At 36.7% G+C, this 72,089-nt stretch overlaps 2 protein-coding genes and 1 long non-coding RNA gene across 5 annotated transcripts; 2 read left to right on the forward strand and 1 right to left on the reverse strand.

Annotated features, from left to right (window-relative positions):
• The first annotated feature begins 25,644 nt into the window (after positions 1-25,644).
• On the forward strand, positions 25,645-36,179 carry LOC142171637 (uncharacterized protein At2g34460, chloroplastic-like). Of its 2 annotated transcripts, none has more exons than XM_075235052.1 (5): positions 25,645-25,727; positions 25,929-26,135; positions 34,603-34,722; positions 35,496-35,768; positions 35,873-36,179. In XM_075235052.1, exons 1-5 carry the CDS (start codon positions 25,725-25,727, stop codon positions 36,035-36,037), a joined length of 768 nt encoding a protein of 255 aa, XP_075091153.1. In that variant the 5' UTR covers positions 25,645-25,724; the 3' UTR covers positions 36,038-36,179. The 2 variants fall into 2 exon arrangements, with proteins under 2 accessions (XP_075091153.1, XP_075091154.1); XM_075235053.1 differs by having other exon boundaries at positions 25,664-25,804.
• Positions 36,180-43,749: 7,570 nt separating this feature from the next.
• Positions 43,750-51,626, reverse strand: LOC107811796 (uncharacterized). Of its 2 annotated transcripts, XR_001653995.2 has the most exons (6): positions 51,436-51,620; positions 50,812-50,832; positions 46,547-46,572; positions 46,244-46,411; positions 45,078-45,256; positions 43,750-44,969 (listed from the first exon to the last, which is right to left on the reverse strand). It is a non-coding gene; the product is annotated as an uncharacterized LOC107811796 (long non-coding RNA). The 2 variants fall into 2 exon arrangements; XR_001653994.2 differs by lacking the exons at positions 43,750-44,969; positions 45,078-45,256 and having other exon boundaries at positions 46,097-46,411; positions 51,436-51,626.
• On the forward strand, positions 44,450-45,358 carry LOC107811795 (uncharacterized). Its single transcript, XM_016636791.2, has 2 exons — positions 44,450-45,017; positions 45,107-45,358. The coding sequence occupies exons 1-2, from the start codon at positions 44,450-44,452 to the stop codon at positions 45,214-45,216; spliced, it is 678 nt and encodes a 225-aa protein (XP_016492277.1). The 3' UTR covers positions 45,217-45,358.
• Positions 51,627-72,089: the final 20,463 nt, after the last annotated feature.

A 72,089-nucleotide genomic window follows, 5' to 3' on the forward strand; every position in this document is an offset into this window, starting at 1 on the left:
ATCGACCGCTGCTGATGATCGGCCGACCCGAGATGTGGATAGTGGGCGCCGGCTGAGTTATGGCTCCTCATCGAGGGTTCTGGGGATCTTTCACAGGCGCAGGTATGTTTGTATTACTATTAAATTTAAATTTGTTTTTATCTCATTGATTAGCCATAAATATCTTAATGTTTTTCTTATTAAGGCTTCATCCTCGCCCGTCACGGAGGTCACTTTGTGCGATGCTGACCTGGCTGTGACGGATGATTATATTCAGGAGCCCGATGAGACCATGGTAAGACAATTTAAATTTTTGTGATTTACGTACATTACTAATATATATTTTCATATACTGAGCTAACTTATTCTTATGTAGGTTACTGCTGGACCGACGACCCCTTCTACAGAGACTTCCAGCACTACTGACGATCATGTTGCAGCGCATCCGGCGATAAAGAGGCGACGTGATGAGGATGATCCTGATAGTGTAGCTGGGCGGGATGGTATGCGCCTTAGGCCAGCGGTTGCATTGAAGCACATAGGCTGTGGGACGCATTGATTATTTTTTTGTAGTTTATATAAATATTATTTTATGTAAATAATAGCAATAATTTTTATTGTTTACATTATATGCATATTATGTTTTTATTTTCCCGGTTCTTCATTATTTTAATACTACAACACAAATACAAACATAACAACTTAACATAATTTAAATTCAGTACAACTAATGAAAATACATGACACGGAAAGCATAAAGATAAAATACTACATTCAACACATACATGTCATTGTTTAGTCACTACCGCCTAGTATTCTTTGCCCCAACCACTTTAATTTCTCTTCCATCCTATTTTTTTCTTCTTTCGCCTCTTTTAGTTTCTCCTGCAATGCTGCAATTTCTCGTTTCATTTCAGACTCACGGCGTTGGTATTCACAGTTCATATCCCAAATATACTGCAAAGTTCGTTTGTAGCATTCCTGCTTAATGGGTTCATCAAGCCATGCCTCAAAATTGCAATAATTTACGTCATTGACTCCAAACATGTTTATACACATCCAGTATCTGCACCCAACATGACCATCGGACCAACAATCCTTCACCATACAGCGTTTGCCATAATAGCACATTGGTACATAATTGCGTCCAGGCATTTGTTAATGCAAAAAACAAAAACCCTGCTTTTATAGAAAGTTTTGCTATTTGTTTTGGTTAAGCGCAGATAATAACTAAAATGCGCTAGTTATTTATAGGCAAGGCAACACACATAACGTAGTATATAACCGCGCTATGCTTCGCGTGTTAAAGATTCTTTCGGGTACAACACAACTTTTGCAGGCGGTCAGCTTTTCAGGTCGACAAGACAACACACATAATGTAGTATTTAACCGCGCTATGCTTCGCGTGTTAAAGATTCTTTCGGGTATAATACAACTTTTGCAAGCGGGCAGCTTTTCACTTTTGCAAAAGGGCAGCTTTTCAGGTCGACAAGACAACACACATAACATAGTATTTAACCGCGTTATCCTATTACATACGGGGCTAGGACTAATTTTTATATATGTATATATTCACATAATTATCAAACATCTTCCTTCTCTGATAGTGTAGGTTAAATATCAATAAGATTTAACTACAATGGAAACATAATTTTATTTGATACATTTTGCAACATAAAAAAGTACATACACTTATTACAACCACATTACGGAAACAAAACACTACATGTATCCTTGATAGTTGGGCACATTAGATGAACTTCCACTAGGATCTGTATTACCACCTCCACTCAAACCAGCTGAAGGTCATTTTTGACGGTCGTATCCTCTTTGCGAGCATATACCATATTTGCGCGCATAAACGGTATCACCAACATCCATTTGGTTTCGTACATGCATTCTTTTTTGCACCTATCTCTGATGCAAAAACTCCTTGTTACACACCATTTTAAATGGTTCCGGCGGCAATAATGCTCAACACCCACTGGCTGCAACTGCCCACTATAGGTGTTTAAGTATGCAACAACACTATATTATTTATCAACGTAGTTGGTTGGCCCTAAACATGTATGTTGAAATCACTTGATGGCATGTGAGCACGACATATGATAGATAGACCATTTCCCACAAAGAGCATAACCTTCTAGATTCATTTATGGTGTGTACACTATTCCCCCAGTTTTGATGGATAGCGGTGCGAACTTCAAAAATATTTCGGTCGTGATCATACTGTAAAAATGAATGCCAATGTGCTCGTCGCCTATATTTCTCAAATCTTTTCATTGGTTGTGGCATAAATTCAACACCCCTTTCCATCAATGACGTTGCAGCTGTAGCCCTTTCAACAAACCTCCCTGCCATCTGCTTGAATGACATTCGCACCATGGCAGTGACAGGCAATCGTCGTGCAGACTTCAATAACCCGTTGAAAGACTCTGACACATTTGTAGTCACAATTTCCCATCTTCTTCCACCATCCGCATGCAAAGTCCACTTTTCAGGCTTATGTCGCATCAACCAACGATAGGCTGCCTCATCTTCCTGCCTGATAGATTCCATGTGCCTCCGGAATTTATGCTCTTGGTGATTTATTGTAGCCATCCATATTAAATCATGCAAATCCTTGTGGGATGTGCCTTCTGGAAATTGGCCTTCAGGTGCCTTACACAGTAACGGTGGTAGGCATACGGTTCTTGCCATGCAGGAAAATTCTCTACAGAACTTATAATACCACAATGCCGATCAGATATTAGACAAATACCTAAACGTTATTTGACAACGTGCTCTTTCAAGTGGTTCAAAAATAGTGTCCACATATCTTGGCTTTCATTGGTACAAATAACAAAATCTAAAGGAAATATACTTCCATTAGCATCTACTGCAACGACGATCAATAGCTTAATATCATACTTTCCATAGACATGAGTGTCGTCTATGGATATTACCGGCCGGCAATGCAGAAAATCATCAATTGCTAGTTTAAATGCCCTAAACACATATTTGAATATATATTCTGGTATTCCCGGACTCCGCTCAAGTTTCCATTCAACAACGGTCCCAGGTTTAAAGTGTTGCAATGCGACCATGTACATGGGTAGAGCTGCAAATGACCTATCCCAGTTACCATAAACAATTTTAAACGCACGTTTGCGACCTAGAAATGCCTTTCTTTTGGTAATGGTACAACCATATTCTTGGTGGACCGATGTAATGCACTCTTTGATCTTGTACCTTGTGGACTCTTCAATGTGTGGAATCAGGACAAGATAAATCAAGTCAACATCCAAGTTGAAGTGATTCTCATTAAATGTGTCCATTTCACAAGTGTGGGTGCCAATGTATTTACCCACTTTCCACATACCTGTTTTCTTCTTACTCGCACGCAGCATCCAATGACAACCCGTAAACCATCTACGACAAACAACCTTGTATACATCCGGCTTTGACTCCCATACCGTCATCTCACGACACTCTTTTACGCTGTACATTTTTGCCGCCCTACTTAGGCGCGTTTTATCAGGAAAAAGCATGCCCTTTGCCAGCACCGTTGGTCTTGATTCATCCCATATTGTTATCCGAATTTCGTCAGTATCCCTTGTGAGGGCATCCACATCCGGCATACTTGGAAAATGATCAAGGTAGGGAATCTCCCTTGAATGAAACGACATATGGGACTCGTACACTCTTGGTCTAACGGGGGGTAGAGCATGCTCCCTCGTCAAATCATGTCCAGTATTCTCTTCCTCCTCATCATCACCCTCATCAGGGAATGGTGTATTATCTCCGGACGCATCGACATTGTTTTCATAATCACTGCTCTCTTCCTGACTCTGTGCATCTGCCAGATCCCGATTCAATATGTCGTCTTCGGGAAATTGAGTCAGGACAGGAGGTTCAACTTGCTCGTTTTTACTGCACAAACAACAAAATAATGAGCTACTCAAATTGATAAATACTTTACATATAGCTATATCACTTCACTTACAAGTCATAATGTATTGACATTCCTTGATGGACATTATCCTATTAGTGATGACTCCCGGATGGACCACCGTGATCCAACACACCAGAACTACGCATATTCCAACTGGGCATGAGTTCATAACTTGTTAAATTCATATCTGACCGGTACCCCCTATGGAATATGTGAGTGTTAATACAAATTCAATATAACAAAAATAAACATCGTAACACAAAGAAAAATTGAAGTTTACCACTCGTCTTGTGGATTATGTAAAGTATGAGAGAAATTATTTCCTCGCTTCCCATTCACCCGTGGAGATAAGTTTAAATCAGGCCAAACTCTTTCAGCCGGAACCTGTTCCGCAAAAACTGCTCCAGAATAACCACCCGATGACTGAGGGTTATCTCTGCTTTGCGCAACCTCATTATTGAGAACGTCTTCAACCTTTACGTACATTTCCAACATTTTTATCAAAAGAAATTCCTAGTATTCATCCGGAGTCCTCAAAAAAGCACTCAAAGTTTCATCATCCTCGATGTTAAACCCAACGTAACAAGTAACCTCTTGCGGAGTGACAGAATACGGATATCTTTCGGTTACTTTAAGGTACACCGAACGTTTGCTCATACTCATTTTGTTACACAACAACGATACTAGTCTATCGTACTCCATTGTAAGTGGCAACTTAACATGACACTGTGGAGATAAGCTATAGCTCACTGAGTTATTCGCCACTACAACCTCACCCTCCCCCCCCCCCCCCCAAATATAATAAAACCCTTACTTTTTGCTCTTGAGACATTATGACAAAATGCTTGAGAATTTAACAAGAAGAAAAATTCAACAGGAGTTGAGAATATTTCTGAATGGATTTTTGCAAAATTCTTAACGCCTTTAAATAAGGCAATGCCCAATTCGGGGGATCGAATTTTTTGAGGTATAACGCCCTTTAAAAGGGCGCTATACCCATTTGAATTATTGTTATATCAGTTAAGCGTAGAAGAGTTATTTTATTGGTGGGCCTACAAAATATGTATAGCGTCATTTATAAAGGTGCTATACCTAGCAGTCTTGTACCATAGTGCCTTTATAAAAGACGTTATATATATAGCGCCCTTTAGCGCCCTTTTAAAGGGCGCTATATGTATTTTGGTCACTAAGTTATTTTTCCACGCATTTCGGTCGTTTGTGTCAAAAAAGACTACAATTTGGTTCCGGACTCCCTATAACCCCATGTATTAATTTGAAGTTTAATACCACGTGTTGAGCTGATGTGACACTTGCGTGAAAATCCCAAAATATAATTTTTTTTTTCTTTTTCTCTTTCTTTTGCTGGGTATGTTTTTTTTTCTCTTTCTTCTTTTTCTACTGCCTTCCGTTTTAATTTAAATAACGCACTTCTTTATTAGTCCGTATGATATATTTTTATATTTGGAAATAATTTAACTTTAAACTCTTTATTTTATCTACTTTTACCTTAATGAGAAATATGGCCACACAAATGTTATAGTCGCACAAAGTTTTTACCCTTAATCTTTTAGGACGATATATTTTAAAAGTTTTCTTTTTTTCTTAAATTTTGTGCCAAGTAAAAATGGAACGGAGGAATATTATTTTATTCTCTCTTCTTTCCTTTTTATATGTTCTTTTCTTCTTCCTTTTTTGATGTTTTCTTTCTTTCCATCAGCACCTAACCCCAAATCTTCCATAGACAAACTTTCAATACCAATAAGCTTTTCAGCGTAACCCATCATATTCGAACCTACAAAATCCAAAATCAAATTATTCTTTCTTTCTCCCAATATTCATTGCGTTGGGAATTTTAACATGTTAATCCAATAAAAACATTCATCAAGACCCACTTTTGTAACATTTATTTTTGAGGTGGGTTATTAAGACTATGTTATAAATATATTATATTATGAATGTCCATTTAATACTCCGTTATAAATAAGCTTTCTCAAGAAGCTTATCTATATGAGACTCCGTCGTAAATATGTTTATCTATTTAGTACTTTATTGAAAATAAGCCTCCTAAAGAAGCTTGTTATTTCGGTACTCCGTTATGGATAAACACCACCCCCGGTAGAAGATTATCTATATCTGATATAATGAGCATATTCTTTCGGTACCCCGTTATGGATAAACATCACACCCGGAAGATTATCTATATCTGGTACAATGAGCTTATCCTTTCGGTACCCCGTTATGGATAAACATCACCCCCGATAGAAGGTTATCTATATCTGGTACAATGAGCTTATCCTTTCGGTACCCCGTTATGGATAAACATCACCCCCGGTAGAAGATTATCTATATCTGGTACAATGAGCTTATCCTTTCGGTACTTCATTATGGATAAACATCACCCCCGGTAGAAGATTATCTATATCCGGTACAGTAGCAACATACAAGCAGCTTGCAGAAGCAGCTTACACAACAACCTCATTTCTTCTATAAATAGAGCAGATTTCAGTTCATTATGTACATAAATTTGAAGTTTGAATAATATATCAGTTTCTTTCTATATTTGTCTTTACTTTACAGTCTTTATTTCATAACACGTTATCAACAAGAGACTCTGCCATCTCTAGCAAATACTTTGAAAGTATCATAGGTACGAACTTTCTTTTTCTAAATAATGTCAAATCTTTCTAAACTTGAATTTGTAGCCCTGGATATATCGGGCAAAAGCTATATGTCTTGGGTGCTTGATGCTGAAATTTATCTTGATGTGATGGGTCTGGCAGACACCATCAAGGACAAAAATCAAGCATCAAACCAAGACCGTACCAAAGCAATGATATTCCTACACCATCATCTTGATGAAGGCTTGAAAATGGAATATCTCACTATCAAAGATCCAGTTATACTGTGGGATAATTTGAAAGATAGATATGACCATTTGAAGATAGTCGTTCTTCCACAGGCAAGTTATGATTTGACTCATTTAAGGTTACAAGATTTTAAATCTATCAGTGAGTATAATTCTGTTATGTTTAGAATTATTTCCCAATTGAAATTATGTGGTGATAATATTACTGATCATGATATGTTGGAGAAAACTTTCACCATTTTTCATGCCTCGAATATGCTCCTGCAGCAGCAATATCGAGAGATGGGATTCAAAAAATATTCTGAACTTATCTCACATATTCTTATAGCCGAGTAACATAATAGACTATTAATGAAAAATCATGAAAGCCGACCTACTGGTTCTTATCCATTCCCTGAAGTGAATGAGACGAACTTCCACCAAGCTAAGTGTGGAAGAGGTTGTGGCCCCAGTCATGGTCATGGCCGTGGTTGGGGAAGAAACTCTAATCATGGTAATAATAATGCACCAAAGAACCCTCCTCACCACCAACAATGGAAAAGGAAGGAACAAATGCATGAAACGGTGCAAGCAACAAATGCAGAAAATGCTTGCTATAGATGTGGAGGAAAAGGGCATTGGTCATGTACTTGTCATACGCCAAAACACCTGGTTGAGCTTTATCAAGCCTCCCTAAAGAAGACAAAGAAAATGCTGAAGCAAATTTTATTTTTGAAGATAATTTAGACTTCATGCATTTGGATGTAGCTGATTACTTTGCACTCCCGGAAGGAGAAACAAGTCATGTGATCGGTGATGAATATGTAGAAATATAAATATTTTAATTTTTGTTGATTGTAGTAGAGAGTATGGTTATGTAATTGTTGTACATAAATAAAAGTTATGATTTGACAATGATGTTTACTATCATATTTATTTTGTTTATGTCATTTTAAAGAATATGGATAATCCTCAAATTATGTTTGAATCAAAGACCAATCATGAAGATATTTGTGTAATTGATAGTGGAACAATTCATGCCATATTCAAAGATCAGAAATACTTTTCTTATTTGCATAAGGAAAAAGCAAATGTTTCAACAATATCTGGTAATATAAATTTGATTGAAGGCTCCGGAAGAGCCACTATATTTCTGTCTAAGGGAACAAAACTTATAATAGACAATGCATTATTTTCCTCTAAGTCCCGAAGAAACTTGTTGAGTTTTATAGATATCCGCAGAAATGGATATCATGTTGAGACGATAGATGAAATGAATATGAAATATCTTTGTATTACAAAGAATGTTTCTGGTCAAAAGTGCATTGTAGAAAAGTTACCAACTTTATCTTCTGGCTTATACTATTCAAAGATTAGTACAGTTGAAGCATACTCTATCGTAAACCAGAAGTTTACTTATTCAAATATTTTTGTGCTTTGGCATGGTTGTTTGGGCTATCCTGGATCAATAATGATGAGACGAATTAATAAAAATTCGAGTAGGCGCCCATTAAAGAACCTGCAGATTCTTACAAATAATGAATTTTCTTGTGATGCTTGTTATCAAGGCAAAATGATCACTAGACCATCACTAATGAAGGTTGGCATTGAATCCCCTGCCTTTTTAGAACTTATACATGGGGATATATGTGGACCTATTCACCCACCAAGTGGGCTGTTTAGATATTTTATGGTCATAATAGATGCATCTTCAAGATGGTCTCATGTGTGCATACTATCATCTCGCAACCTGGCATTTGCAAAGCTATTAGCCAAAATAATTCGATTAAGGGCACAATTCTCAGATTATCCTACAAAGGCTATTCGCCTTGATAATACTGGAGAATTCTCATCTCAAGTTTTTTATGATTATTGTCTATCAGTTGGGATAAAAGTTGAACATCATGTAGCTTATGTTCATACTCAAAATGGCATTGCAGAGTCATTTATTAAACGCCTACAATTGATAGCAAGATCACTACTTATGAAAACAAAATTGCCTACTACTGTTTGGGGCCATGCTACCTTGCATGCAACATTACTTATCCGTCTCAGACCGACACATTATAATAAATATTCTCCGTCACAATTAGTTTTTGATCATGAACCAAATATTGCCCATCTACGAATTTTTGGATGTGTTGTATATATGCCAGGAGCACCACCACAGCGTAGTAATATGGGCCCACAGAGAAGGTTAGGAATATATATTGGGTTTGAATCACCCTCTATTATTCGCTATCTTGAACCATTGACAGGAGATTTATTTACTTCTCGATTTTCAGATTGTCGGTTTGATGAAACAAATTTCCCACAATTAGGGGGAGAGAAAAAGGTCTGCATACAGACTACCCTCATTTGGTAGGGGTAAGTTCTACGTACAGACTACCCTCCCCAGACCCCACCTCTTGGAAACATACTGGGTTTTTTGTTGTTGTTGTTGTTGTTGTTGTTGTTGCTGTGGTAGGGGGAGGGAAAAAGGAAATCAAAAGAGAAATTATGTTAAAAGTTTCATCATTATCTCATTTTGATCCATAGGAGGTCGAGAAGATCATCCATTTACAAAATATAGCAAATCAAATGCCAGACGCATTTACTGATTTGAAAAAGATAACTAAGTCATATATCCCTGCAGAGAATGTACCTATCCGAATTGATGTCCCAGCAGGACCATCTATTAGCATGAAAGCTAGTGAACCTAAAGTATGCTTGAAGCGTGGTAGGCCTTTGGGTTCTAAGAATCGAAATCCTCGAAAAAGAAAATCGACAAATGATAACGATACTATGAAGGGATCTCCAGAAGAGACCCAATATCTGATTAGTTCTGAGATTCCTGAAGAAATCAATGAACCCGAGACTCAAGTGAGTGAAAAGCTTTTAATAAGTTCTACTGGTGAAGGGATTAATTTAAATCGATCTGAAATAGTGGTGGATAATATTTTTGCATATAATGTTGCAATTAACATTATGCAAGATAGAGAGGATCTTGAACCCCGATATGTCGAAGAATGACGACAAAGATCTGATTGGCCAAAATGGCAAGAGGCAATTCAATCAGAATTGAACGCACTTTCTAAAAGAGAGGTCTTTGGACCAATAGTCCAAACACCCGCTGGTATAAAACCAGTTGGTCATAAATGGGTTTTTGTGCGAAAAAGGAATGATAAAAATGAAATTGAAAGATAAAAGCTCACCTTGTCGCACAAGGATTCTCACAACGACCTGGAGTCAATTTTGATGAAATATATTCACCCATTATGGATGTCATAATATTTCGATATCTCATTAGTTTAGCACTATATGAAAAGCTTGAAATACATCTAATGGATGTAGTTACAGCTTATCTGTACGGTTCACTTGATAATAAAATTTATATTAAAATCTCCGACGAATTTAAAATGCTTGAAGCAAATTCAAAATGTCAGGAAATATATTCAATCAGATTACAAAGATCTTTGTACGGTTTAAAATAATTTGGGCATATGTGATATAATCGCCTTAGTGAATATTTGCTGAAAGAGGGTTACATAAATGATGTTATTTGTCCATATATTTTTATAAAGAAAATAGCATCAAAATTTGTTATACTTGTTGTTTATGTTGATGACATAAATCTTGTTGGAACTCCAGAAGAGCTCTAAAAGGCAATTGAATATCTTAAGAAAGAATTTGAGATGAAAGATCTTGGAAAGACAAAACTTTGTCTTGGTCTGCAAATTGAACATTTTACAAACGGGATCTTTATACATCAATCTGCGTATACATAAAGGATCTTAAAACGCTTTTACATGGACAAAGCGCACCCATTGAGTACACCAATGGTTGTTCGGTCACTTGAAGTGAATAAGGATTTGTTCCAACCTCCAGAAGAGGATGAGAAACTCCTTGGTCCCGAAATACCTTATCTTAATGAAATTGGTGCACTTATGTATCTTGCTAATGCTACAAGGCATGGCATAACATTTTCTATTAATTTACTAGCAAGATATATCTCTTCTCCTACATGGAGACTGTAACGATCCGGCCAGTCGTTTTAAAAGTTGTAGCCCCGTTTCCCCATTTACTGCTCATTCTGTACTTTATAACTATTATGTGACTTGTCGGGGTAATTGGTCGGGTCCAATGAGATTTTTAGATTGAATTGGAATACTTAGTTCCAAAGTTTAAAACTTAAGTTGAAAAGGTTGACTGGATATCGACCTATGTGTAAACAACCCCAGAATAGAATTTTGATGATTTCAACAGGTCTGTATGATAATTTTGGACTTAGGATCGTGTCCGGAATTTTATTTGGAAGTCCATAGTTTAATTAGGCTTGAAATGGCTAAAATAGAAATTTAAGTTTGGAAGTTTGATCGGGGAGTTGACCTTTTGATATCGGGGTCAAAATCCAGTTCTAAAATTTTTTATAGCCCCGTTATATCATTTATGACTTGTGTGCAAAATTTGAGATTAATCGGACCTAATTTGATTGGTTTCGGTATCGAATGTAGAAATTAGAAATTTTTAAGTTCCTTAAGCTTGAATTGGGGTATGATTCGTGGTTTTAGCGTTGTTGTGTTTGATTTGAGGTTTTAACTAAGTTCGTATGATGTTTTAGGACTTGTTGGTGTATTTGGTTGAGGTCCCAAGGGCGTTGGGTGAGTTTCGGATGGTTAACGGATCAATTTTTGGACTTGGTATTTTGTTGCAATTTTCTGGTGCTCAGGTCTGGTTTTCTTCTATGCGATCACGTGAGAAGGTCCGCGATCGCGTAGGCTTAAGTGGGAAGTAGATATTTTACTCTATGTGATCACGTGTAGGGAACCGCGATCGCGTAGCTTGAGAACACTGTGCATCGTGAGCGCGTGGGCTAGGCCGCGTTCGCGAAGAGGAACTGAGGGAGGAGCTGGGTCACGTGCTTAATGCTTCGCGATCGTGTGAGAAGGTTTGCGATCGCGTAGGCTTGCGGAGACTGTGCTTCGCGATCACGTGGAATTTTCTGCGATCGTGTAGAGTTATTTTTGGGCAATGAAAATTTGTGCTTCGCGATCGCGTGAGTTGGTCTGCGATCGCATAGAAGAAATCACTAGGCATAATGTTTAAGTTCTGAAAATGGGACTTCGTCCTATTTTTCATTTTTTACAGATTTGGAGCTCGGGAAAAGGCAATTTTCGGGAGATTTTTAAGAAAAATAATGGGGTAAGTGTTCTTAACTCAATATTGGTCAAATTACCCGAATCCATAGTTTTTTTTAAACATTTAATTGCTGAATTAAGTTGGAAGATTTAGAAAACCCTCTTGGTTTAATTTGAAGATTTGAGGGTCGAGTTGATGCCGGATTTTAGTAAAAATAGTATGGTTGGACTTGTGGTTGAATATGCGTTCGTATTTTGTAACTTTTGTCAGGTTCCGAGATATGGGCCCCACGGGGCAATTTTTGGATTAAATTTTGGTTTATTTTAGAAAATTTGTATTTTCATATGGAATTCATTTCTATAATTTGTATTAATTGAATCAAATTAATTATGATTAGATTCGAGTCGATTGAAGTCGAAAAATCGAGGAAAAAACATACAACTTGACTAATTGCTCGCGGTTTGAGGTAAGTGACTTGTCTAACCTTGTGTGGGGAAATTCCCCCTAGGATTGGTATTGATGTGATAATTGTAATGTATTGAAAGTCGTGTACACGAGGTGACGAGTGCGTACACGCGCTAAATGTGAAATATTATGTCTTTAAATTGTGTAGAGCATTGTTATGTGCATTATTTGAAGGATGGATTTCTTAATTTAAATATTATTAAAAATAAAGTATTTTACATTTAAAATTTTGATATTTAGACAAGGTGTTAAATATGTGAAATATTATTTTTTGTTGAATATTTGTGATATTTTCGTACTCATTGTGGTTGAGCCTTGAGCTCCTTATTTTGGAAAATATTATTGTTGATCGCGTAGCTTGAGAACACTGTGCATCGCGAACACGTGGGCTAGGCCGTGTTCGCGAAGAGGAACTGAGGGAGGAGCTGGGTCACGCGCTTAATGCTTCGCGATCGCGTAGGCTTGCGGAGACTGAGCTTCGCGATCGCGTAGAGTTATTTTTGGGCAATGAAAATTTGTGCTTCGCGATCGCGTGAGTTGGTCCGCGATCGCATAGAAGAAATCACTGGGCAGAATGTTTAGGTTCTGAAAATGGATTTTCCATTTTTACCGATTTAGAGCTCAGGGAAAGGCGATTTTTGGGAGATTTTCAAAGAAAACAACGGGGTAAGTGTTCTTAACTCAATATTGGTCAAATTACCCGAATCCGTGATTGTTTTTAACATTTAATTGATGAATTAAGTTGGAAGATTTAAAAAACCCTCTTGGTTTAATTTGAAAATTTGAGGGTTAAGTTGATGTCGGATTTTAGTAAAAATAGTATGATTGGACTCGTAGTTGAATGAGCGTCCGTATTTTGTAACTTTTGTCGGGTTCCAAGATGTGAGCCTTACTAGCAATTTTTGAGTTAAATTTAAGATTTTGTTAGAAAAATTATATTTTCAAATGGAATTCATTCCTATAATTTGTATTGATTGAATCAAATTAATTATGATTAGATTCGAGCCGATGGAAGTCGAAAAATCGAGGAAAAGGCATACTACTTGACTAATTGAGCGCTGTTTGAGGTAAGTGACTTGTCTAACCTTGTGTGGGGTAAATTTCTCCTAGGATTGGTATTGATGTGATAGTTGTAATGTATTGAAAGTCGTGTACACGAGGTGACGAGTGTGTACACGGGCTAAATATGGAAGATTATGTCTTTAAATTGTGTAGAGCACTGTTGCATATTAATTAAATTATTTTATTCTCTTATATTCATCATCATTAATATGTTTTCGTATTTTAAATTTGTCTGACATGTTCCTGCTAAGTGTTTTACCTGTTTAGTTGAAACTCTGTTTCTTTTGTTATGTGCATTATTTGAAGGATGAATTTCTTAATTTAAATATTATTAAAAATGAAGTATTTTACATTTTAAAATTTGATATTTAGACAAGGTGTTTAATTTGTGAAATATTATTTTCTGTTGAATATTTTATGAGATTTTCGTACTCATTGTGATTGAGCCGTGAGCTCCTTATTAAGGAAAATATTGTTGTTGATTTATTTTGGCATGAGCCGTGAGCTCTTTATTGTGAAAAATATTGTTGTTGTTGATTTATTTTGGAAAATTAAAATATTTGAGCACTTGAGGTGCAGATTGTGATATATTGTGATATTGATACGCATGCGGTGGTATAAGGTCTGGGTGTTGAAACGCATGTGGTGAGATAAGGGTGGCTTGATACGCGTGGCTAGTAGGGAAACTACTAGAAGTCATGCGGTGTGATAATGGTGGCTAAAACGCGGGATGCTATTTTGGAAAAAATATTTTCTTTAAAATTAAATGTGTAGGCTCCCGCGGTGATATAAAGAAATGAGATATTGTGAATTTATTTATGATTTGGGACTACGAGGCGGTATCTCGGGAGTGTCCTTGTTGATATTTCTTTATGGCTGCATTTGACTTTAGTTATTTTGGTGATTTCTTCAAAGTTATAAATTTCTGTCTTCTTTCTGCGAGGTATTATTTGTCCTTATTCTGTGAAGTTAAATTGTGACATACCACTTACTTGATTCATTCCCATTTTCATTTTTGTTATTATTTTATTGTTAAACTTTTCACCATCTCTTTTAATATTCCAGTAGGGCCTGACCTAACCTCGTCACTACTCTACCGAGGCTAGAATTGTCACTTACTGGGTACCGTTATGGTATACTCATACTACACTTCTGCACAGCTTTTTGTGCAGATCCAGGTACTTCCTATCAGATCAGGCATCAATGAATTAAACTGTACACTGAGACTTCAAGGTACATCTGCTAGCGTCCGCAGACCCCGGAGTCCCTATCTATTCTTATTATGTCGTTTTCCTTATTTTCTTTAGACTTTGATGTATAAAGACACTGAGGATAAATTCTTAGAAGCTTGTGACTCATTCCTACCGGGTTTTGGGAGTTGTAATTGTTAAATTTGTAATTCTTATTTATTCGACTGTTAAGAATTTAATTTCAGTTTATATTCAGTTATTCTGCATTGATAGGCTTATCTAGTCTTAGAGACTAGGTGCCATCACGACATCCTACAGAGAAAATTTGGGGTCGTGACAGAGACATTGGAACGAAATTAAGCATATATTGCGATATTTAAAGGGAACACTTGATATGGGTTTACTTTATTCTAACAAAGGTAGTACAGATCTTGTTGGTTATGTAGTTGCAGGTTATTTATCTGATCCACATAAAGCTCGATCTCAAACCGGGTACGTGTTTATATGTGGAGATACTGTCATATCTTGGCGCTCCACAAAGCAATCTATTGTTGCTACTTCTTCAAATCATGCTGAGATAATAGCCATTCATAAAGCAAGTAGGGAATGCGTGTGGTTGAGATCAGTAATTCATTTTATTCAAGGAAAATGTGGTTTGGAATGTGATAAAAGATCCATAATTTTATACGAAGACAATGCTGCATGCATAGCCCAATTAAATAGGGGATTTATAAAAGAAGATAGAACGAAGCACATTTCCCCAAAATTATTCTACACACATGATCTTCAGAAAAATGGTGACATTGATGTACAACAAATCCGTTCAAGTGACAATCCGATAGATTTATTCACTAAATCTTTGCCAACTTCAACTTTTGAGAAGATGGTATACAAGATTGGAATGCGGAAACTTAAATATTTGAAATAAGGTTTTTATCATTAGAGGGAGTAAAATACGCGCTATACTATTTTTTCCTTACTAAGGTTTTTTCCCACAGGTTTTCCTTATAAGGTTTTTAATGAGACAACTAGTTATGTGTATTACTAAATATGTGTACTCTTTTTGCTTCACAAGAATTTTTTTCCACGGGGTTTTTTCTAGTAAGTTTTTAATGAGTCACATTATCTTTTAAATGAACATCCAAGGAGGAGTGTTATAAATATATTATATTATGGATGTTAATTTAGTACTCCGTTGTAAATAAGCTTCCTGAAGAAGCTTATCTGTAACGACCCGACCGGTCATTTTGAGCTCCAGTGCATCGTTCAGTGGTTTGAGGCCTTGAGTAGTTTCACTTCAGGAATTATGACTTGTGCGTGTGGTCGGAATTGAATTTCGTGAAGTTCGGAGCTGATTTGGAAAGAAAATTCTAATTTTGGAAGCCTTAAGTTGGAGGAATTGACTAAATTTTATTTTTGAGTAAACGACCTAGGAATCAGGATTTGAAGGTTCCAACAGTTTCGTATGATGATTTTGGGCTTGGGCGTATGTCCGGATCGGGTTATGGATGACCCGGGAGCGTTTCAGCGCCTATTGGGGAAGTTGGCATTTTGAAATAATTTCATAAATTTGGGTTGAAGTGCATTTTAATGTTATTGATGTCCGTTTGGGATTCTGAGTCTGGGAATAGCTCCGTGTGGTGATTCTGGTATTGAGAGCGCGTCCGAAAGTGGATTTGGAGGTCCGTGGGTCATTTCGAGGTCTTTTGGCGAAAGTTGGAACTTTGGAAGTTTTGAGAAGTTTGACCGGAAGTGGACTTTTGATATCGGGGTCGGATTCCGATTTCTAAAGTTGGAGTAGGTCCATAATGTCAATTATGACTTGTTTGCAAAATTTGAGGTCAATCAGACGTGATTTGATAGGTTTCGGCATCGATCGTAAAAGTTTGGAATTTCAAAGTTGAATTGGAGGGTGATTCGTAGTTTTGATATTGTTTGGCGTGATTTGAGGCCTCGACTAAATTCGTATTGTATTTTGGGACATGTTGGTATATTTGGTTAAGGTTTCGGGGGCCTCGGGTGGATTCCGGGTGGTTAATGAATCGAATTTCGAGGTGAAGAAAGAGCTGAAGCATCTAGTGTTTGGTGCAATCGCACCTACGAGAAAAGGACCGCAGGTGCGGCATTATGGTCACAGAAGCGGTCCTGGACCACCTGGGCAAGGGCCGCAGATGTGGAGTTGCGGGCACTGATGCGCATCCGCAGGAGCGGTCAAGGCTCCGTAGAAGCGTGACCGCATGAGCGGGTTTTTGTCCGTAGAAGCGGACTTGACTGGGATACTTGATGGAAAGCCGCACCTGCGATAGGGAATGTCCGCAGGTGCAGAGCCGCAGAAGCGGCTAGTGGACCGCAGATGCGGAAGTCGTCTGGGCAGAAGGGTTCTTTTAAAATCGGGATTTGGCCCATTTTCTCTCATTTTTCTTTTGGTTGGGGCGATTTTAGAGATCTTCAAGGGGAGATTCTCATCAAGCATCGCAAGGTAAGGGATTCTCACCTATTACAAGTTAAATATATGGTTTGTATAAGGATTTAAACATGAAAATTGGTAGAAATTGTGAGGGTTTTGGGTGGAAAACCTAGAAATTGGTATTTTGAAATTTGACCACGAATTTGGGCATGGAATGGGAAATAAATTATATATTTGAGTTCGTGGTGTCATGGGTAAAGTTTATCTTCAAACATTTTAGGAATCCGTGCACGTGGGCCCGAGGGTGATTTTATCGATTTTTCAATCGAAGTTAGGAATTGTTATAAATTGGATTATAATAAGCATTAGAGTGTGTATTGATGGATTTGCACGTTTATTGACTAGTTTTAGAGTGTTGGGTATCGGTTTGAGTTATTGGAAGGGCTTGGGAGCCGGTGTTGAAATTTCAGAGCACGAAGTGATGAGAGTCCGTACGTAGCTACTATTCCTGTTTATGTTCGGGTAGTTTTGGTTTACACCATGCTTGTGGTCATCATTATTTGATTATATTTGTTAACTGTATCAAATAGAACTAAGTTGAGAATTTTTAAGGATTTAAAAGTTTTAAGTCAAATTGTCTTTATTTTGAAAAGAATCGAGAAAGGGTTATGATTTATTGATAAATTTATATTTGACCGCGTCGCATGTATGATCCGCGAGCGGAGTAATAGATGCATCTATGATTCACGTCGTTCGACCCTCGGCAGTGCACAGTTTACATTTATGTTGGATCGGGCTGAACGTCCTCGGTGATATTTGTGTGTGATAATAGAACTGGAAGTTCCTTTCATAATCGATATAAATTCATTATTTTTGTAATCATATGTTTTAAAGGAAGGAAGTGATTCAAGCTCTTAAATATTTCTGAAGACTTGTTCAGTTATTTCTTGTTCTGAGTTTTATTGTTATATATATCTTGCTTAATTAGAATTTTATATTATCATATTGTTGGCCCTTAGTAAGTGTCGGAGTCGACCCCTCGTCACTACTTCTTTGAGGTTAGGCGGGATACTTACTGGGTACGTGATGATTTACGTACTCATGCTACACTTGCTGCACGTTTTGTGCAGGTGCATATATGTCTAGTGGCCTCGTAGGCGCAGAGGCGCGATTATTGCGGGGACTTAGGTGAGCTGCATTCCACGTTACGAGTCCGCAACCAGCAGAGTCTCTTTCAGAGTATTTATATTTTCCTGTCCAATTTGTATTCGGGACAGATGTTGTATTTTATTTTATATTCCTAATTGATACTCATGCACTTGTGACACCAGGTTTTGGGCGATTATGGGTTGCAATGTGTTGGAATTTTTAAAGATATTATTATTTATTATGTAAACTCCATCTTTTACTATTTAATTAAAGAAAATATAATTTCAGAAATATTAAAAATGAGAACCAAATTAAGTATTTATTTTTGGCTTGCCTGACCGCGGTGTCCGGCGCCATCACGACCTTTAATGAATTTTGGGTCGTGACATTATCTATATGAGACTCCATCGTAAATATATTTATCTATTTAGTATTCTATTGAAAATAAGCCTCCTGAAGAACCTTATCCTTTCGGTACTCCATTATGGATAAACATCACCCCCAGTGAATATTATCTATATCTGGTACAATGCGTTTATCCTATCGGTACTCCGTTATGAATAAACATCACCCCCGGTAGAAGATTATCTATATTTGGTACAATGAGCTTATCCTTTCGGTACCCCATTATGAATAAACATCACCCCCGGTAGAAGATTATCTATATTTGGTACAATGAGCTTATCCTTTCGGTACCCCGTTATGGATAAACATTACCCCCGGTAGAAGATTATCTATATCTGGTACAATGATATTATTCTTTCGATACTCTATTATGGATAAACTTCACCCCCGGTAGAAGATTATCTATATCTGGTACAGTAGCAGCTTACACAGCAACTTGCATAAGCAACTTACACAACAACTTCCTTTCTTCTATAAATAGAGAAGATTTGAGTTCATTATGTACATAAGTTTGAAGTTTGAATAATATATCAGTTTCTCTGTATACTTGTCTTTACTTTTATTTCATAATAGACTATAAATTTTAGAACTTCTAGTATAAAATTTTATTTTAGTTTAGAGGTATTAAATTTGGGTATTCTCAATATTCGTTTTACCATTTTGGCCTGTAATTTTTGAAGGAGGTCAACGTTTCTGCGGTGCAATTAAGCGACTAGCGGTGCATTTTCTGGTCAAATTTTAATGGAGAGTAAAATTGAAGCTGTAAATTAGATATGGAAGAGAGGACCCGTGGTGCGTTTTCTAGTAATGGAGAAAGGAGTTTTATATGGCTGTAAAGCTAGTAATGTCAAATGTCATGGCTGAAAGTTAGTTAAATTGAGATGGTGAGTGTTGTAAATATGGAAGAAGAAAGAAGAAAAGAAATTGGGAGACGAGGGATATCTAGTATCTAGTGTTAAAGAAAAAGAGAAGATGAAAAGGCTCATTCTATATGATTTTCTTCTAACAGTTGAAAAGATGGTTACTTATCTCTATAAATGCAGATCATTCATTCAGAATAAATATATCAACAACAACAATAACAATATGAGGATACTCGGAATACTTCTCGGAATAAATATATCAAATAAAAAAATTTAGAGGCTCTAGTTCACGATTGTATGAGCTGCTAAAATGAGTTATTTTACCGTCTAGAGAAAATCACTAAACAATAGTTGGAAAAGTGGAGCATGGTAGAGGAAAGTATATACAAACAAAGATCAAAAGTGCAATGACTTAGGTTGGGTGATTCTAACACATCATTTTTCTTTGCCATTATGAAAGGAAGAATATCACAAAACCAATTCAAAATGCTTACAGCTGATGATGGAAGCTTGATCAAAACAACAAAAGGCATTGAGTAGGAAGTAGTGGGTTTCTACAGAATATTACTAGGAAAGTCAGCTAATAGCATGCCTGCTATTAATCCTAGTATAATGAGGAAAGGGCCAGGACTTACAAGATTACAACTCATCTCCCCTTTCACTAAAGATGATGTGGTCCCAGCATTACAGGGAATATGAGATTCTAAGGCTCCGAGAGGGGATGGTTTTAATGCATACTTCTACAAAAAGGCATGGCACTTAATTGGAGAGGATGTTACAAAGGCTGTACTGAAATTCTTTAATGAGGGTTCCATGTACAATCCAATAAATATCACCTCTATCACACTGATTCCCAAAGTGAAGAACCCTTCTTCCATTAAGCAGTATCGACCAATCTCATGTTGCACTATTATTTACAAAATAATCTCAAAGATGATCACACACAGGTTGCAACCAGTGATGGACTCCTTAATAGACATGAGTCAAGCAATATTTGTACCAGGAAGAGTGTTGAATGATAATATTCCACTGGGGCATGAACTTGTAAAAGAATATGGAAGGAAAGGAATTTCACCCAGGTGTATGGTCAAGATTGATATGCAGAAAGGGTATGATTCTTTAGAGTGGGGGTTTCTTGAGCAGGTTCTCACAGAACTGAACATCCCAGAGAAATTCCCATCATGGATCATGACATGTGTCACTATAGTGTCCTATTCTATTGTTATAATGGCAAGCCAACAGCTCCATTCGATGCCAAAAGAGGAGTCAGACAAGGGGATCCACTGTCGCCATATCTTTTTGTCCTGGCCATGGAATACTTAACCAGAATCTTAAAGACTTTGAAGGATAAGCCTGACTTTAACTATCATCCCTGATGTGAGAAGCTGAACATAGTGCAACTCAGTTTTACAAATGATTTGTTGCTATTTTGCAGAGGTGATGTGGTGTCCATTCAACTGCTCTTTGAGTGTTTTCAGCACTTTTCCAGCTCTTCAGGACTGATTGTAAACCAAGACAAGAGTTGTATCTATTTTGAAGGGGTACCAGTGGATGTTCAGCAGCAGATTAACCAGTGCCTAGGCTTCTCCACGGGCACGCTACCATTTAGATACTTGGGGGGTTCCATTAAGCACCAAAAGACTATATGTTGCTCAGTGTCAGCCCCTACTGGATAAGATGCTCACCGAGTTAAGCATTAGACAACAAAGTTTCTATCTTATGCAGGAAGGTTACAATTGATCAAAAGTGTTCTGATTGCCATCCAATCCTTTTGATCACAAATCTTTCCTCTACCAAAGAAGATTATTCTAAAAATTGAGACCATTTGTAAGAGGTTTCTCTGGACAGGTGAAACAGAAGGGACCAACAAAGCATTAGTGGCCTGAAAACAATTGTGCTGGACAAAGTCTGTAGGTGGTTTGAACATCACTGACATCCTCACGCGGAACAGAGCTGCAATACTTAAGTAACTATGGAACTTGTGTAAGATGAAGGATCGCCTATAGATATAGTGGGTGCATACATACTATATAAAACAGCAGGTGGTATGGAATGTAAATGTGAAACAAGCTTCTTGGCTCATTCGGAAAATATTAGGAGCTGCAAAGTATCTGAATGAAACAAATATAGAAGTGGAGGAGGTGATGAATGCGAGGAGTTACTCCATCAGAGACATATATAATAAGCTTATAGGAGAGTTTCCTAAAGCCGAATGGAGGAGATTATTATGCAACAACACTAGTAGTCCTAAATGGATCTTCATCTTTTATATAGCACTCCTAGGCAGATTATACACACGAGACAGGCTTATCACTTGGGGAATATTAGCCAAATCCATCATGTTCGTTGTGTGAAGGAGGTACAGAGGACCATGATCATCTTTTCTTCAGATGCACCTATTCAGCAGCAGTTTGGAGGAAACTATTATACTGGATTGGTGTCAAAAGAGATGTGGCTGGGTGAAATGAAGAGGTAAAATGGGCTACAAAATATGCAGCAAGTAAACAAACATCAGTAATAATATACAGAATGCTTCTAACTTGCACTGTATACCATATATGACAAGAAAGGAATTGGAGAACTTTTCGCAGGCAGCAGAGGATAAGTGAGGAGTTGATTAAAACGATCATCCAAGAGGTCCATTGTCGAGGAAGCTTGAGTCCTAGTCTAGCTAGAAGATTTCAAAATTTGAATTTTTTTCCTTAGCTAGTCTATATTTAGAACTGGTGCTACTTAGTTTTGATGTTCCTAAGTTTGGGGCTGCATGTCCAAACTTAGTTTTGGTATACTTGTAAATATTTTTTCCGGTAATAAAAATTAATTACCAAAAAAAATTGTGATGTCTTCGGCCAGATTCCCTAATGAGGGTGACCTTTTACCTCAAAGGATGATTATGATATATGAAATGAAACTATGTGGTGGAGGCCAATTATAGGAGGAATAAAATACTATTATTCTCAGCACATCCTCTGCCCAAACCACTAAATTTTATATTTTAATGAACTAGCGTATGCAATTACGTTAGACTTTGAAACTGTTAACACATCCACTCTAAAAAAACACTACATATTGTTTAACCTACTGAACTTGCTTGTGCAATTATGTTAGACCTTGGAACTAACTCGTCTTAAAACAACAGCTTTGTGCCCATATTTATGGGGGGTGGGGGGGGGGGAATTTTCTATAGGTATCAATTTTTCTTGAATATTAAGTATTTGGAAAAGAAGGGTACAATTTTCACGAGAAAAAGAAAAGATGGGACCATAGGAAAAAAATGGGTAAATGAACAATATTTTTGGGATTCACTCCCATGTGAACATACCTTCATGCCTTATTTGTACACAATCATCATTATTAATGTACCCACATTATTTTATCTCTTATTACCTTTTTCGTCAAAAGTATATTTTCACGAGAAAAAGGAAAGATGGGACCATAGGAGAAAAATGGGTGAATGAACAATGATTTTGGGATTCACTCCCGTGTGAATATCCCACACATCTTATTTATACACAATCATCCTTATTAATAGGCCACATTATTTTATCTCTTATTACCTTTCTCGTCAAAAGTATATTCACTTTTAATCTTCTATATTTCATTTGACGTGAAGATTTCAAGTCTCACTAAGTCACTATCTCATAAACTATTGTGAAAAGTAAGAGACCAAAAGATCACTATCAAACTCTTTTGTTTGTTCTCAATTTTTTTGGAGTTGCATCAAGAGTATTGAAGCTATTAAAGTTATCTATTCGGTGAACTAGGTTTAATTGTTTATATTTTATTATTTTGCATCTAAAGTTTGTTAATTTTTTGATATTTTTTCTGTGTACTATATATTGTCTTTTTAGTTATTTTATTAAAATTTTAAAATATCAAATAGAAAAAATAAATTTGGGTATTTAAAACACCAAAAAGGAGAAGGATTGAAACTTTAATCCTAAAAAGGAGCTCTTGATAAATTTTTCGTAAACAATAAAAATTCTAATTCAGAAACTATGAAAGAATTTATGGTGGATGAAAAAAATCACCAATATAATTGAGCTAGACGACAATAATATCGAAGAAGTTGGTGAGAAATCTAACATATATTCTCAAGAACACCCAAAATTTTTAAATGGATTCAATAGTTATATTCTCTAAAATCATATAATGGACTATAAACAAATTAATAGAAATTGATTATTAAATAAATTATTAATAATTTACATTCAAAAAGCTAAAAAAAAATCAAATAAAATTATATACAATATGATATTTTTTCTTGTAACAAGAAACTTAACACCCCTCATTGAAGTTTGGCTTTAGACCACAAAAATTATTGAGCCGACCCTATATCGATCTTAATCTTTTTGTCAATTCGGCGGTTGTTTATGATTAAAGTGAGATGGAGGACCGTACATTTCTATGGAATGTTCATTTATTCAAGTTTGAAAGACATTTTCACATTGCGAAAATTCTAGGAGACGAAAATCATATTCATGATAAGAAAGACAAGGTATGATTCCAAACATTTTGTATCAACTTCTGCTAATTCTAAAAAAATTGTCGTGCCGTCACAATCATTTTCTCTTGTTGATGTGTTTTGAATATTTTAGGATAACCACAATATGACATGTATAGATAAAGAAAGATGTGTTTATATGATCGAAGATCCAACCTATTAAAAATTAGAGGCATACTTATTGGATTGTTTTAGAACCCTATCTCACTTTTTTCTACTTATTAAATAGGCATTGCTTCAACTGTAAAAAAATTCAAAGAGTTTAGGAAGTCAGCAAATCTTAAAAGAAAATAGAGACTATTATCTAACAACTGAAACAAGAATAAACGCGAAATTAGCTTATTGAGGAACAATCACTTATATTTTTAGGGAAGAGGACAAAGAAAGTTAATATTTGAAAGATGAAGTGTCCCTATTTCATTCGAGTTTTTTATTTAATAAATTTTAATTATTGTTTTTATCAGATTACCAATTAATATTCATGAATTTTTTTATCTTGTGACATGATTGTATAGATATTTTTTTCATTATACTTAAACTTTCATTTTGTAAAGAGAAACCATCTCGCAGCTGCTTTCATAATTGGGCTTGAAAATCAACGGGTAGAACTTGGAAGTAATTTTATATATTTGATCAAATGTGATCTTTCTTATACTTTATTAAAAACCATTTATCTGTAATAAAGACGTGCTCACCATGGATTGTATATCACAAATGGTCCTACGTGGTACAGTTATTATCTTATAAGAATTATCAAATTCTCTTCATTCCTGAAAAGGGTGATGTAAAATCTTGTTTTCTTGTTTGATTTAGATATATACTACTGTATATAACTAGTGTCTAAAGAAAGGTATGAGAATGTTTGTAAATGAAAGCTATAAGAAATGCTTAAAGAACTTGAAATTGGAATGACGGAAATTTATCTGATTTTTGTTTAATGATTGGATGATCCTTCACCTTATAAAATACATAGTTATACATATAGAGACATGGTCCGACATTTAATTCCACACCACTACACAATCATGTTCCAATCTTATTCCTAAAATTTAAGCCCAACCTAGCTAATGTCCTGTTGGTTTGATTATCCCCATTACACTTCGGCTAACTACATTGTTATCAAATTGACTCATAGCATGATATTACCATCCTTGATTAACAATAGTAACTGCTCCGAGTACTCTTGATAGTCCATTGTGGGGCTATAAGTTGGATGGATCTTTACACAAATAGTCTGATATATTCATTATTTACTTTTTCTAGCTATATGCATTGATTAATATATAATTATACACATATAATATATAAATTATACGTATATTATATCCCCACCGATCATTTTTAATTTAAGATGAACCGTTATTTGGATTAATTCTTCATTTCGGAAAAGTCCATGCTACCTGCCGAATTTAGCCTAGTACATAAAGGACAAGACTAAGTTATTACTCCATCCGTTTACTTTTACTTGTTTTTTATTTCTCACTTTACGCATATCAAGAGAGGATAATTTTTTTTTACTGTTATACCTACAATATTTATTACTTATTTCAAATCATTTTCTTAAATTTAATAAAATATGTATCATATTAAATTATGTAATTTATTTATTATTTCTTAAGGTACATAAAAAATTAAAATATTACGAGTAAAAGTGAACAGGGAGTACTATGTTAAAGATCCTTCTAATAAGTAATACTCCTAACAGAAACTGGGAATTAGGAAAAGATATTTTCGTCAGCGCCGGAACATTTTGTGGCGGGTAATTAATTCAGGCTTATACTGAGAACAAACAGCAAGTTATCCATGGTAGGCCAGTGGTTGTTTTTCCTGCTCAGAACCCTTCCCCACTAAAACCCACACTTTTCCATCCTGAAGCAGTAAACGTACGTCTCTGCAGAAGTTTGACAATTTTTCGCTTCCAAATTTCAGTCAATACTTTATATTCCAACGAGATTTCTCTTTGTGGGTAATAATATGATTGTGCTTTAACTATTTGTTTGATTACAGATGGAAGGAAGTACAATCAAGGAGGAAAATGAAGCGGGTATCAGTATCAGTCAGAAGAAGAAAATATTTGTAGCTGGTGCAACTGGAAATACTGGGAAGAGAATTGTTGAGCAGCTTTTGGCTAAAGGTTTTGCTGTTAAGGCCGGGGTTCGTAATGTTGACAAGGCTAAGTCTATCTTACCTGAAGCAAACCCTCTTCTTCAAATTGTCAGTATTCTTGATTTCACCCTTAATTTTATTTATTTTTTTGAATTTTTGGTTCCTCAATTTGTGATTTATATTTGCTATAATTTGGATGCATAAATGGCTAGCTTTAAGTTCTTAATATTACTATTAATTCAACAATTTGTCCTTCTTACATAAAGTATCTGTTTGATCGATACTAATGAAAAGTGAAATGACAAATTCTTAATTAGGATGGAGTTGTTATTGAAACATATACACATTTACAGGAAAATCTGCTTAAATTTGTTTACATTTGGAGCTTAACAAACTTGGTGCTCAGATAATCCAATTTTTTCAGTTGCTAAGCAGCCAGAAGCACTTCCTAATTTTCCATTAAAAACAATAAGTGGGTGCTGGCACTTACATTTATAGTTTTAAGTGCATGAGACTTTGGTATATTCAAGCACTTCCTGTGTTTTCCAAAAAAAACAATAAGTGGGTGCTGGTACTTCAACATTTATAGTTTTAAGTGCATGAGACTTTGGTATATTCAACAACAACAAACCCAGTAGTTTCCCACAAGTGGGGTATGGGGAGGGTAAGATGTACGCAACCTTGTCCCTACCCCTGGAATGGCACCTTATGGACTCTTCGCTCTATCTGTCGGTGCTCTAGCTGTATTGAACGCATGGCGTAGCTAGGACCCTTCAAAGATATTCCATTAGTAATGAAAAAAGGGGTGGAGGGGATCCGGGAGGGTATAATACAGGGTATGAAGAAAGGTATCTGCCGATAAGTGGAAGTCATAAAAAAGAAATCTTCGATTCAAATTAGAGAAATGCTGAGCTTTATCCGCTACCTTCCAAACCAAAAGGGGATTCCGCTCCTACCGCTAAAGCATTGTTTCGTGGGTGGGGGTAGAGCCTCTAGCGCCAATGTCGATGAGAAGCTTTCTTTTGATCCGGGTTAATCTCGTCTTCTTGAAGGGAAAGTAAGAGAAGAGTGAATGAAGACCCCCACGGAGTGCTTGCCCTTTCTTTTAAGAATAAAGATCTACTGGATGCCCGGTGCCCACCAAAGCACAGACTCTACTCCCCTATTACCGGGAAACCTACAGAAGTAAGAATGGGATCGACTCCCTCCACGGTCCCACGAAGATCTCTACGTACTTGTCCAGGACAAGTGAGATCTTCGGTCTGCGTGCCTGGGAGCAGCTCAAACAAAGAAGAGTCTGGTCCGGTCTGAATTCAGGCACGGCCCGCCCGTCTGCTGCTAGGTCCTCTCTTTGATCATTCCTGTGTTTCGGTGCTTGCCCTTTCTTTTAAGAATAAAGATCTTCATCGATCTCCACTACGGCTGACTCTGGACGGTCTGTCCAAGGGACTGGAACCCAAGGCTCTTCTTAGTCTAACATGATTGTTGTAACCTCGGCGGGTTGCTCATTGGATTTTGATGGAATTCAGTGACAGTCCACTCCACTATATCTCAGGAGTAGTCAAAGGAAGTACGGCGGTTCCTGAGATGGCAAAGGTAGGGCATCGGGACCCTGCGGGCTTGGGACCGTGGTAATGCAGTCTTCGATAAGAGCTGTGGTGCTGACCACACTAGGTGCTACCGTGGTGGTCATGGGCCAATATCTCGGTGCTGTTGAAGGTAGCTGAAGTGTTCACGTAGGTCAAATAGCTGCTGTGGGGTGTATGGGCATGTCATTTGAGACTCAATACCTTGCTTTTTCAAATACCCCTCATCCGCCCCAGATAAACTACCCACCTCGCAGTGTCCCGCCTCCCCCCGAATGATCGGTGCGGCGGTTAGGCACCTTTGATTCATCGACATTGGCGCTAGAGGCTCTACCCCCACCCACAAGCGGGACTTCTTTGGGAAAAAGAACTTGAATGAAATGCGTCCGGGTTCATTTTTGAAAGATGGTCCCCAATCTATGAAAATGAACTTGTCCCTAAAAAAAGAGAAAAGAACTGGAATGGGAGAGGATGGTCATTGAGAAAGATGCCTTAACAGGTTGGTCATCTGTCAGGAAGATAGTGAGTAGCAAAGAAGGGTAGGGTTTAAAGTTTAGGGTTTTCACTTCCACGTCCCAGCTCGTCGAAGCTACCGCGTATCGATTGAAATTTCCCTCCTCAGCCGGAGGCGGAACCGGCTCCCCCTGAACCATGCTCCTTCCCCATATGGAGTTCGGAACCCAAAGGCAATCGTTGAGTGAACTGTATCTTTTTTGTGTTAGTTGACCTAAGCCGCACCCTTACTGCTGGGGTGGACAGGGGCATGCCTGACTCTTTAGAAAGTATACAAGTGTTGAAAGAGTGAAGTCTGGGGACCCTCGGCTAGAGAACGACCGAAAAGGAAAAGGTAATTGCAACAAGTAGGAATAACAACAAGATAAAATAAGATCGAATCCAAGAATGCAGTCAAACTCTAGGTAGTAATAGCCATCTATGAATAAAAGATATCATACTAACACTAATGCTAGCGAACTGAGTAAGACAAAGAGAAACACTCAACTATTTACGAACATTCTACCCTAATCTTTGACCTCCACACCCTCCTGTCTAGGGCCATGTCCTCAGTCAGCTCCAGCTGCGCCATGTCCCGCCTAATAACCTCTCCCCAACACTTCTTATGCCTACCTCTACCCCTCCTGCCACCTACTAAGGCTAACTGAACGAAAGGGAGTTAATTTTATTAATGAAGTAGTAGCTCTTTATATAGAGCAAAATTACAACAACAAATCTTCTGGAAGATACAGATACATACAACATAACAAACTCCTAAAGTAAAGGCTAACAAAAAGATACAGATAAGGGCAATGTTAATGGATAAGGTTGAATCAGATAAGGGCAATGTTAAGAGTCCTTTACACGCCCCCGCAAGGTGGGGCTGGTGTCAACCAGACCCAACTTGGGATACATACGTAGAAATGTAGAACTGGGCAGCAGTTTCGTAAGAATGTCTGCAACTTGATCTGCAGCATGAAGGTGATGGGCCTCGAGAACCTTAGATTGCACAAGCTGACGAACTAAGTGGAAATCTATCTCAACATGTTTCATACGGCTATGAAAAGCCGGATTGGCACAAATGTAAGTAGTGCTCATGTTGTCACAGAGAATGCGAGGACTGGACAGTGGAAAGTGAAGCTCACGAAGCAAGTTTTTGAGCCAGACAACTTCAGAGGTTGTAGCTGCAACAACTCTGTATTCAGCCTCAGTAGACGATCGAGAAACAAAACGTTGCTTCTTAGAAGACCATGAGATAGGAGAATCACCAAGATATACAACATACCCTGTTATAGAGGTTCGATCAAGTGGGTCACCGGCCCAATCCGAATAGGCAACTAATTGAGCATCAGATTTTTTAGCAAGCTTAATACCAAGATGAGCAGTGTGACAAAGATATCTCAGAAGACGCTTGACAGCTTTCCAGTGAGAAACACCTGGTTGATGCATAAATTGAGATAATTTGCTTACTGCAAAGGCAATGTCAGGATGAGTAAAGGATAGATAATGAAGCTTTCCAATGGCGCGACGATAAAGAGTGCCATCCACTTTGGAATCCTCACGAGATGTTTCAAAAGTACATGTAGAGGTCATGGGTGTGGGAGCGCCTTTGCATTCAGCCATGTTAACATCTTGGAGAAGATCTTTGACATATTTATGCTGAGGTAAGAGCAAACCATCTGATGTGTGTGTAACCTCAACGCCAAGAAACTAATGAATCAACCCAAGATCTTTAAGAGAGAACCGTGAAGACAGAGCATTAATAATGGATTTCATAGCAGGTGGCTGGTTACCAGTCACAATGATACCATCCACGTAAACTAGGATGTACACAGTAACTCCAAGCTTATGAAGAATAAAAAGAGATGCATCGGATTCGCACTTGATAAAACCAAGGGTACGAATATAATTTTTCAGCTCAGTGTACCAAGCTCGTGGAGCTTGTTTCAAACCATAGATAGCTTTATTAAGTTTACATACATGAGTAGGATATTGTCTAGATTCAAAACCTGTAGGCTGCTTCATGTATACCGCTTCTTCAAGCTTTCCCTGTAAAAAAGCGTTATTAAGATCCAACTGGTGAATGGGCCAGGATAGTTGAGTTGCAATAGCAAGAACTAAACGAACAATTATAGGTTTAACCACCGGACTAAAAGTTGAGTGATAGTCTAAACCAGGGCGCTGTTTGAAGCCTTTCGCAACAAGTCTTGCTTTGTACTTGTCAATCGAATCATCAGGCTTATGCTTAGGCCTAAACAACCATCTGCAATCAACCACATTCCTTGAGGGATCGCTGGGTACTAAGTCCCAAGTCCTGTTTCTAACTAAAGCATCAAATTCAGACTGCATAGCAGTTCGCCAGTGAGGAAAAGATTGTGCTTGTTTAAAGGTCATTGGTATAGGTTCAGGCATGAGTGTGGATTGAACTGATAGGTGAAATTGCTTGGGTTTTAGACTGTTAGTCTGAGACCTTGTGACCATTGGGTGACGATGTGGAGGTTGGGTAGGCGTGGTCGTAGAGAGTGGGGGTTGATTGGTGTGTGGTACAGGCTGTTGGGGGAGTGTGTTTCGGCGTTGGTAGGTTATGGTGATAGGTTGTGTGGTTTGAGGAGCTGCCGAGGTGGGCTGGTTCGAACTTAGAGATGGGTTTTGGTTATCTTGGTCAGAGGAGTTAGATTCAGGGTGTGAAGATTGGTTATGATTATCTTGCCCAGAGAAATTAGAGGAAGAGGGATCATTACCTGAACTTGAAGAGGCACGCATAGGAAGAGGAGAAGCAATTGGCGTATATGCCTGGAAATTGGAAGTGGCAATTCAGAATTTGCACTTAAAGGAGATATATCAGTATTTTCCTTTTTAAAGCTAATATCTTTATCTAATGTATCCCATGCGCGGAATTTATTAGTTTCCCTATATTTTTGAAAGATATTTGCAAAGGGATAATTATTTTCAAAAAATACCACATTTCTAGAAAGATAGATTTTAGAGGTGACGGGATCAAAACACTGATGAGAATAATATTTATTCGAAAAACCTAAATAAACACATGGCATTGACTTGGGTTCTAGTTTATTTTTGGCATATGGTATGAGCCATGGATAACATAAACAACCAAAACTTTTAATAGACTCATAATTTGGTGCTTCTTGAAATAAAATTTCATACGGGCACTGATTATTTAAAACTGGTGTAGTGAGTCTATTTATAAGATAAACAACTTGGTGACGACATTCTACCAACGCAACTCGTTGAGGAGTGTATGGTGGGGAAACCAAGTGCTCAATACCCTGTGTGATTTTAAATAGGAAGTTAAGCTTTGAAATTCACCTCCTCCATCAGTATAAAAAGAAGAAATTTTTGTTTGAAAACGTCTTTCTAAGAGTGGATGTAGCGTTTTAAAGACTTTCAAAACTTCCTGTTTAGATTTCAAAGTGTATAGCCACATGTATTTTGAAAAGTGATCCTCAAATATAACATAGTATCTTTTTTGATCGATGGATAAAATTGGTGCAGGCCCCCATAAATCACTGTAAATTGTTTGTATGGGTCGTTGACTCTTCAGGGAGTTAACTGAGAAAGGTAGCCTGTGGCTTTTATTAGAATTGCAGGAATTACAATCAGAACTAACTCTCGAAAAACTAACAGGAATTGAAAACTTATGCAAAATATTATTTAAAGTGCGACGATTTGGATGACCCAAACGTCAGTGCCACAATTGAATTGGAATAGCCACATTGCACTGGGTATGCCTATCTGGTGGCCACGTGTACAGTCGCCCATTACTCCGCCCTCGAACTAGCGCCATCCTTCACAAGATAAGAAAATGGAAAGAATTCCATGGATGTGTTATTATCACGACAAAATTGAGAGACATATATGAGATTATTTTTTATGGCAGGAGAACAGAGAGTTTTAGATAGGGTAAAGCGATAATTTGATGCTTTAAGTTCAGTGTTACCAGTTTGGGAGATAGGTATGGTAGTACCATTACCCATGGCGATTTCCTCAGGTCTGTGGTAGTCTTGAGCAGTTGCTAGGCTTTGAGCATCTGAGGCAATGTGATGTGTGGCCCCCGTGTCGATGATCCATGATGGTTGTTGTTGTGATTGACGTCCAGCAAAGTTGGCTCTAGCCTGAAAATGATTGTGGGGCTGGCTGCGACAAACTCGGGCAGAGTGGCCAGGACGATCACATAGCTGGCAAATCAGATTGTTGTCAGACTGAGCAAGGTTCTTACGAGGCTTCCATGGTTGCCTCGATTGGGTTGATTGTTGTTTGCGTTATTGTAACGCCTGCTGTTGGTATTGTTGCGAGGTTGAGCAGTAGATCGTTGCGCAATAGCAGCAGTAATGGAATTTGAGAGAGAAGCATGATTATCATGATGCTTCAGGAAGAGTTCATGGTCAAGTAACTTCTCATAAAATTCTTTGAAATCTGATCCAAGACCAGTGAGTATCTTCACAATGAGTTCCTCGTTGGATACAGGAGCACCAGCTGTAGCAAGCTCATCATAGAGAGAGCGAACCTGATGCATATAGTCTGCGACAGGTAAAGCATTCTTTGCAAGACGAGCTAAGCGATCTCGTAGACTAAAAATTCGTGTTTGAGATTTATTGGCATACGCTATGTGAAGCGCATCCCAAGCAGCCTTTGAAGAGGTTGCTGAAGCAACAGATGCAGCAAGGGTAGGATCAACTGAATACAGGATGGTATTTTGAATAAGCTGATCTTGGCGAAACCAGGATAGGTACGCAGGGTTGTCAACAGTTTGATTGTTTGAGGAGATGGTTTGGCTAGGGGCAGGAGTAGTTCCATCAAGATGGCCATAGATATCGTGCCCACGCATAAGCATCGACACCTGAGCCTTCCAGAGGGAAAAATTATGACTACCTGCAAGCTTAATAGGAAGTTGTGTGACAGGGTTAAACTGAACAACAGTGTTGTTGTTCGCAACGTCGGCATTAACAACGGTAGCAGCCATTTGGGTCGGGTAGGGATGAGGAAAAGAAACTAGGATCTGACTCGCAAGAGTACTTTTAAGCTCTTGATACCATAAAGAGGAAGGCTGTAGACTAAATGAAAGTGAGTTAATTTTATTAATGAAGTAGTATCTCTTTATATAGAGCAAAATTACAACATCAAAACTTCTGGAAGATACAGATACATACAACCTAACAAACTCCTAAAGTAAAGACTAACAAAAAGATACAGATAAAGGACACAGATAAGGGCAATGTTAATGGATAAGGTTGAATCAGTTAAGAGTCCTTTACACTTGCTACCCACCGAGGCTAACCGCTCGCAACTTCTAACTGGGGCTTCTATACTTCTCCTCTTAACATGCCCGAACTATCTCAACCTCGCCTCCCGCATCTTATTCTCCACAGGGGCCACTCCCACCTTTTCCCGAATAACTTCATTCCTAATCTTATCCAACCGGGTATGCCCACACATCCACCTCAACATCCTCATCTCAGCTACTTTTAGCTTCCGGGTATGAGAGTTCTTGACCGGCCAACACTCTGCTCCATACAACATAGTCGGTCTAACTACAACCTTGTAGAACTTACCTTTAAGTCTCAGCGGCACCTTCTTATCACACAAGACACCGGAAGCGAACCTCCACTTCATCCATCCTGCTCCGATACGATGCGTGACATCTTCATCAATCTCCCCGTTACCTTGTATTATAGATCCAAGATACTTGAAACTACCTCTCTTGGGGATGACTTGCGTATCAAGCCTCACATCCCTATCCCCTTTCTGGGTACCGTTGCTAAACTTGCACTCCAAGTATTCCGTCTTGGTCCTGCTCAACTTGAAACCCTTAGACGGACTTTGATATATTCAGTTGAACAAATTAATATTACAAATTTAGGTCTAAATTTTTTAATAAGTTTGCCTCCATAAGAGTTTTGTTGTACGGGAACTTTCACTCAATTCATTAATAGGACAGTTTTCTCGGAACATATCTAGAGGATTTAGGAACAAGTACTACTATTTAATTTATATCATGGAGAAAGCCTCACTTTCCAAACTAGAAGCCTCAAATGCAAGTATACATTCTTACCCGCTTCTTCTTATTACATGTCTTGCCTTGTCATTCTTACTCGAGCTATCAAATTATTTATAGGATAATTGGAGATAAAATGAAAACCTTATACCTTCTCTACAGGGAATTTCAGTTTTTGAGTGTCGGTGTACCTTTAACCTTCTAAGTTTAGCCTACAATAAGTCTATCTCAACATTTATAGGACTTGGTGCTACTTGAACACTACAACACTGCTTTATGGATTCCTAGTTTAGCTATTCTGATATAGGCTAAGAAAAGCTCAAATACATTCTTCTGCATATGGGGAAAATAGGGAGTATGAAGGGAACATATACCTTCTCTGATAATGACAAACTTGTTCTAGAACAACCCCCCCCCCCCCCCCCCCCCACACACACACACAAAAAAAAATAAAGGATCTCAATATTGTTCTGATTGTTTTCAGGTGAAAGCAGATGTGACAGAGGGATCAGCTAAACTTACCGATGCTATTGGTGATGATTCAGATGCTGTAATATGTGCTACAGGCTTCCAGCCTTCATTGAACTTGTTGACACCTTGGAAGGTTGGTGCTAGGATTCGTGTATTTGAGGTTTTGTAAAAGCGTATTGTATGTCTCAAATAGCTAAAAGTTAGTGGAGTTGACAAACCAACCTTTGGAACTTTCAATCTAGAGCTTCATTCTGGAGTTAAGTTGAAGCAAAGATTACTGTATCAGCTCTTAAGCTCTGTACTCTTTTAGCTTTCACTTGGGATCTAGAGCATTAAATGAAGAAACATATACAGTACTTGACATTTGGATCCAAAGAAATGCTCCAAAAGACCCCCCAACAAGATTTAGAAGCTTTATATGAAGAAACAAATACAGTGTTTGGAAAATCTATTCCGTGTAATGCTCCAAAAGATAACGGCTCAGCCACATTTCAGCTTTCAATTCTCATTCGCTGACAGCTCAACTTCTGTTCCCAATTACCTAGGTACTCCAATAATTCGGCACCACTCATCTTTCTTCTTTTTGGATCTTTGTTGTCAGAATTGGTGGTACTCATTTTCATGTATTATGCATAAGAAGAGTGAAGCTGAGTTGAGATTAGAAGATGTTATGGTGCCTAATCTCCCCCAACTTGCTTGGGATTGAGAGTGGGTGTTATTGTTTTCGTTTTCATATCTTATGTCATTGAATTAGCAAAGCGTTAGTTATCCTCCATTAACGTTATCCATGTTCACATGCAGATGTCCTGTAACTTTTCATCTCAGTTGTAGTAGTCGTGTTTTTCTTTGATTTTAAATGTGGTGAAAGTCAGCTAATGTATCCTATCATTGTTTTACTCTTTTAAGGTTGATAATTTTGGCACAGTGAACCTTGTGGATGCATGTCAAAAACTTGGTATTGATAGGTTCATCCTTATAAGTTCAATTCTCGTCAATGGGGCTGCAATGGGTCAGTTGTTCAATCCAGTTTATATAATCCTTAATGTTATGGGACTCGTATTGGTAGCAAAGCTTCAAGCTGAGAGATACATACGTAAATCTGGCATCAACTACACAATTATTAGGCCTGGTGGGCTAAAAAACGATCCACCACAAGGGAATATAGTCATGCAACCAGAGGTAACATTATGTAGCTTACTTCCTCTATTGTTCCATTTCAATTTTGTGTTTTAGAAGTCTTTTTTTGCATCTAATGTTCTGCTCTCTCTCTTCCGTCAATGTAGGACACCCTTTTTCGAGGCTCAATATCCAGAGATCAGGTAGCTGAAGTTGCAGTCGAGGCATTACTCCATCCAGAATCTCATTATAAAGTCGTGGAGATAGTGGCAGGTACTGACATCCCTAAACGTCCATTCGAGGAGCTCTTCGGTTCAATAAAACAGCAGTGACTTGTAAACATGCAATTTTTAATCTCTGTCCACTAAAATACTTACTTTGATATGTATAATACTCCCTCCGTTTCAATTTATGTGAACCTATTTCATTTTTAGTCCGTGCTAAAAAGAATGACCACTTTCCTTATTTGAAAACAATTTACCTTTATACAATGATTTATAGCCATACAAAATATATGTGCCTCATTTTACACCAGAAATTCAAAAGTCTTTTCTCTTTTCTTAAACTCTGTACCCAGTCAAATGAGTTCACATAAATTGAAACGGAGGGATTTCTCTTGTGTATATCAGTAAATGATGATGCTGTTGTGATTTGAACCGGGTAAAAGGTCTGCAAATGATCTCCCATATATTTCTCATTACAGATGCTCAAAACTTTGTCATACTGGCTCCGGGTTAACCCTCCTATTTTCTTGGACCTTGTTATTGAAATGGCTGGAAGTGAAAAGATGTAATTTCATACTAGGAAGGAAGAAACAAAGTTGACAAAACACCTACATTTCCCTGTGAATTAAGTTCTTGCACTAAATTAAATTCACAGCACTAGTGAAAGATAAGAGAAAAAGAATTACAATTAGTATTATTTCAGAGATTTCCCCGTTACAAAATTACGCATGTTAATGTCTGTTTGCTATTTAATCGGGAGGTGATTCTAGCTTCTTGTTTGATTTCCATACCAGTAGTATTAGTATTGCTCTTGTATTTTGTTATGCTTAGTTTTCTTTTACTACTTGTTGTTTCTGTTTCTTATTTTCTTGTTTCTTTCTCTTCGGTTGATCTATTTTTGTGTTATTGTCGGTGCTTGCTGCTATTGCTTTTTTTCATTTTCGGAAACAGTCTCTCTACCCTCACAATGTAGGGGTAAGGTCAGCATACACCCTACCCTTCCCGGACCCTAGATGGGGATTACATTGGGTTTGTTGTACTAGCTTCTTGTTTGAGCACTGTCGATGTCATTAATGTTTTAATTATTTTCATGATGACCAAGCATTCACATGTTAAAAATAAAACTTGAAGATTGTAACAGTAATAATTCAACTTCAAAATGGAGTTAAAGTCTCATAATTAAGATGATGGAATCCCAACAAAGCAGTAAAACTTGAAAATGAGAGAGAAGAGAAAAAAGTTTGATCAGAAGAAGAAAGCAGCCATAGAAGCAAAGGCAGCCATTAAAACAGGGACAAACAAAGTAATGGCAGCACTCTCCATTGAAGGTGAAGGTGCAGATGCTTCTGCTCCAGTAGCCATAGCTCCTCCAATATTCCCAAAAGCCATAAGCATCATCATGCAAATGGTGAAAACCATAGCCAACTTCTTCAAACCTTCCATTTTTCTTCAAGAATTTTCACTAAAAAACAGAAAAGAAAAAGAGAACTCTTAGAAATGAAAAAGATATGATTGAAAGTGACTGCCTTGAGTGTGTAACAGCCATGGTTTTTATAGGAAGAGATTAGGTGAAGAAAACAATAATTCTCCCGCTATTTTATTCAAGAATATATGGGGGAAATGTTTTTTTTTAGGTTGGCGGGTTGTCAAAAGTACAAAAACAAAATTAGTAATATTACTTTCTAGATCCAGCCTGGAATGAAAAAATGTTTAAGTTAGTTTTTGCTTTTGGTCAAGTTAATAGCCATGTGCTGATCACAATAATATTTGAGTGATTATCAATTGATCAACTTTTCAAATAGCTTCTCTTAATATTTCTGCGTTTGTAGTCCTATTGAGACGGAAATCATATAGTATTGTAACTATTTAATTGAAATTGGAATAACTTATTCTGGCATTCAACTTACAATATAATTTTGAAATTAATCCAACTCCACATAGTTGAGATTTAATTATCTTCACTTCTTGTTAGGATCATTTGCGCATTCTTTGCTAATGAAGCGAGAGGCTTCGCATCGTTTTAAGGGATAAATCGATCGAGCTTTTAATATGAAAGAACCTCAATTAAGTTTTTTTTACTAAGAAAACAAAATGTTTAATCAAAAAGAAGATTGGAAAGTAAAAGGTGACGTAAGATTATGCATCAGAAAGAAATTAACAAAACCTTTTAATACACTATTAAAAGATTAGTAAAAGATAACTATAGATAAAAATACCGAATTCACCTATTATTGAAATGATAATCGATCAGCTAATTGATGCTCTAACATGTGCTGGTTGCTTAACTGACCATTCTCAATAATTACCCACACAAGCTGACAACTTACACTCATGTCTTTGGATAATTTTCCATTACACAATTAATTAAGATAACGCCCTCTATAATAGTTAATTTAATTAAATAAAATCTCTCACCAATTATGTCTAGCACATGTAGTAGCTTCATTTCTCTTGGAAAAGCGAAAACTAGCCTGGAAAAAGAAGTTCATCATTTCTTTTTTTGGTTTGGTCCAGAGTGGACGGAGTAACATTATCCAATATTTTACTTTTGCCAACCGCTAACCCTCAAAACTATGTTCTAATTTTTTTCTACTATTTTCTATCATAAGGTAGTTGGCAATTCAACTAAATGTTTCTATAAAAGCCGGTTCTTGTCACTCTTTTCAAACACACTCACAAGTCAATAAGATTCTTTTTCATTCTTAAGAGTTAATTTCTCTCATTTTTATTCAAAGTCCTTTAAAGTAGAAAGAAGAAGAAATGGACGGTTCCAAGAAATTTTCTATGGTTTTCACTATTTGCATAATGATTCTTGTGGCTTTTGGGAATGTTGGAGTGTTAGCTGCAGGAGCAGAAGCACCTGCACCTTCACCTGCAATGGAGAATGCTGGAACTACTTTGTTTGTTCCTGTTCTAATGGCTGCCATTGCTTCAATGGCAGCTATCATCTTTTCCTAAACTTTTTTTTTCCCTTCTTTAATTTTGTGTTTTTTTCCCCATGCTTGTAACATTGCGATTATTTGTTGAGGTTCTCGATGTCTAATAAGAATTTAATTTCATCATTCTGAAAGAATAGTTTTATAATGTTATTTCCTCTGCGAAGTAATGGACAACATAATCCATAGTTATATATACTAACTAAAAACGTCTCAGCCTGTTTAACTAATTACCTTGGTCTCCCTTAAATGTTTATGCTCCAAAGTACTCACTATCCCTCTTTTTTCTTCTAGATAAGTTGGATTACTTTATGAATGACTATTATCTTAACATGGAGTGAAAAAGTAGTGATATAGTTGTGACCCCTTATGTAAACAAATAATCTACTTAGGTTACATTACCATTAAAATCTGAAATACATGCGTTAATAAACCCATATCAATATGCTTGATTCCGTTCTAATGTCTCTGTGTTGGAGCAAAATCATAATTGTTTACCCGTAAAATGGTACAATTGAATTTATACGTGATTTTTAGACAAGTGAACTAATTTGATCCTGAAATAATGCGATAATTGAAGAAATGTACAATATTTAGTCTTAAAATGTAGACGAAACAACAGAGATGACAGTTTCGGGAACAAGGTTTCCGGGTACAACAATGATAAGATCAAAAGGCGAAAAAGTAAGTTTATCTTAAGCTTTGTTATAGAATGTAGTGTAAGTTTAGCCAGAAAATTCGTATCTTACAATGATAACTGAGCTCACTATTTATAGTTGTGTCTACGAAAGGATGTCCTAGGATCATGCCCTCCTTTAATGTCAATTATGAGGGTCATTGATGAAGATGTAATGGTGAATATAAATGCCAAATTTTCTGTAACAAACTGTCGCTCTTAATGCTGCAGAATATTCCTTATTAAATGCCACCGGGCGCAGAGTATTTAATACACTTTTATGAATGTTATCCCTTTCGGCGACAAACGGAACGACTGCGTTCGGTCTTCGGTCATCCCCATCTAGGATTCCACGTGCCATTCCTTTATATGACCACGTGTCAAATCATATTTCACCCTATACAATAAGTGGTATCACATTAACTTCAAATGCAATAACAACATTATAGTAATAGCAAGGGAGTATATAAGTGCACAAAGAAGTTCCTCATGATTTTCTCTTAGGTTGGAAAACTTGGAATGGATCTTTTCTTACATTAACTGATAGAACAATCATTGGAATACTTAAAGAATGAGCTATATAAGACAACTTCAAATCCTTCTATGTACAAGTAGATTGGTGAAAGAACATCCGGTCTGCTAATGTTTAGTTTTGCAAAATAAGATTGAACATCTAATTTTTTACTATACTTAGAGTTTTTGCACTTTTTAGTAATTTAATATATGTTTAATTTTAATGTTTGTTTTTTGACCTTTTAGTAGGATTTATATAAGAAAATTGAAAATACAAAAAAAAAAAAGTCGCATATTTACCTATATTATGAAAAGAAAATCCACAAAAATATACTTTCCTCTAATTTTGATAAGCTAGTATTTTTGTAGTTCTATCTTTAGTAATCTTTTTATATTTTTCAAGGTCTAAAAAGTTTATGTCTCGCCATTTTGATTTAGTAAGGACTAAGGAGGAGTATTCTTTATATACATTGGAAAAAAATATACTCCCTAATTTACCCCACCTAATATATATAATACTCATATCAGAAACCTAGAGAGCTAGCAGTAGCGGCAGAAAGAAAAAGAAGCTAGAGAAGCTAAGAAAATAGGAGGGCCTTCTTCTTCTTCTTCTTGGCAACAACTAGCTGTTCTTCTTCCTCTCACATTTACGCCTCAAACTAGCTCTAAATCTACACAAATTCGTACAGAAAAAGGGCAGCCAGAACCCAAAAATCAGCCATCTTCACCATAAAAAATCAGGTCCTTTCTTCCAGCAAAACTTACCCCAATTCACCTTGAAATCAGTCAAAAACAGCCCCAAATACCCCAGCGAAAATCAGTCAAAAAGACCTCAAAACAACCACCTCTGAAAATCGGTCCAAATCTTAAGTCAAAAGACGGCCAAAACGCTGCAGAAGATAGCCATTAGAGCAGCTCCAAATTACCATGTAAATACCTAAAAAATACCCCCAAAACACCACCTAAAACCACCTGTGTCTTCACCGTTTTGTTGTGCGAGATTGACTGTTGAGACGCCGGCGAGTTTCGGTCGAGGTCCGAGGTCCGTCAGGATCTTTCTCGTTGCTTTGATTTCTCTGTACCAAAGAGGTATTGTAAACCATCTGGATGTTCTTATTGATGTATTCATAAAGCTTCAAAGAAGGTTCATTTCTTCCATTTTTATTTTATTATATTACCGTGTTTATGGATATATATTGTTGTCTTGTGAAATCTATGTCAATGAAATGTACCATCATTCTGTTTGTTTAGTTTTTATTAGTTGTTGAGTTTTCTTATTGGTTTTTGCATAATTAGAAAATTACTACCCATGTGTTTATGGCATTCTCTGTTAAAAGTTACTACGTGTTAAAAATATTGGTTTAAATTTTGTACATAATCTGTCGAGTTGGGTTTAAGTAGACTTAGAGAAGGAAGATTTGGGCAGATGGGTTTTGAAATAGAAAAGACAAAATTGAATTTGAGGTTTTTCATTTTTGGACTCGAGTAAGCTAAACCATGTCAGGCCCAACTAGTAAGAGCTATAGTTAACCCAATCCTAGTAAGTACATTTAGCATGGCCCATTTTCTTTTAGCGTCTGTTTGGAAAGCCACCAGGTAATTGGAATTAGTGTAATTATTAGGATAGTAATTACACAGTTGTGTAATTACGACGACCTGTTTGTTTGTCATAGTGTAATTACAATGTAATTACAAGTTTACTGTTTGGTTGCATAAGTGTAATTACACAGTTAGATTAAATTTTAAATGAAATAATTATCAAAACTTAAAAGTTAATATAATAAATATATGCCTATAAATTTTTATAAGTATAAGTAATCATATATTTATAACTAATATTGTAAAAATAATTTATATATATTTTTCAAATTAATAATATTTAGTTTAGATACTTACAAAAACTAAAAACATACGTTTTGTAAGAACATCATGGAATTTATGTTTGATAAAATAAATTAACATTTATAATATAATGTCATAACATTATTCAAATGTTTGATAAAACTAATCTATCAATTCTAACTAAAAAATGAACAACATGCAATGTGAGCCAATACTACTAAAATAAGTAAAATTGGAACCATGAATATAACACAAATTTAAAATTTTAAAATCCAAAAAAATAATTTAACATGTCAAATTCCAACATAATAGTAAGTTCCACTACAACTTAAGATTAGGAAACATAATAAGTTTATAACCACATTCAACAACGAAAATTCACTTTAATTGCATCACTCATTATGTCAAGTTTGTTAATGACTTATTATTTCTAATATTAGGTGTAGTTTCAAAAAATAGAATAATAAAATAAATAAAAAATAAAATATAGGCAATTACATGGAATCACAAGAAGTAAAGGTAGAGAAATAAAAGATAAATAATGTACAAAGAAAAATTTATTTTAAAATTTCCAAAGAAATTAAAATGTAAAAATAAAATTTAAAAATTAAAATAATAGAAATAAAAAGTTATGAAGAAAATAAATTAAAATAAAAACAAAAAGGAAAGAAACTAAAAAGCAACCTTGTAATTACGCAGTGTAATTACCACCAATTCTTACCTCCCCCTTGAGAATTGGAGAGTGTAATTACACCCCTCCAATTACACCCAATTCCATGCTGACCAAGTAATTACTTGGCCAAACAAACATGCCAAACTGTGTAATTACACTCAATTACGCCTAAATCCAATTCCTAAGTGGCTTTCCAAACAAGCTCTTATAGATAAATGCCTAACAAACTTCCATCAATTTAGATTTAATTAAGGAAATTTTACCTCATATAGCAAAGGTATACACCTTATTTATTATAAACCAAAATCATTTTAAAATATTATTCTATAGCTTCTTTTTATATTTTATAGCAAAATAGGTATTTATGGTATATACTACCATTGAGGCATGAAATACGCTATTTATATTTTTTTTCTCTCTTTCTTTCAATTAACACAAGATTCTCTCAGATTTTTTCTTCGTTCTCTCTCTCTTCGAGCAACTCAAGCCCTAGTATTGATGGCCGACGAGAAAGAAGAATCTCTGTCTCTTCGAGCAACTTCCCCAGACAAGCTTTATAAATTGCAATACGACATAGATGTTTACGAATTACCTACTGGATTTTTCCTCTTTTGCAATTTGTTTTTCCCTTTTGGTTTTTCTTTTCGCGTTTGTTGCTTAACTTGAGGGCTGCAATGAAGATTCACTAACATTTGTTGGCATGGTTTCATATTTTTCTTTGGTAACCTACTACTACAATGTATTTTATTGAGAAAAAGAAAATTGATTCACTGATCATAAATTTGTTGTACGGATCCGACTAACTTTCTTCTCTTCTTGGCCGGAAAACGCCATCTCCGGCGAACTTTCTTCTCTTCTTTGCTATTTAGTCACCTACAATGATACAAATACATTGTATTCTGTACAAATTCACTCAAACACATTGTATTTTTTTATAAATACATTTTTTTGCATGTATTTTATGTATTTCGAAGATCTGTATTTTTTTAATACATCTGAATACACATGTATTCATGCATACCGTACATATAGTATGCATGAATACAGGATATAAATATTGAAATACACTGAATATTAACATTAAAATAGAACAGAGTATAAACATTGAATACATTTAATTTTAAAATACAATGAAATACACTGAATACAAATAGAAATATAGTGAATACAACCAATAAAATATTCTGAATACAGCAGTAATAACATGTATTAGGAATAACTAAAATACTGTTAATACAAATACATTTGAATACACTGAATATAAAATAACGAATATAGTAAATACAAACATTGAATCTAATGAATGCAACAATAAAAAAAAAATATTGAAACACACTAAATACAAAAGTTAAATACAATATTTATAGACAACTGAAAAATCATTCTAATTAATTGGGTTGATAATGAGGCATGTTAGAATTGATTTTGTTGAGTTATATTAGGAGTGTATCACACTAATTGATATTATTTCTGTTATTGGACAGCTGGACATACCTATTTTTAAGGTGATTGCCGTTACTGTATTCATGAATACATGGCGTGAATACATGTGAATACATACGCGTACAACTGGACTGCCCTGATTTTAGGTGCTTTTTGTTGTTGTATTCATGAATACAGCAGCACGAATACAGCGAATACACTACTGTAATAACTGATTAGTAGCTATAGAAAGTAATTATGTATATGGTAGCTATAGGAAGTTAATAGCCACTAAACAATAGTGGTTTCTGAAAATTCCTCTTTTAATTAATACTACTAATTTTGATGACCTACTTTATTTTTTGAACCAGGACACTGGGAACCAAAATTAATTCCACAAGGCTTCTGAATTTCCCATGAAATTAGAGACAAGATAAGCATTGCATTAAATAAGAAGAATGAGCAAAGCAGGTACACCTGATTTTTTCTACAGGGAAGCTCAGCGCCTTGGTTATGTTGCTCGCTCTGCATTCAAGTTGCTTCAGATGCAGAAACAATACAAATTGATAACCCCTGGTTCTTCTGTACTCGATCTTGGGTGTGCTCCTGGCGCATGGCTTCAGGTGGCATGTCAGAGTTTGGGCCCACTGAAAAATGGAGGTGTTGTTGTAGGAATTGATCTCAAGAAGGTAAAGGTTCCTCCTATGCACTGTGATTCAAGAGTTCAAACTGTTTGTGCTGATGCTCTCAACCTTCCCAAGAACAAACTCAAGGCTCTTTCTCCTCAGGAAAAAGGATTTGATGTCGTACTGTCTGATATGTGCCCCTTAGTTTCTGGAATAAGAATAAGAGATGCAGCTTTATCCGCTGAACTTGGTATGCGAGCCCTTGATTTGGCTGTTGGCGGAGTTTCTCTATTGCATTCGGGTGATTCAGAGTGCTCAAATTCAACTCCAAAGAATGATGGTTTACTGCGACCTGGGGGCCATCTTGTCATTAAGCTTTTAGAAAGTGAAGATGTGAAAGGTAGGTTCTTCCTATATTGTTGAGAGTATTTGATTTCTTGGCTCAATTAAGTTTACTTACTTGATTCATATATTGTGATTGTTCTACAGAGTTTGGGCAGTTATGCAAACCACTCTTCAAAAAGGCAGCATGGTTGAGGCCAAAAGCAACTAGGTCATGTTCAAAGGAGATATATCTGATTTGTCAAGGATTGCTGTGAGTTGAGAAAATTTTGTATCAATATCAACCTCCCAATATGCCTGGATCATGGATACAAGTTATACATCTTACATATATGATTCAGCAGAACATCATATATTGAATTTCTTGTTAACAGGAAAAATATTTCTGAATACAGAAAAGTTACAAAACATAATAAGGCAAGACATACATATGAAAACCAAATTATTAAACTATATCATAAACTTTATGATTGGTATATTTTCTTTGCTTAGTAAATAATTTGGTTACGTATATATTTATTTAGAAAAATGGTTCTTTATTTTCTGTGTATACAGAAATGTCTTGAATATATGATTTTCTCCGCTCGTTGAGATTTTAAAAATAGGGGGAAAAAGTAATTAATCAAATTACGACAAAACTAAAGAAGAAAACAATGCTAAATTAACGTCTTCAATGGCAGAGTCAATTATCAGACTGAAAATTCACACATCTGTTCTTTTCGTTTTTCCTTCTCTTTCCTTATTCATATCTTCTCTCCATTTTTCTTCTTTTCTTTGTAGTTGCCTATTTATTTTTTTGCTTGACGCTATTTATCCTTTGATTGGAGATAGTGTCCTTTTGCAGTAGAAATGAGTTTTACTTTTTGTTAATAGCAATTCCGTGGTTATAAGCTTTTATCAATGCTTTCTTCTAGTGGAAACCACTGGAATATCAAATTTCATAGGAGTATTTATTGTTGTCTTATCGAGTATTTTAAGTCGGCAGATTACAAGTCTAAATTTTCCACCATCTTTGTGACTGATCAGAAAATAAGTTCGTCACAATTACCCTCTCAAACTTACGTGTAATTTCATATACAGTCAGACTTTTTTATAACAGTTTTCTCGGAATCAAATATTATATTATGTTATAATATGTCCTCTATAACATCACTACTTCACTATAGCAGTCAAAAAAATTCGGAACAAGATTGTCATAGAGAAGTCAAAAAGTTTCTTCACTATAGCAGTCAAAAAATTTCGGAACAAGGCTGTTATAGAGAGATTTGACTGTATCATCATTACCGACTGCTTAGAACCGAAGAACAACACAAAGAGATTCTGAGTATAATACTCCAACTTCTGCTTCACTGTTCGATTCTGACCCTTTGCAATTTCTCCATAAAATTAGAGCTCTTTCAACCTTGCTTTCCATACAGCACTAAACGCCCTCGAATTAAATTTTCCTACTACCTGAATTTCAAGCAGGGAGGAATTGGATGAGACTCGAAAAATTTTATAGAGGGTTTTTGGACAGTTTAACATAAGTTGGTGAAAAGAATGAAGGAAAGAAGTCTGATATATTCAATTGTGATTTTTTTTAAATACCTGGACATAGTCATCGCAGTCAAAATCTGTAGAAACAAAGAAAACGTACCATATATTATTACTTCTCCTTGATGAACATAGTGATAGCGAAATAGCAAACTTCAGTTTTGTAAAATGACTAAACCACATATCATTACATATCAAATTACTTACAAATCAAAACTACCATAAATTGCAAAAGAACTACTCCATCATCTCAATATTCCAAATGAAGATTGTCACATGGAATGTCAGGGGGATAAATAAAGTATATAAGCAAAAGGAGCTGAAGGAATTTTTGAAGGAAAATAAAGTATATTCGTTGCTTTTGGGAGATATTAGCAGACTAGCGGAAAAGATAAAAAATTGAAAAAATCATGAATTAGAGCTTAAATCAATAAAAAGGGTCTTCACTTTTAAATTTAATACTTTTGAGTTCCTTTTTAAACCTTTTGAGTAATTACCAAACTGACTTTTGAGAATTTGGGTGTTATATAAAGGACTAATTCAACAAATTTTGTTTTAATTTGAAAAAGTCTCTGGGCGTACGCCCCGAACGCCCGGGCGTAACGCCCCAAATTGCAGGGCGTATGCCTCTTGAGACTTTCGCCCCAGAAACGCCTTTTAAAACAGTGTTAGTAGCAATAAGATTGCAAAGATTGTAAATAAAATAGCTTATGGCTGGGAATGGTGTACTAATGGATCTACTACAACTAGAGATCGTATATGAATAGTATGGGACCCTATTGACTCATTCATGGGATTATTCAGTCAAGACACAACAACACTATTATTCACTTTTCAGCGGTGTATGACTTGCATACTGTTCCAACAATGAAGGAGTTATGGAGGAAGCTGAGAGAAATAAAGGAGCATCCATAGTTGATAATGGGGGACTTTAAATCAGTTCTAGATGTGGCGGATATATCACATGGAAATGAGGTACATGAATATGAAACTAGGGACTTCAGAAGATTCATAGAGGAGTGTTGGGGTTACTGAACTTCAAACAATTGGGAGAACATTTACATGGACGAACAACCATGTATATAGCAGAATAGACAGAGCACTAATGAATGCACAGTGGATGAATACTATGCCTCCTTTACTAGTTCATATCAAAGACCCATACTTCTCATATCACTCTCCTTTATGCATTGAGACGGAGAGGAAAACATCATTAGAAAGAAGCCTTTTAGATTTCTAAATTGCTTGGCAAATCATGATGAGTTTGCAGAGATAGTTAAGAGCAGTTGGTCAATCCATAGGCCGGCACAAGGCATGATGAATGTATGGTTAAAACTGAATAATGTTAAAGGAGCCCTGAAGAGATTAAACAACAAGGAGTTTATAAGAGTGGAGACTAAAATTCAAAACATAAGGGATAAGCTGAAGGAATTACAAGCACAAATGAGGGACATAAGCCATAACACAGAATAGTTTGAAGAAGAGAAGGAGCTAAAGAAGCAACTTGAAAAGTGGAGCATAATGGAGGAGAGCATCTACATGCAAAAATCTAGGGTTCAATGGCTCAAGTTAGGTGACTCTAATTCAGCTTACTTCTATGCTAACATGAAAGGGAGAAGAGCACAAAATTATATCACGCAGCTTACATCCACAACATGGAGGTTATTACAAAGGCCAGAGGATATACGAGAAAAGATTATTGGCTTTTACAAAAGCCTACTAGGCTCAAGCCAGAACAATTTACCTGCCATCAATCCTAACATCATGAAGGAAGGGCCAAATTTGAAATGAGCTCAGCAACTTCAATTAATCAGGCCATTCACAAAGGATGAAGTGTTTCAAGCATTGGAAGGGATAGACACATTGAAAGCCCCAGGGTGTGATGGATTTAACTAACTATTCTTCTTGAAAACTTGGCACATACTGGGAGATGAGGTAACAAATGAAGTGCTTAGATTCTTCGAGACAACTGATATGTATAGACCTATAAATTGCACTTCAGTTACTTTGATACCAAAAGTAAAACACCCTGCCACCATCAAGGAGTATAGACCTATATCTTGCAACACAACATTGTACAAAATCATTTCCAAAATGATCACCAACAGATTGCAACAGGTCATGGATCCATTAGTAGATTGCAGTCAAAATACATTTGTTCCTGGAAGAGTCATTCATGATAATGTGGTGTTAAGCAATGAAATCATCAAAGGATATGGTAGAAAATGAGTGTCACCAAGGATTATGATCAAAATGGACATGCAAAAGGCCTATGATTCACTAGAACTGTTTTTTGTTTGGAGCAGATACTGTCAAATATGAACTTCCCATAAAGGTTCATCACATTGATTAGAAGCTGCTTCAGAATTGTTTCCTACTCAATTGTTATAAATGGAAATCCAACACCACCATTTGAGGCAAGAAAGGGCTCATGCAGGGTAATCCGTTATCCCCTTATTTGTTTGTACTTGCCATGGAGTATCTTACTAGACTACTCAGAACACTAAAGGGGAATCTAGATTTCAATTATCACCCTAGATGTGAGAGTTTGGGCATAATACAACTTGGATTTGCTAATGACCTCCTCATGTTTTGCAGAGGAGATGTGGTATCAACTAAACTACTATTCGAGTACTTTCAACATTTCTTCAAAGACTCGGGATTGATTGCTAACATAAATAAGAGTAGTATATACTTTGGAGGAGTGTTTGACCATGTACAACATGAGATAGTGCAACAACTTGGATTCTCTGTCGGTACATTACCTTTTAAGTACCTTGTAGTGCCACTAAGTTTCAAAAGGTTGGTTGTAGCACAATGCCAATTGAACTGTTAAATTTCTACCATATGCAGGGAGGTTTCAACTAATTAAAAGTGTGCTCATAGCCATACAGTCTTATTGGTATCAGATATTCCAGTTGCCTAAGAAGGTCGTAAACAAGATTGAAGCTGTATGTAGGACTTTTCTCTGGACGGAAAATACAGAAGTAAAAAAGAAGGCATTGGTGGCATGGAGCCAATTGTGTCTACCTAAGACAGCTGGGGGAATGAATATCGCTGATATACAAATATGGAACAAAGCTGCAATTCTGAAACATTACTGGAACTTGTCTAAAAAAATGACAAGTCATGGATTAAGTGGGTACATACTTATTATATAAAAGGCAGGGATATAATTGATGTGGATGCCAAAAATGCCTCGTGGACTATTCGAAAGATCATCAATGCGAGGAGATATCTGGAAAGGGCAGCAGTGAGGATAGAAGAAGCTGTGGTGGATTGGAAATTCTCTATAAGAAGAATGTACAATATGCTAAGAGGAGAACTCCCAAAAATAAGGTGGAAGAAGATGATATGTAACAACCAAGAAAGCCTTAAGTGGGTGTTCATATTGTTCCTGGCAATTCAAGAGCGACTATATACCAAGGATAGGCTCATCAAATGGGGTATGTGGACTGACCCTGCTTGTGCACTGTGTGAAGATGAACAAGAGAGCCACCAACATTTATGCAGATCATCTGCAAAGGTGTGGCTGTATATCCTGAAGTGGCTCGGCATCAATAGAAATCCTATGGATTAGAGTGCAAGCTAATGGAAAGAACTCGCTAGCAGAAATCTACAGAATGAGCTTGGCTTGTAGAACTTATCACTTATGGTAAGAGAGGAATTATAGAATATTCCAACAGAAGAAGAGGACACCATAAGAAATAGCAAGAACAATTGTACAAGAAGTACACTGTAGAGGTAGAATGAAGTCAAATTTGGGAACTTACCTGAAGAAGTTAAATTTCTATCCGAGTCTGTAATTAGGGCTGCTTATCGGGCGGATCGGACGGTTATTTACTCTTATCGGTTCGGCTTATCGGTTATCGGCTTTTAAATGTATTAATCTGCTAGCCACCCGATAAGATATCGGGCGGATTGGTATCCGTTTAGCTATTATCGGGCAGTTATCGGTTTAGATTGTGCCTTTTTAATTAGTAAATCGTGTAATAAATCGAAGTAAATATCTAAGAAACACAGAGAGATAGCATTTCAAATCTGCACGAGTTCCAGCAGCAGCATCTTTGAGACCTTTCTTCAATATAAAACTCGTTCCAGTGAACAAGCTTGATACCATTGAAACAGGCTCAATACTTCTCATCAATAATCTATCCAAATTTCTCTATTGAAATACAAAAGAGAATAATAACCAAATAAAAACAAAAACAATAACCAAATAAAAACAAAAACAGAGGGGGTAAACTTAGAAGAAACAACATCCAAGAATAGATAAAGCAGCAGCTAGATACTCCATTAGCGGATATGAAGATACTTACAAGTAATAGCCTTCAAATATCCTGTCAAACAAAGTAAAAATAAAAGGAATCAGATACTATTCTCCCTAAATACTAGTAGTATTTCTAAATCAGATTTTTGGCCGCCTTCTTAACCATATCCATAATATTATCATGTTCGACAAATTGTATTTCTAATTTCTAGCTCCTAAGATCTATCATTAGAATGACTCGAAACATAGGCTAAAAGCTACAAGCCAAATTGAATTTCCAGCATCTATAAACTATACTAATGGATATTTAATATAAAGACCGATGTACTCCAAATGCCTTTGATGATATCTACAGAAGATTTAAGTCCATGAGTAAAGCTGGAATTTCGTCGTTACTAAGATATTTCAACACTTCAAAGAAATTGGAAATAAGTACCTAGAGTGGAACTTTTTTGCCAAAATCCACAACACAAGGTAGAGAAACTGTCAAACATCGATCTCAAAACAACACAAGGTAGAGAAGGCAACAATTGGAATGTCAATTTCAGAATAAATCTCAGTGATTGGAGATCCGTGAAATGGCTGAATACTTTGAGATGCTCTCTGAATTTAAAGGTGTAAACAACAGTGAGGACCGAATATTCTGAAGACATCAACAAGAAAAGAAACTTACCATCTGCTGCTCTAGGCTCTGGCTATGGCGAGAGGGAGAGGCGAGACGACGAGAGGAAGAGCCGAGACGGCGAGTCAGGCAGTCGGCGAGACTCGAGAGTCGAGAGGAAGAGGCGAGAGGTTGGTTGTTGTGTTGTGAATTGTTGTTGCTAAGAATTTTAGATGTTAGGACTTAGGGTTTCTCTTTCTAAAATACTGAATTATTGATTACTGGTCCAGTACTGGAAATGGAAGTGTAGAAGGGCTTTTTATTATTTAATATACATATGGATAAAAATAAATTTTATATATATATATATATATATATATATTAACGGTTTAACGGATTATCCGTTAAGAAAATTGAATAATCTGCCCCAAACTGATAAGCCGTTAATAAAAAAAAATTCATTATGTTCCTCATCCGTTAAACCGTTAACCCGATACCAATAAGCTATTAAGCCACTTTTGCGGTTCGGTTTTCGATTTCGATTCGATTTTGAACAGCCCTGTCAGTAATGTGATTAGGGAAGTAGGCTGAAGAAGAAGCGGTTGCAGTTAGTGAAAGTTTGATTGTACTAGAGTTGGGATTTACGTCAACTCTAGGGGTTTTTGATATACTTGTAAATATTTTTCTCTGGTAATAAAATTGATAATTACCAAAATAATAACTCCACTAATTAACATTTTACATAATACAATCAAACAACGTATTATTTCATCAGAGCCCAATAGATTTACCATACCAAGCTTAAAGCACTTTATTGTAGAAAGCGTTGGAGGCCTGATAATTCAAAAGAAGTCTGGCCATCATAGAACATAACAGAAAATATGATTGCCAATTTCCAAGCATCTCCTAATAGTGTCCAAAAGGAGAACGATTGGAAGTCCAAGGGATGTTATACATGGATTTTACTGAAAAACAAAGAGGTTGTCTAATGTCTTTACTTTTTCTTTGAAATGGGATGCTTTAAATATTCTTTAATACACCGCTTCAAACAAACTGAAGCGTTACAATGGTTGCATCATTATATTATGTAATGCTTGCAACGTTACAGACGTTGCATTTGCTCGTTTTGAAACAACGTCTTTCTCTTTCTATATTTATAATGGAACTGCAATTAAAATTTGGTTTTCTAAGTTTAATAGATATAGAATATTGTATTAAAATAGAGTAAACCCCAAAAATTGAGAAGTTAGATAAATACATTTTCGTAGTCTATAAGAGGTGTCATGTTAGCTCTTTGGCCCTAATAGATAACCCACCCTCATATTTTTAAATCAAACACTTATACCCTACGCAAACATTAACACTGTTAGTGATCTATTAAAGTCTCTTATTTCAAACCTATAATAAAGTTTTCTATTCCACTAATCCAATATTTGGCGTTAGTGACCCCTTTTCCTTTTTAGATGGATCACTAATAATACATGGAAAATAACCCTTCTCACATTTTCTTTATCTCTGCCAAATTTTAATTTCCCACTGTAATTTGGGAGCTAATTTTGAATCAGTAAGAAACAACTACAGAGATCAATTCCACGGTAAATTCCCTCTATGGGGCTGTTGAATAAAGAGGAAATTTTAAAAACCACTATTGTTTAGTGGCTATTAACTTCATATTGCTACTATATATATAATTACTTCCTATAGCTACTATTCAGTTTTTACGGTACTGTATTCGTTGTATTTGCGCTTGTATTCATGAATGTGAATACCTAATTTTTGACTATATTTAAATTTATATCACCTTCTACTGTGTAAATATTTTTAGGAATTTAATATATATTTTTTAGCTTTGTTACATTTTTTATATATAGGGTAAAAATTAAAAATAATTTAAAAAGTCAATTATTACTATTAATAATATTTTTATTTTTATTTTTATTTTAAAATAAAATAAATTAAAAAATCGAAAACATTTATTTATTTTTAAAATTTTTGGACGGGAATAAAAAAATAGGAAAATTAGAAGTATAGAATTAAAAAGTAAAAGTAAACTTAGGTGAAAATTGTTTAATAAAAAAAGTAAAATAAAGTGGAAAATTAAAAAATAAAAAGTAAAATAATGTGAAAATTTTTAAAAAAATGAAAAGTAAAATAAAGTTGAAATTAAAAAAAAGTAAAATAAGTGGAAAATAAAAAATAAAAGTAAAAAAAGTGAGAATTTAAATATAATAAAAGTAAAAAAGTCAGAAATTAAAAAATAAAAGTAAAGGAAAGTGGAGAATTATTTTTTTTTTAAAAAGAAGAAAATGAGAAGTGGGAATTTTGTTTAATTAAAAAATAATAAAATAATAAAACAAAAATCTGAAAATTTTCAAAATTCTTTCTATAAATAGAAGAAAAATGTGAGGGGAAAAAAAGAAAGAGAGAAGGAGAAAAAAATGAGAGAATGAGAAAACAAAGAGGGAGGAGGAGAAAACAAAGAGGGAGGAGGGAATTGAGAAAAAATTATTTTCTTCTTCTAGGATAAGGGAATTTCTACTCGTGTCATTCTTTCTTCGTCTTTCTTTCGAAAAATCCAGAAAAAATCACCCCCAAAATACAGCTTTAAACCCAGCAAAAACAAGTCACTAAATCACCGATTTTCCAAGGTCGATCGGGGTTGCAAGTCGCGAATTTTCGTTCGAGGTTCCGTTGCCGGTGAAAGCTCCTGTCAACACTCGTCGAATTGTTTAGCGCTCTTGTAATTTCAACTCTGTTAATTTATATCAAAGGTCTGTTGTTTCCCTTTCTTCACTGATTATTTTATCCATTTACCTTCTTGTCTGTTGGTGTGATTATTTGATAGCATGAAGTAGTAGTTCACTCTATTGATATTTGGATCATTTGAATCTGATTGTTTCCTTGTTCATATGTTTATTGGACCATGATGTTAATTTTAGAGTTGCAAAGTTTTATTCTGAGTTGATTTAATCGGATTAAGGGACTATTGAATCACTGTAATTTGGCTTGTTTACTAAATTTGTTCATGAGATTGTGGTGTCATTAGTTTTGTTTAAGAAATGTACAGAATATGGGATATTGGGTTGGATAATTTACTTGGGCCATGATTTGTTTCTAAGGAAATTGGTTTTTGGGATGTTGGAGAAGAAAAGATTTAGTCTCATTTGGCCTAAAGTAATAAATAACATAGCTGGCCCATTTTTCTCTAAGCTAGCCCACTTTTCTATAAATAATAAATTCAATTCTTCCACAAATAATTCTATAATTCATGACCTTACAAAAATTTCAAAATAATTTGAGTAAACAATCTTATAAACATTCGTAGCTTGCTTCAATCGCGATTAATAAATCATCGTGATTATAGGTACGATTCTCGTAGCATAGTCACGAAACGTAACTCCAAATTCAAGTGCGCGTTTCACGCGACTTGACCCCAACTTCAAATAATAAAAACCAATATGTTGTAGATCGCAGGTGTGTTTCACTTGACGCGATTCGCAACATGTACACAAACAAGCGAGTGCGCAACATCGCGACTTGTTTTAAATAAATTCCATAATTGTTTAAAATAATTAAAAGCGGTATAGAAGCATTAATACATAAAGGGTTCTAAAACATGTAATAAAGAAAGGAGTGACAAAAATAACAAAGGAAAACAAAGAGCGAAAAAAAAAGAAGCAAGAGTGAAAAAATCCAAAAAGAGAACTCTTTGTCCAATTTAAAAAAAGAAAATCGCGAAAAGTTTTCCGTGAATATGCTGTCAAACGGTGCGAGCAAGCCGCCAGAGTAAAGCCTCCAATGGACGAAGCACAAATGGTTACGGTCTTCCTACAGGCCCAAGAGGCAGACTACTTCCAGAACATGGTGTGCACTATGGGTAATCCGTTCGCCGAGGCTATCAAAATTTGGGAGATGTGTGAAAATGATTTTAAAACGGACCAAATCTTGAGATATGCTGCCTTTAAGGCCACATCACAGACCGTTCAGAGTGTTTTGGGGTTTGATGAACAGAAGCAGGAGGCAAGAGAGAGCCATGATGGCTTCGAGCTCGAGGGGGCCGCAGGTCATTCAACCAATCATGTATGCTTCCTAAGGTCCCACAACACTATTATCCCCACCAAGATCCTGCTTATGCCGTGGCACCGCCTCTCTATGCGGTAATGAACGCGCAACCTTACACACAGCCACAAAATTATATACAAAACCGAGCTCCACCTCCTAGAAATGTTCATCCCTACCAAGCTCCATATAATCCCAAAACAAATGTTCCCCAATACAATCCTCGCCCAAGAGAGACCCTTAGAAGGAATCAGTTCACCCCTTTTGGCTATTGGTGAATCATATTCAAGTTTGTTTCCAAAGGTAATCGGGCTAGGTCTACTGTAGCTAGTGGCCCGAACCGGCCAAACCCCGAGTCCCCCTCGCACCAAGCTGATGCTAGATGTGAATACCACTATGGAGTAGTGGCACAAGATACATAGAACTGTTGGACCCTCAAAAGGACAATTGAAGAATTGACGATCCAGCATTGAAAGCCACATTAGCCATTGTCGCGGCACAAGAGAAACTTAAAAATGGGTGCCAAACCTGAAAAGTTCTCTATCAGATGGAGGCCCGACCCATTGATTTAATCACTATGATTTGGCTGAGGCCAATATACCAGATGGTGTCGTTACAGGTACGATCTTGTTTTTTATTATAAAAGGATATTTTCCTTAATTTGATTCGGTTCTGAATATTGAGGTGAATCCTCCTATTATGCTCCACTTATGGGTGAGCTTCATAAATTTGTGACCCACTTATATGTGTATCCCTGTTGAGAGATTTAAAGATGTGAGCCTGTGTCTGTCATTTTAATTTTGTGCACCATTGAGGGCTATAAGTCCAAAAGTAAAATTTTATTATTCAATACAGTGGGTTTAATGTGTTCGAATAATTAATTCCAATTTTTATGAATTATACCTACCGGTATGAGGGTTCATTATATGTTGTAAAAATTATTTATGAAATATATTTAAAAGATGAAAGAAAGGAAATTGAAAATTTCAGTTGGCACAATGTACAACATAATTGTGATTCGGATTTGAGGACGAGATCCTCACATTTTTACATGATGTGAAATATTTAAACTAGCCTGCAAGCCGCGGTGGAAGTTATGTAAAGACGAGGTCCTTGAGTTAAAATATTTATGAGTTAAAATTTTCCGTGTGTGAAATTTAATTTGTACAAAAATATTAATGTCACGACCCAAATTAACCCTCCGTAAGGTGTCGTGATGGCACCTAGTCTTTACGACTAGGTAAGCCTAATATTACGAAAAATATAAAGAAAACACAACATTTTAAAGATAAATAACATATTGTGAATAGCCAAGAGTAGTACCACTCGGCATATACAAAATAATTTTCCAAGACCCGGAATATCACTAAGTCACAAGTTGCTATAATCTATGTAGCTCTATACAAAAGTCTGAAGATAATAAAGAAAGTATCTAGGCGAGGGAGTAGAAGGGAACTCCGAGGATCTGCGGACGCAAGCAGAAGTACCTTGAAGTCTCCTAGAATCAGCAACACGCACTAACCCCGAGGATGATAGCTCGCACCTGGATCTGCACACGAAAATATGTGCAGGAAAGGGCATGAGTACACCACATTGGTACCCAATAAGTGCCAAGCCTAACCTCGGTCGAGTAGTGACGAGGTCAGGTCAAGGCCCTACCGGAGTAATTATAATAAATTAAACAGTAAAAGATATAAGTAAAATTTACGGTAACACAGTTAAAGAAATTCTCAAAAATTTAACAGTTAAGGGAGCCCTCGGCTCAGAACAAGGTAAACATAGTGGGGAATCTCCCGGGATACCGTCCCATAGTTCCAAATAAATATGCAGTACAGGGGGATCTCCCGGAATACATTCGTAGTCCCAATTTAAATATGCAACGCAAGATGAAATGGCAGGTATGGCATCGAGTTATACAGTTTATACTGAACACAGATAAGGCAAGTAGGGAATTAACTAAGCATGACGCACAAAATGTCAGATAGGCAATTAAAATACGTAAGCATGCTTCTCTAGTCTAAGCTAAACAATTAAACGTATTAGTGAAATTTAATAAGGGAAAAACAATTTATGATTTAGAAAGGAAATACGGGATTTTTGCAATAATAGCTCGTGTACGTACTCGTGACCTCACGTACACGGCGCCCACACATCAATTAATATCAAGCATCCTAAAGGGAAAGTCTCCAACACAAGGTTAGGCAAGCCACTTATCTCAAACCAAGCTCAACCAATCGGTAAGAATGCCTTTTCGTCGAATATCCGACTCCGAATGGCCCAAATCTAGCCAAACACAATTGCATATAATGAATACAACCATAATAAACTCATCTAATTAATGAAATCAATATTTAAACAAAATTTTCAAAATTAACTCAAAATCGCTCGTGGAGCCTACGTATCGAAACCGGATAAAAGTCACAAAATCCAAAAGCCTATTCACTCACGAGTCTAACCATATCAAATTTACTAAAATCCGACACCAAATGGTCCTCCAGATCCACAAATCAAACTTCCAAATTCGACAACCGATGCCGAAACCAACCAAACCACGTCTGATTGACTCCAAATTTTGCACACAAGTCATATTCAACATTACCGACCTACTCCAACTTCCAGAATCAGATTCTGACCCCGATATCAAAATTTTCACTGCCGGTCAAAAACTCCAAAATTTTGACTTTCGCCATTGCAAGCCTAAATGAGCTACGGGCCCCCAAAATACATTCCGAATATGCCTCTAAGCCCAAAATCACCCAACGGAGCTAAAGAAATCGATAGAATTCCATTCCGAAACCGTATTCACATAGTTCTGACCACGGTCCAAATTCTAAGTCTTAAGCTCTCATTTAGGGACTAAGTGTCCCAAAACACTCTGAAACTCAAAACCAATCATCCCGGCAAGTCACAATAGCAGAAATAGATATGGGAAAAGTAGTTAATAGGGGTTTGGCGCTCTAACTCTCAAAACGACCGGCCAGGTCGTTACAATTAATAGGGAGTCATGTCTGTTAGGCTTATTTGATAATTCTTGTATATGTTTATGTGCATATTCAACCATTTTCGTGCTGAAAACATTGAGTTTTAGCCTATGAGATGAGTGCCCAGGTGGCGTTAAGTGTGACTCGTTAATCTGAGTAGGCAATCATGAGGTCTTCATGCTTCACATTCTATTGTTAGTGTTGTGAAAAATCGAAATGAGGTGGTGGTTAACATGAGATTAATTGATGATGCTGGAATTAATTATGAACAACTTTTAAGACCTTAGATGTGGTGATGAGCATGCATATGATGTTTTTCATGTCCTGATATCATAATGATAATGCAGTGCTTGTAATGTTGAGATTGGTGTTTTTTATATATACCTTGAGGTATTTTATTGGGTTGTGGATGAGTTATTAGGAGTTGTTTTGGTGTTACTCTGGCAGGTGGATAGGCCCATTTACAAGGGAGACTCTGCCGAAATTTCTGAAAAATTTGGGAGTTAGTAAAATTTGAAGGATTGATAATTGCAAAGGAAGAGATAAATATGTTATATGTTTGAGGGCGAATGATCCTAAGCGAGGGAAGAATGTAGCAACCCAGAGAAAGTTTCGAAATACTTCAACACTATAGAGAAAAATAGATGTGTGCATAGACATGAGTTGCTATAGCCAGTTGAGACTAATACTGTGCATTGTTGTGAGAAAATCAGGCCTTTTAAAAATATTGGAGCGTAAGAAAATGGCCTTAAAGTTTTCAAGTATGGATAAAAGAATTAATCTCAAATGATATGATGTTATCACTCTTATCTCAAATGCGGTAGCGTGGAATCAACCGCGAGTATATGTGTAAAAGTAAAATCATCAATTTGGTAATCTCAGAATAATTCTTAGAACGTTCGAGGATGAACGTTTGTTTGAGAGGTGGAGAATTTAACGACCCGACTTGTCGTTTTAAGAATTTACGCATCGTTTAGTCACTTAAGGTCTCGAACAGCTTCGCAATATGTATTATGACCCGCGGGTGTGGTCGAGTTTGATTTACTAAAGATTCGGAATTAATTAAAAGAACAATCCTTAATTTGAAGCTTAAATGGAAAGAGTTGACCAGACAGTTGACTTATGAGAAAATGACTACGGAATGGAATTTTGATGATGTCAATAGCTTCGTATGGTGATTTTGAATTTAGGAGCGTGTCCGGAAAATTATTTCGAGGTCCGTAGTGGAATTAAGCTTGAAATGCCGAAAGTTGAATTTTTGGGAAGTGTGACCGGGGGGTTGACTTTTTGATATCGAGGGCGGAATATGATTCTATAAATTTGAATAGGTCTGTTATGTCATTTATGACTTGTGTGCAAAATTTGAAGTCATTCCGGATTGATTTGATGTGTTTCGGCACAAGTTATAGAATTTGAAAGTTCAAAGTTTATAGATTCTGATTTGGGGTGCGATTCGTTGTTTCGATATTGTTTAATGTAAATTGAGGCTTCAAGCAGGTTTGTGTTATGTTATGGGGCAGGTTGGTATGATTGGACGGGGTCCCGAGGTGTTCGGGTGTGTTTCGTGGTGGTTTCGGACCAAATTGGAGCTATTTGGACTGCTGTTGCTGAAGTCTGGTTTCCTTCTTCGCGAACGCATTCGCGAAGAGAGTCCCACGTTCGCGAAGAGGAATTTGAGGACTGGTGGTTTGGCCTTCGCGAACGCAAAGCTATGGACGCGAACGCGAAGAAGGAGCAGGGCAAGCCTTCGTGAACGCAACCCAGGTAACGCGAACGCGAAGAAGAAAGGAAGATTGGGGACTGGGGTCGTTTGGCCTTAGCGAACGCGAAGGAGTTGGTCATCGTGAACTCGACGAGGAATTCGAGAACGCGAAGAGGGAATGATGGGGCAATAACAGTTGCCCTTCGCGAACGCGACGAGGAGGTCGCGAACGCAATGAAGGATTTGAGGCAGTTGGGTTTTGGCCTTCGCGAACGCGAAGAAATGGTCGTGAACGCGAAGAAGGCCTATCTGGGCAGAATTAAAAGTCCCAAAAATGGGGGTTTGAGTTCATAAATCAAAATCTAATTGGGAGCTCGGTAGAAGGCGATTTTTGGAGAGATTCTTGCGTGGGTGTTTGGGGTAAGTGATTCTTATCCAGTTTTGATTAATTTTCATGATTATATCTTTGAATCCATCATTTAATTCAGATTTAATGGAGGAAAATCAAGATTTTTGTAAAATCTTCCAAAACCAAAAATTTAAGATTTGGAGGTCGAGTTGTTATTGGAATTCGATAAAATTGGTATGATTGAACTCGTATCGGAATGGGTGTTCGGATTTCATGAAAATTATACCGCGTTCCGAGGGGCGGATCCCACGTTGACTTTTATTGACTTTTTGGAATAAAGTTTTTTAAGTCGACATATTATTATCCAGATTTGTTTTCGATAAATTTAAATGAAGTTATACAATTAAATTGGATAGATTTGAGCTGTCCAGAGGTTAATTCAAGCAAGAAGCTTATTTTGGAATATCGGCCTAACGTCAAAAAGGTAAGTGTCTTGCTTAACCTGGAGTGGGGGAATTACCCCTTAGGCATCGAGTCTTATGTGCCATTTGTGAAATGTGAAAAGTCGTGTACACGAGGTGACAAGTACATACTCGGCTTATATGTGCAAATTTTTAATTGATTAAAGTCTTAGGCATTATTGTGTAGTAAATTGGGTAATCGTGGATAAGTATTAAATCATCTGTTTGCCATGCCTAAATATTTGTTGTTGTTGAATATGTTGTTATATGACAATTTGATGTGATTGTTGCTTGATTATTTATGTAATTTCGTAAATTTGTTGTTTTGATAATTATTGTAATTTAATTTCATTATGGATTTTCCTTCTGCAAATAATTAATTAAATGAGCTTAAGAAGAGGTGTTTATATAATTATTGAAAATTTGAATTTAACGAAGACTTTGCTTTATGTTGAGTAATTTCTATTTCTATTGATTGTTTTTGGGTGTCGTACATATTGTGTGGAGCTTTTGGTTATTTGTTGTGAAATTAATTGACTTGGTTGTAGCTTTGGAATTTAGTTGTGGCCATTGGAAAAATTATGATATGAATTGATTTTGTTATGTTGTTGTGATAATTTTTCGTGTAAATTGTTGTATTGTGTGAGTTGTTATTTTGGGGAGATAAGGGTGGCATTTCACCGTTAATATTATGTGGTTATAAGGGCGGCATTTCACTGTTGTGTTTGTTGGAATATTGTCTGGGCGGAGCGATTAGGGTGGCTATAGGAGCGATAAGGGTGGCAATAGGAGCGATAATGGTGGCAATAGGAGCGATAAGGTTGGCTATTGATATTGTCTGGGCGGAGCGATAAGGGTGGCAATAGGAGCGATAAGGGTGGCTATTGTCAGGGACGATATGTGATGATGTGGGGTTGTGGTGTTGATGAATTTTATGTGATGTTGTGATTTTTCTTGTGTTTATTTTTATGCCTTGTGCAATTGGTCTTGTTGATAGTAAATTGATAACAATCTGATTTATGTTGAAATTGAGAGCATGTGGCTATGGCCAGGCGGATTATAAAATGAAATGTGGGCACGAGGTGCGTAAATAATGAGGATATTTGGCACGTGAATTATCCGTGCAGTTGAGATATGAAATGTGGGCACAAGGTGCTGTGATGAAATGATAATGATATTTGGAACGTGAGTTGTCCATACAGTTGTGATATGAAATGAGGGCACGAGGTGCCTCGGGAAATATGATGATTTAATTATGGGCACGAGGTGCCGTGGAAACATGAAAAATGGGCTGAGACCCGTATTTACGAAAAATATGAAAATGGGCTGAGACCCGTATTTTTTTATGATTTTAAAATGAGGTGTCACGTGGTGATTTTTAATTGAAAGAATTATATTCAAAAATTTTATTTGGAAGGATTTTTATTCAAAAAGATTTATATGAAAGAATTATATTTGAAAGATATTTATTTAAGGAAATTATATTTGAAGATATTTATTGAAAGAATTTTATATTCGAAAGATGTTTATTTGAGAAAAATTATATTTGAAAAAGAGTTTTATTCGTAAGAATTATGTGTGAAAGATATTTAATTGAAGAACTTGATTTAACTGGGTGTAAATGTATTTATCAATTGTTGAGCGATATTAATGGTGATTTTATTGTCTTACTGTGCACATCACTGGTTGTTTTATGTTGTCCTTATTGTTATTTATTTTCTATTATTTTATATATTATATTGCATAAGTTATTAGACTAGTGAGTGTCTTGATTGTACCTCGTCTCTACTCCATTGAGGTTAATCTTGATACTTACTGGGTACCGATCGTGGCGTACTCATACTACACTTCTGCACATTTTTGTGCAGAGCCGGGTATTGAAGATAACGGACTTGAGCATAGTTAAAGCGGGATCGTAAGGATTCAAGGTAAAGCTGCTTGGTCATCGCAGCCCCTTGGAGTCTTTTCATTTCATTGTACTGTTAACTTATAATCAAGCAGTATTGTATATTCGGTCCTCGTGATCATTCTATGTATTCAGATAGAGTACGTGACTCAGTACTACCAGTCTTGGGAGGCTGTATATTGTAATTATTTCCGCTGTTAGTTTCAAAAATAAAATGGCTTCAAAAATGTAATGGAAATCGGCTTACCTAGTCTTAGAGATTAGGTGCCATCACGACTCCTGTGGTGAAATTTTGGGTCGTGACATAAGTCCTACTCCCTCAAGTCAAGGTTAACCACAACACTTACCTCGCTTTGCAACCAAATTCAAGAATCTAATAAATCTTTGCCTCGAGAATTCGTGTCCGAAATTCTCAAATCTAGTCACAAACAATTCAATATACTCAATACAAATCGTAGAAATTAATTCTATATGAATTTGTTTATTTTTCGGATTAAAATCCAAAATTCATCTAAAAAGTTAACAGTGGGGCCCACGTCTCAAATCTCGGAAAAACTTACGAAATCCGAACACCTGTTCCGAGACGAGTCCAACCATACAAAAATTATCAAATTCTAATGTCAAATGGGCCTTCAAATCTTAATTTTTCGTTTTTGAAAAGTTTTACAAAAATTCTAATTTCTTCCATATAAATTCGAAATAAAAAATAAATATAGACATGGATTTATGAAATATAATCACTCTTAGTTATAGAACACTTACCCAATTCAAAAGTCGTGAAAAATCCCCTTGGAATCGCATAAATCCGAGACTCAAAACTCAAAAATGAGTAAAAATGGCTATATTCCGATTTTATGGCTTATGTTCAGGCCTTTCCGCATCTGCGGACGCTTGACCGAAACTGCGGTTTCCGTTTTTGCGAAAATGTGGCCGCTTCTGCGGGATGGGGCGCTTCTGCGGACAAAAAGCTGCTTCTGCGACTTTGCAGTTGCGGCAAAAGTTTCGCACCTGCGTACACATCCCAACCCCTTCCCTTTCGCTTCTGCGAGGCAAAACTCGGTTCTGCGAGCTCGCATCCGCGGTCTAAAATCCGCAGGTGCAATTATACTAGAAGGCTAAAATTTCAAATTTTTTCTTAAGTTCAAATTTTGATTTGTTAACCATCAAGAATCCATCTGAGGCCCCCGGGACCTCAATCAAATGTACCAACAAGTTCTAAAACATAACACAGACTTACTCGGGGTCTCAAATCACATCAAACAATATCGAAATTACAATTCACACCTCGATTCGAACTTTTGAGTTTCAAACTTTTCAATTTACAAAACTTGTGCTGAAACATGATAAATGAATCCGGAATGACTTCAAATTTGGCACATAAGTCATAAATGACATAACATATCTATTCTAATTTTCAAAATCAGATTCCGACCCCGATATCAAAAAGTCAAATTTGTGGTCAAACTTTGGAAATCTTTAGCCTTTAAATTACTAGTTTCTTTTAAATGGTCATCACTTGAGCTAGAGGCCTCCAAATTAAATTTCGGGCATACGCTCAAGTCCCAAATCATGATACGGACCTACCAGAACTGTCAAAACACTGATCTGGGTCTGTTTACTAAAAATGTTGACCAAAGTCAACTTAATTGAGTTTTAAAGCTCTATTTCACATTTTAATCTAGTTTTCACATAAAAACTTTTCGAAAAATTATACGGACTGCGCACGTAAGTCGAAGAATGATAAATAGTGCTTTCTGAGATCTTATAACACAATTATTTAATTTAAAGATGACCTTTTGGGACATCACATTCTCCACCTCTAAAACAAACGTTCGTCCTCGAACAGAATTAGAAAAGTACCTGAGCTGGTGAAAAGGTGTGGATATTTACTCCGCATGTCCGACTCAGACTCCCAGGTAGATGCTTCTACTGGCTGACCTCTCCATTGCACTTGAACAGTTGAACCGATGGATAACTCTTAGACCTCAACTGTCGGACTTGTCGGGCTTGAATAGCCACCGGGTCCTCCTCGTAAGTCAAATCTTTGTCCAATTGGACTGAGCTGAAATTTCATACATGGGACATATCACCATGATATTTTCGGAGCATAGACACATAGAACACCGGATGAACCGTTGATAAACTAGGTGATAGAGCAAGCCTGTAGGCTACTTCGCCCACCCTTTCAAGAATTTCGAAGGGTCCTATATACTTAGGGCTCAACTTGCCCTTCTTTCCGAACCTCATTACACCTTTCATAGGTGAAACCTTGAGCAATACTCTTTTTCATACCATGAATGCAATATCACGAACTTTATGATCGACATAACTCTTTTGCCTAGACTGAGCTGTGCGAAGTCGATCCTGAATAATTTTGACATTATCTAAGGCGTACTGTACCAAATCGGCACCCAACAACCGAGCCTCTCCCGGTTCAAACTAGCCAACTGGCGAACGACATCGCCTTCCGTATAATTCATCATATGGAGCCATCTGAATGCTCGACTGGTAACTATTATTATAAGCAAACTCTGCAAGTGGCAAGAACTGATCCCAAGAACCTCCAAAGTCTATAACGCAAGCGCGAAGCATATCTTCCAATATGTGAATAGTGCGCTCTGATTGTCTGTCTGTCAGTGGATGCAATATTGTACTCAACTCAACCTGCGTTCCTAACTCACGTTGTACAGCCCTCCAGAAGTGCGAGGTGAACTGCGTACCTCGATAAGAAATGATAGACACGGGCACACCATGAAGGCGGACAATCACACGAATGTAAATTTCAGCTAACCGCTCTGAAGAATAGGTAACAACCACTAGAATAAAATGTGCTGACTTAGTTAACCTGTCCACAATGACCCAAACTACGTCGAATTTTCTTTGAGTCTATGGGAGCCCAACAACAAAATCCATAGTGACACACTCCCACTTCCACTCAGGAATTTCTAACTTCTGAAGCAAACCACCATGTCTCTGATGCTCGTACTTGACTTGTTAACAATTTAGACATCGATCTACATATGCAACTATATCCTCATTCATTCTCCTCCACCAATAAAGTTGTCTTAAGTCTTGATACATTTTGGAGGCACCTAGATGAATGGAATACCTGGAACTTTGGGCCTCTTCCAGAATTAATTCACGATTCCCATCCATATTAGGCACACAAATACGACCCTGCATTCGCAGAACTCCATCTTTTCCCACAGCAACCTGTTTGGCATCACCGTGCCGCACCATGTCCTTAAGGACAAGTAAATGAGTATCATCATACTGTCGCTCTCTGATGTGCTCATATAAAGAAGACCGAACGACTGTACAAGCTAGAACCCGACTGGGTTCTAAAATATCTAACCTCATGAACTGATTAGCCACAGTCTGAACATATGCAGCTAACGGTCTCTCACCGGCCGAAATATACGCAAGACTGCCCATACTCACAGCCTTTCTACTCAAAGCATCAGCCACCACATTGGCCTTTCCGGGGTGATATAAAATAGTGATATTATAATATTTCAATAACTCCAACCATCTTTTTACCTGAACAGATACTGCAAGCTACGATGATCAGTAAATACCTCACACGAGACACCGTAAAGGTAATGTCTCCAAATCTTCAAAGCGTGGACAATTGCTGCCAATTCTAAGTCATGAACAGGATAATTCTTTCAACCGTCGCGACGCATATGCAATCACCCTACCATCTTGCATAAATACTGCACCAAGCCCAACGCGAGATGCATCACAATACACCGTATAATATCCTAAACATGTGGGTAATACCAACACTGGCGCCATAGTCAAAGCAGTCTTGAGCTTCTGAAAGCTCAACTCATACTCGTTTGACCATCCGAATGGAACACCTTTCTGGGTCAGTCTGGTCAATGGGCTTGCTATAGATGAAAACCCCTCCACGAACCAACGATAATATCTTACCAAACCCCAGGAAACTCCAGATCTCTGTAACCGAAGTAGGTCTAGGACAATTCTGAACAGCCTCAATCTTCTTAGGATCCATATTTATGCCTTCTGCCGATACAACATGCCTCAAAAAGGTAACTGAGTCTAACCAAAATTCACATTTTAAAAATTTAGCATATAACTGATTATTTTTCAAAGTCTGAAGTACACTCTGAAGATGTTGATGATGCTCCTCTCGATTGCTGGAGTAAATCAAGATATCATCAATGAATATAACCATAAAAGAATCCAAATAGGGCTTGAACACCCGATTCATCAAATCCATAAATGTTGCTGGGGCATTTATCAACCCCTCCCCTTTCGCTTTTATGAGGCAAAACTCGTTTTTGCGAACTCACATCTGCGGTCTAAAATTCGCAGGTGCGATTATACCAGAAGGCCAAAATTTTAGATTTTTCCTTAAGTTCAAATTTTGATCTGTTAACCATCCGGAATCCACCCAGGACCTCAACCAAATATACCAACAAGTTCTAAAACATAACACGGACTTACTCGGGGTCTCAAATCATATCAAACAACATCGAAATTACAATTCGCACCTCGATTCAAACTTTTTAATTTACAAAACTTGTGCCGAAACATATTAAATGAATCCGGAATGACTTCAAATTTGGCACATAAGTCATAAATGACATAACGAAGCTATTCCAATTTTCGGAATCGGATTCCGACCCCGATATCAAAAAGTCAAATCCTTAGTCAAACTTTAAAAATCTTTAGCCTTTAAATTACTAGTTTCCGTTAAATGGTCATAACTTGAGCTAGAGACCTCCAAATTAAATTTCGGGCATACGCTCAAGCCCCAAATCACGTTAAGGACCTACCGGAACTGCCAAAACACTGATCCGGGTTCGTTTAAAGAAAATGTTGACCAAAGTCAATTTAATTGAGTTTTAAAGCTCTATTTCATATTTTAATCCATTTTGCACATAAACACTTTCCGACAATTTATACGGACTGCGCACATAAGTCGAGGAATGATAAATAGTGTCTTTCGAGGTCTTAGAACACAAAATTAATTATTAAATTTAAAGATGACCTTTTGGGTCATCACACTTTCTGCGTCCGGATTATTTCAGGGTGTAATCCGGATGTTTTACTTCACTGCTTTGCTTTTTGATGTAAATCCTTTCATCTCAAAAATAAAAAAATTCAAAAAAATGAAATTAATATTTCATCGTTAACGAATGTCTCTTTTCTTAATCTTGTCACCTTTCTTATTCTCTTTTCAGTTCTGTTAATGCAGATTTTAATGATATGGCATGCTTGCGGACTTCATGCCCCAGATCCTAAAATGCTGTTAGACCTCGAAATAATGAATCAATAAATAGAATGTTTTGACTCAAAGAATGACTCATGTCTACAACAAGCAAGTGAGTCCCAGAAAATTTGAAATAGGACAACTCATTCTGAGACGTATCCTCCCACCCCATGAAGAAGCTAAAGGAAAATGCACTCCAAATTGGAAAGGTCCACACATGACCCTCTATGTTGCATTATTGTTCTCTGATTAGGATGACAAAAGCTCTCATTCTCTCTATCCAAATATCATTAACCTTTTTGCTAACCTTTTTGAGCTGGTTACCTTTCTTTGATTACCCTCTTTGGAGCGTGAAGATGTTTAAAAAAAAACAAAAAAGACAAAAGAGAAGAAAAAAAAGAAAATAAAAAACAAAGTTCCTTGAACTACGTTTGACTTGATTCCTAATACGTAGGCAGCCTCTCTCTGGGGTTCAGTCACACCAAAATAAAAATCCACATTCCCCAAAAGTTAAAACTGGGCAGAAGTTATAATGGTTCGGCAATGATTTCGCCCGAAGGGTTCCAAAGTTATAATTCAATCCAAATCCTTTTCATCCAAACCCTTTTCAAAGTCCTTCCGATCAATCAATGAGAATGTTTAAGAATTGGAGGATACAGTCACATGATCTGATGCAACCAAAATGAGAGAGTCTTGTTGGTGAAAACCCTCACGGGCACCATAAGGCGATGGGAAGTAAAGAAATTAAAATGCGAGTCTTGTTAGTGAAAACTCGCAAAGAGCACTATAAGGCGATGGTGAGAAGAGAAATGAGAGAAGTCAGTTGGTGAAAACCCGCAAAGGGCGCCACTGATCAAAAAGAGGATCTTCACAACCATTGGCATTGACACAATCCTAGGCAAGGTTTCTCGGTTTCAAGAAGTTGTGAGGAATTTCTGAGAGTCAGACAGTTTACACAGATCAGGCATCCAGTTCAAAAGGCATGTCATATTCATTGAAGTCCGCACGTACTCCAGATAAGTCCTTCTTTCCTTTCCCCGAAAGGGATTCCTCTCGTCTTAATTCATTGTCCATTCCATTATTTATTTTTCTTTGAATCCATTTCGGTCTAAATCTATTCTGAAAACTAAGGCAAAGAAGGAAGGGCAATACTGATTTATAGGGTTATCATCTGATACAAGCTAATATGCAAAGGGTACCCAACCTCGGCAGGGGGATCAAGTCGACCCCGACTGGCCATGGCGACAGATTCTTTGAAATAAAAAACTCTCAAAAGAATGAAATCTAACTAAAATACCTATAAAAGAGGGACGAAATTGAAAAGATTCAGTCCCACGTGACTGATCATCTTGGCAAGGATTTGAAAAGCTAAGGATTCCTCAATGCTTTGAAGTTAAAATTAGTAGAAATAAAGTTAAATGCCCACAAAGGCAAAATAAAGTTGAAAAGGATTAAAGTCTCACGCGACTAACCGTCATGGTAGAGTCTTGAAAAGCCAAAGGTTCTCCGAGGCCATAAATGAAATGGTTCTTCAGGAAACAATCAGTTGCAGTTGAAAGTATCATCAAAGAAGATGACCGAGATCAAGTGACTAAAATAATCACGGCCACAAACCAACCACTGTTTCAAACTGACAAATTGTTCTTTGTTTGAAAAAAAAAATAGGAAACAGGTGCAATCCAAAAGCAACCTTGCAAGAAGCAGGTGCAACCAAAAAGAAACTGCGCGGAGACTAAGATAGCTCTGTAGCAGCAACAACTCCAAAAAGGGAAGTCTTCACCAAATTCTTTCCTGTATTTTACCCTTAATAAAAAGAAAAGGAAAAATAAAAAAAAGAAAGAAAGTTCCAAATCATGGTAGTATAGGGTCTTCAATCCCTAGCTGCGTTTTTCAACATAGGGTCTCCACTCCCTAGTTAATTTTATTTTTAGACATAGGGTCTCCACTTCCTAGTTGATATTTTTTTATACATGGGGTCTCCACTCGCTAGTCTCTTTTCCAACATAGGGTCTCCACTCCCTAGTTGATTTTATTTTAGACATAGGGTCTCCACTCTCTTGTCCCTTTTCCAACACAGGGTCTGTCACTACCCAAAATCTATTAAAGGTCGTGATGGCGCCGGACACTGTTATCAGGCAAGCCAAAAATAAATACTTAATTTGGTTCTCATTTTAATATTTTTGAAATCATATTTCCCTTAATTAAATAGTAAAATATGAAATTTACAGAGTAAATAATAATAATTTTAACAATTTCAATTCAGAACAACCCATAATCACCCCAAAACCCGGTGTCATAAGTGTATGAGCATCAACTAGGAAGTATAATAAAATACAACATCTGCACGGAATACAAATTTGGACATGAGAAATATAAATACTCTGAAGGAGACTCTGCTGGTTGCGGATCGTAGTATAGAGTGCAACTCACCTAAGTCCTCGCAATAACCGTGCCTCTGCGCCCACAAGGCCACTAGACATATATGTACTTGCACAAAATGTGCAACAAGTGTAGCATGAGTACGTAAATCAATGTGTATCCAGTAAGTATCCCGTCTAACCTCGAAGAAGTAGTGACGAGGGGTCGTCTTCGACACTTACTATGGGCCATACATAAAATACCAAAGACATAATTAAGCATGGATTACGTAGAACGGTTGTAAGCTCAGTATCATGAAATAAGTAAAACAATTCTTTTGTTAATGAGAAATTTCCAAATTTATTATCCATCGTCCATCATCTTGTATCTCAGGCCAAAGGAGCAATGTCAATTATCATAAATTCCAAAGCAAACAATTCAATCATGCGCAAATCATGCTGAGGTCGTACGACCCGATCCAACATAAATATAAATTGTGCGTTGCCGAGGGTCAAACGGCACGAACCAACATGTAAATATAAATTGTGCATTGCCGAGGGTTGAGCGACACGAACCATAGATGCAAATATTAACCTGCCGAGACGAACGACCCGCTCCCATGAGAGTAGTGAAAATTTACTCCGCTCGCGGAATATATTTGCGACGCGATTGCACATAAATTTCTTAAGTTATTATAATATTCTTAAATTTTTTTTCAAAAATACGAAATTCAATGAAAACTTTCAAGTCTCGAAATCCTCAATTCCAACTCTTTTCAAGGCATTTAATAAGCATACTCGATCTCAATTCTTTTCAAGGCATTTAATAAGCATACTCGATCTCAATTCTTTTCAAGGCAAATAATAGTGTAATCAAACAACAATATCAACAAGGCATGGTGTAAACCTAAAACTACCCGGACATAGGCATAGCTAGTATCTATGTACGGACTCTCGTCACCTCATGCGTACATAGCCCCCATAAATGGAAGCACATATTAATTCAATTCACCTACGGGGTTAATTGCCTCTTACAAGGTTAGAAAGGAGACTTACCTCGCTCCGAAGTTCCATAGCCGACTCCCAAGCCTTCAAACGGCTCCATTCGATGCTCAACGCTCCGAAACTATTCAATAAATGGGCAAATTCATAAATATATATATATATACTCTAATACTCATTATAATTCAATTTACAACAATTTTCAACTCCGCTCGAAAAGTCGATAGAGCAACCCTCGGGCCCACGTGATCGAATACCGAGAATGTTTGAATATAATCATTACCCATAACACTATGAACTCAAATATATGATTTGTTCCCAATTCCATGCCCAAATTCGTGGTCAAAATGCAAAAATACCAATTTCTTGGTCTTTCTTCAAAATCCCAAATTTCTACAATTTTCATGTCTAAATCCATATATAAACCTTGTATTTAACTCACAACTAATAGAAATCACTTACCTCATGATTAATGATGAAAATGGTGCTACAAAATCGTCCCCAAAGTTGGCTCCCATGAAGAAATGGGGTGTAAATGAGTCCAACTCCCCTTCTTTAAAAGAACACTGCCCAGGCCCAACATACGCACCTGCGGTCAAATAGCAGCTTCTGCGGCTCCGCACCTGCGGAAATTCTATCTCTACTGTGGCTCCAACTCGGCCCAACA

Source organism: Nicotiana tabacum, chromosome 17 (assembly GCF_000715075.1).
Source record: "Nicotiana tabacum cultivar K326 chromosome 17, ASM71507v2, whole genome shotgun sequence".
NCBI lineage: Eukaryota > Viridiplantae > Streptophyta > Magnoliopsida > Solanales > Solanaceae > Nicotiana > Nicotiana tabacum.

Coding starts and splice junctions, on each gene's coding strand:
- LOC142171637 (XM_075235052.1), top strand. Junction 34,723..35,495: donor ACTTGTTGACACCTTGGAAG/GTTGGTGCTAGG, acceptor TACTCTTTTAAG/GTTGATAATTTTGGCACAGT. Junction 35,769..35,872: donor ATATAGTCATGCAACCAGAG/GTAACATTATGT, acceptor CCGTCAATGTAG/GACACCCTTTTTCGAGGCTC.
- LOC107811795 (XM_016636791.2), top strand. CDS start 44,450: ATGAGCAAAGCAGGTACACCTGATTTTTTCTACAGGGAAGCTCAGCGC. Junction 45,018..45,106: donor AGAAAGTGAAGATGTGAAAG/GTAGGTTCTTCC, acceptor ATTGTTCTACAG/AGTTTGGGCAGTTATGCAAA.